Source organism: Castor canadensis, chromosome 1 (genome assembly GCF_047511655.1).
Source record: "Castor canadensis chromosome 1, mCasCan1.hap1v2, whole genome shotgun sequence".
Lineage (NCBI taxonomy): Eukaryota > Metazoa > Chordata > Mammalia > Rodentia > Castoridae > Castor > Castor canadensis.
Genome location: NC_133386.1, coordinates 136,150,178 through 136,222,266, shown reverse-complemented (window position 1 = coordinate 136,222,266; position 72,089 = coordinate 136,150,178). Strand labels below are relative to the sequence as shown.

Here is a 72,089-nt window from a genome sequence, read left to right as displayed (position 1 = left end):
CAACTGCTCTTAAATAAAAGACAAAGCAGAGCTGATAAATGTTTTAAGTTAAAAAAAAAACACACTCAAACTATTTCATGCAAGTCTATGAAGATAAGATTTAATTATGCCATTGCACTATTTTATTTAGGGATAGCCCTAACTTGAGGCTCAACATCAATTAAAACAGAAATTAAGAGATCATTATCTAAAAAACAGCTATTTACTATAACTTATGTATATCTCACTATCGAAGTAGACTTTTCAAATGACAGCAATGACATCAATAATTAAATTATTTATTTCAGGTAATATTCATATACTCCTAAACATAGGAGTATAAGAGAATATGTTTCTGATCCGAATTAGTGTGAATATTTATTTGAAATCATCACCTGATGGGGCCCTGTGGTATAATAGATTTGAGAAGATTGGAAAATGCACAAATTTTTTTTGGGAATTTAGAAAACAAACACTATGAAAGTGTAATGGGAATTGTCAAGCAGAGTTGTCTTCATACTGGATATTAAAATAAATGATCAAAGAGAGGTTTCTTTTGTCTGTCTTATGTTTAAATGACAGTCATGTTCTCTGTTCACTTACATGGCTGGAGTAACTCATAAACAGTTGGATTTAGTCAAAGATGCACTTTTATTATATATCATTGTGAAAGGAAACCAGAGAAAGGTATTTGTGCTTGCTTGGTAATTATATGATAAAGGAGCTCAATGAACATGAAGGGAGATGTGAGATAAAATATGAGGAATAGGTCATACTTTTTAATCAACTTAAATACTAATTCATATTTTATTATGTTCTATAGTAGTTGTTAAGGGAGAGACTTAATGGGTAGCATTCTAGGATTAATCTTTTTCATGTATAACATATATAATTATGGAGATAAGTAGACCATTCAATGCATGTAATTATTTCCTCACTTATAATGAATTGATTTAAAACTTGATTCTCACTGGAAAAACAGGGAAGGGGACTTAAAAATCATTTTGAATGAGAATTGAAGAAGAGGTTTAAGGCTAACCTTTGGCATGAAAGAAAATGGATATCACCACCAATATACAAAACAATAATAAGAGCACAAAAAACATAGAAAATGACTGTAAACAAAATTCCACTATTAAGGTAACAAAACAAGATATTATTCTTCCACAATAAATAATAGTGTACATCTTTTAATATTCTTGGTAAAATTATAGCTAATTCAATAATTTATAGTAGATTTCATTTCTTAAACTCATTATAACAACATATCACTTTGTTTTGAAGTTTCAAATCTCATTATCAAAATGAAGCATGGTAATAGTGAAAATAATTTAAGATATCTTATGAAGAGATCCATGAATCTAGTAGAGGTAACATGAAAGTTGAATTCATTTTAAAACATGAATGAATTAACCATATTGTATATATTGTATCTGCAGATGGACAGCAAACTAAAACAGAAAAATCAAACACCACTACGATTGCAGAATTTGTTCTCTTGGGGTTTTCTGATATTCCCCAGCTCCAGTGGATTCTTTTTGGGATATTTTCATTCATATACATGACTATTCTGATTTGTAACAGTATTATAATATTGATAACAAAAACTGACCCTGCTCTTCAGATACCTATGTATTTTTTCCTTAGAAATTTTTCATTTCTAGAAATCTGTTATGTAACAGTCACTATCCCAAGAATGCTTGTAGACCTTTGTACCCAAAAAGGAAATATTTCCTTTTTGGCCTGTGCTGCACAAATGTGTTTTGTCCTTATGCTGGGAGGTGTGGAGTTCTTCCTGCTGACAGTGATGGCCTATGACCACTATGTGGCCACTCTGAGGAACAAGGATGTCATCGTAGCACTGAGAAAACTTCTCGCTAAGTTATTAGCATGAGGCAAGCACATCAAATTACAAAAAGTATTTGGTTGTAAGTTTATTGTGTTGTTTCAGCAGAAAAGAATGTTTACCTTTGTTCCTCTGTGCTTCACTAATAATAAACAATATTACAACTACCCATATTAAGTCAAGGGGCATTTGCTTTATAGTTTATTTAAGTACTTCTATATAATCAGAGTACAAATTCACTCAATTGCAAAGATCTACTTTCTAAAATCACCCTTTCCTCTTGTTGTTAACAATGGAGTTAAAAGAGAGCTTCAGCAGCACAAGGAAAGATAATGAATATCATATAACCAGGGGTTGGTGTTGTGTTCTGGGGTAATTTTCCTGTGTTCTTCATATCCTCCAGATATATTTGTTGCCCCTCTCTGATGTAATACTGTAATTTAGATTTTGAAAAAGTAGCAGAACCAGGTAAACTGGGGAAAGCAGGGATATCTAGTCTTCTTGTTTCCCATTACAATTTTTTTTTTTTGCAATTTTCAATTTCTGTCTTTATATCTACCCATGTCCTTCTAAAACTACCTATCGTGTGTGTGCTATAATTTACTCTCTCATAGTTCACTGTTCTCTGGAACATTACTCAGTCCCAAGATAGCTTCTGCTTTCTTTGTTACTATATGATTAATATTAAGCATCGTACAACTTTTGCCTTAGAATATTCATACTTATTTACATAATTTGAATGTTGCGTCTTCAAAAACATCTCCATCTAGAAATTGCTGTGACCTTATTTGAAAATGAAGTAAGGATTTGGAGAAGAGATCACCATGGTTTAGGATGGGAAACAAATCCAGTGATCATTGTCTCCAGAAGAAGCAGTAGGCAGAAGAAATTTAAAAAAAACAGGGAGGAGGGAAAAGGAAGCATAAATAAATAGAAAAAAACATCTTGTGAAGAAGGAGATAAAAACTGGAGTGATTCAGCCACCAACCAAGGAAGGTCAAGAGCCACCGAAAGCTGGGGAGGCAAGGAATGATTCTCCCCTAAAGGCTTTGTGGAAGAAAAGTGGCCTAACAACACTTTTTGTGGATATTAGCCTTAATGACTGTGCGAGCCTAATTTTGTATTGAATTAGTCCCCCAATTTGGGGTAATTAATTAAGATAATCCTAGGAGAATAATACACCATATATCTAGTGTTCTCTTAAGTTTTTTATTTTTATTTTAATCATCTGGAGTCAAGTCTGTATCCTGCCAGTCCAGAGTAGACATCTCCTGCCACCAACTGATGCTTCTATTGTTCTATCAGTTCTTTAAAAATTGATATTTCTTCCATCTGTTGTAAAATAAAATACCTTGCAGTGATTTTACAAATTCATTTAATGAAATATAATCTTGAAGAAATAACATGCCCAAGAGTTATTATAGATATATATTTGTTGAAGATATTCTTGAACGTTTTGGATTTCTATTTTAACAAGGCAAAACAAGATTGGAAGCTAAGTGAATACAATTGGAGTCATCCAAAGAAAATGATAAAAATATATGAAAGCAAAAATTAAATAAATAATATTTTTAAATGTAGTTGATAAAGTTTGATGAGTAAATTCTAAGAAAAAGCAATGCCTAGTAATCTTTGATCCACTTTAAATTGATTTTTGTATAGGGTGAGAGGCAAGTTTGTAGTTACAGTCTTGTATAGATGGATATCTCATTTTTCCAGAAATATTTGTTGAAGATGCTGTCTTTACTCCAATGTGTATTTTGGAAACCTTTATGAGAAATCAGATGACTGTTACCTGCCTGGACTTATTTCATTTTCTGAGGCTATGGTGATTGGAATTATTTTCTAGTTTTCTTTCACAGCATGCTGATTGTTTTTGTGTAGGGAAGCTATAGATTTCTGTATATTGAAAATTCTATAGTGATTTTCTATCCTGCTGCTTTGCTGAAAGTGTTTATCAGGGCTACAAGTTTTCGTGAGGAGTCTTTGGGGTCTTTTGGGATTACATCATCTGCAAATAAGTATAATTTGATATCTTCCACTTGTAATTGGATTCCATTTCTTTCTTTCTCTTTCTTATTGATCTAGCTAACAGTTCAAACACTATACTTTATAAGAGTAACAAGAATGGGCATCTTGTCATATTCCTGTATTTTGTCTTATTATTGATGTTTATTGAATTTTTCATCCTCAACAATTCCATTTTTTTTCACAATCTCAATATCCTTGCTGAATTTTTCATCCATGTTCCTGACATTTTTATTCAGTTTGTGAACTGACTTCCTTACTTTATTAACCAGCTTGTTTGAATCCTTGCTCAAGAAATTGATCATTTTTAAAAGTTTAATTTTGAATTCTCTGGTATTTCAGTATTTTTGCATTCATTTATTATGCAGGGCTGAACTTCTAGAGGGAAGGTCATAGTGCCTTGATTTCTCGTATTTGAACATTTTCTTCATTTTGATTTGTGCTTCATTAGGTATGAATGTCTCTTTGTTTTATATATATATATAATTAATTTTTGTTGGAGTCTTCTTAGTGGAAATGCTTCGTTTGAGGTCACAATCCATACTATCTCTCAAAGAGGACAAAACAAGTAGGATGAATATCAACAATTTCAAAAACACAGCAGATATTTAAATGTAATATAAAAAAATTGGAGATCATGTACACCCCAATGGGGTTTGAAACGAAAAAAACTAGAATACCTAAAAACCCATTAGTAATATGGTTGTCTTGGAACTCGGTATCATGAAATTGAAGAATGAAAGTCACAGGCAGCAAGGTGAGCAAAAGAGCAGAAGTATATTAAGTAGAGAAGAGAAGCCCCATGCAGAGGGAACTTGGTCTCAGAAAGGTGGAAAGGTCTCAGAAAGGTTTCAGGTCATGGTTCCTTTGTCTAGGGATTTTATAAAGATTCTTTTTTCCCTGATGAAGGGAAACCCACTGTATCCCAATAACATTGGCTCATTGGAATTATACGCCATGCATGCTTTTCTGTCCATCTCTGATTGTTCCTGGGATTCAATCATGCATAGTTTGCAAGCTTCAGCAATTTCAAGGTGCATGGAGTGGTTTCAAGATTCTCCACACCTTGTTTATCTTGCCTCTGGGCCAATGGTAGATCCCATTGAGTCCCCCTTTCCTTAACCTATTTAAAAGGTCCTTAGCTCCTAGCTTCCAGTCTCACTAGGAGTTTAAATGTTAGTAGATCTAAAAGTATGAACAGCTACTAAAAATGGTGGAGGGATGGAGAAAGGAAAAAGAAAAGGAACAACATAAGAAGGAGAGGAAAAGAACTTGGGGTGGGAATAGAGAAAAAACTAGAATGATGGAGAGAGAGAGAAAACAGGGTAAAACAGGTATGACAGGAAAAAAGAATGATCAAAAGAGAAAAATAATTTAAAAACCAAACATCAATTCTACAAGTACAACAACTACAATTATATAATGCCCCAGTCATTTCTTCCTTGATGAGGGAAAGAAGGTGAATTTGTAGAATACAGGCTTGTTTTCTCAGTTCTCTTCATGGGAAGATAGATTTACATTTGTTTATTTGATTTACCTGTGTGAATTTGGAAGAAGTTAGTGTGGTGGAGTCTGCTAAGGGTTTTAGTCTTGTCCTGCTTTCCCTGTGTGTTGAGTTCAGAGCATTGTTTACCTGAAGGCTGGTATGCTGATGTGGGGGCTGCCCTCACCTCTTCCTGGTAAAGGAGCAGAGGACTGCCCAGGTTGCATGTCTCCCTCTACCTTTGTTGGATTACCATGAAAAATAAATTCCAAGGAAGTGGCTAATGACAACTAATTTGAACATTATGGAGTTGGGCAAAACAATCAAGAGAATATAGTTTTGATCCCAGTTGCCTTATCTTCACAATTTTCTGTTTTAGCATGGGCAACTTATGTCCCTTCTGTAACTGGAGTTCAGAGAGTTTGTGTTGCAGGCCCCAGCATCTGCTGTCACTGCAGCAGACCTTACTATCAGCTCTTTGGCTATTCTTTTGGTGATTTTAGCTTTCAGTTTTGCAGTCAAGCTCCAGCTAGCCTATGTCTTCCCCCAAGGAGGTTCTGTCACTGACTCTGAGACAAAGTTACAGTGCTTAAGCAGTGTAGAGAGGAAGTCCTCAGGTTTGCCTATGACTCCTTCTCTTGCATGTATGGGTAGTGAAGCATGTGGATTTCGTGTCTTGGATTTTATTTTTTTTTTGAGTGCCACCTGATACACACCTGTGGATCTTTGGAGGTCTGCAGTTTGGGCAGGTCTTTTGCTTATTGCTCACTGGTGGGAATACTTCCTCTTCCCTATAGTTTTGCTCAGTGCTTTACGTTAGAGTCCATTGTTTCTTTTTCTAGCTTACAATATTTCTGGATTTCATCCTAATTCTGTCTGCTGTTTGTTATTGCCTTCCCTTGCTGTTCCTAACCACAGTGCTCTATGTGAATCACAAATCTAAATATTTTATTTCAGTTTTATGGGGACATCAGAAAGTTGCTTAAACAAGATAACAAGTATCGTATTTTAACAAGGATTAATCTCCACTTTTTCTTCATGTAATTTACTTAGAAAATAATTTCAGAGTTTTTGTAAACAGAGCTGTTAAATAAAACAGTTTTTTTAAAAACACTTTTTCTGACCTTAGTGTGAAGAAAATATTATTTGTTAAATGAAGTTGGTCCACAGATCATAATTTGGCATCCCTCATTACACCAAATAATTTTACACCTGTATTTATAACTGATGCATATAAGTTCTGAAGTAGATATGCTGATAGAAAAGAATATAATAAAAGTGATGACAAAATGTTTTTAAAATGTGAAAAATTGTACTTTTCATGAATAATCCTGTGTGAGTGTATATATGTAGTTTTGAGTTATTACATCTAGTGCAAAAAAAGATATGGCAGTGTATATTAAGTTCTTCATAATGGTTACCCACAATTCTTGTAGGAGGATGCTAATTAAATCAAAGTGAATATTTCAAAACATTTTTCTTTTTGGTATTGATTTCATCACACAATGACAGAGGAACACAATTTTAATTAATGTAGATTTCTGTTTAGAAACTATTTAAGGCAGAAACGAATGTCTTCACATCTGTAGAGGGCTGAAAGAGAAAAATGTGTCAATCAGGATTATTTACCTGGTGAAATTATCCTGTAAAACAGAAAGTAAACTTTTAAAATATTAAGTAAAGGGAAACAATATATCATTAAAATATTTGCAAATGGAAGTTCTTAAAGTAGAACAAACATGAGACAAATGCAAAGGTCAATATGAAGAATGAATATAATTTGAAATGAAGACATTAATGTGCAAATTATTTTTCACACTTGTGTTTTTTTTGTAGATAAATAACACTTTAAACAAAAATAAAGTAATATGTTGTGGTTTTAATAAACAAGAATAAAGAGGAAAGAGGAACCTGCGTATACAACAATGAGATATAAGAACTGAATGTTTGGTTGAAAAATACATAATCTAATTTCTAATACAATTGCTTTAAAGCCAATAAATAAACTAAAATCCAACTTTGAAAAAGTATATAAGATAGAGGAGAAAGCCAATTTTTTATAAATGATATATGTAATACCAAACACAATGAGAAAACTGAATTTAAAATAACAAAACAGTTTAATTATAAAGAAAGTAGATTATATAGCAAGACTCAAATATATGTTAACTGCACAGAACAAATTTGAAAGCTGAAAATACAGATTCATTGAAAATAAATGAGTAGGAAAACTTTACTACACAAAGACCATAAGTACATAGACAGAATACAAAAATATTAAAAATAGATTTTAAGAAGATATGCATAGCCATGATAAAAGGCTATATTTAATTATGAAGCAATAATTAAATATTTGGATTACATAAATCTCAATTTATATGAAATGATAATTAGGGTTTCAAAATAAGAAAAGTAAAACTTGAAATAACTAATTCGATAATTCCACAATCTTAGTAGTAAATATACACTTCCAGGTTTCATTCATCTGCAAAATTTTAAAATGAACAACCCACATCCTTTTCAAGTCCATGCTGTATCATGGAGCAAGTGCATATAACTTTTAATGTTTTCAAATTGTGAAAAGAATAGTCTCTGAACACAAATAATGTGATAACAAGACAAAATAAAATATTTAGGAAGACTGGTGATGAATAGAATCAGAGCACATTGCATACATGTGTAGAAATGTTATAATGATACAATTTTGCACAATAAAAATTAAGTGAATGACTTGTTTATAAGAAATATGAAGTCATTTTAAACAGTCTTCAAAATTCTATGATAGTGAAAGTATAATAAGAAAATACCATTCTACTATTACAGCAACAAATTCAGCAACCTATTTTAATGGTAAAAATAACCAAATTTTATATAATATGAAACACAATTTTAGAAGTCAGACATATTATAAAGGAATAACACTGGTCTCAAAAATATTTCTGCAAAGAGGGGTGGGTTATATCAAATATTCTAACAATGAGTATCAACAACACAACACAAAATCTGACAGAAAATAAGAAGAGAATATTAAAAAATTATAAAAGATCACTAATTTGACTCTTGTACTTAGAACTAAAACCATAAAAAAGAATGTTAAAGTATGAGACCCAAATATTATCATAGCTAAGTAGGGCTTTTCACAAGACTGCGTGGTTAGTAAACAGTCTTAGAAAATTGGAATTATAACAGATCTGACTTCTTTTGTATGAAAATCTGCATTTATGTTAATTGTATAGCTAAACTTTTAATGCATGATGCAATATTGAGCCATATCTGAAGAGTAAGCATGATCTAAGCATGTCTGCATTAGGGATGTATCTTGGAACATTTGTCTAGCATGTACAAGGTCCCTGGGTTTAATCCTCAACTTAGCAAATGCACACACACACACACACACACACACAAACACCTGATACCCTGCACTAGAAGTCCTATCAGTATAGTGAAGCAAGGCAAAATAATTAAAATAGTAAAAGAAAAAAAAAGAATATGCCTCTTTGGTATTTAAGTAAGCATTATCATGGACTAATATAATCAAAGTTATTAAAATAATGTAATCAAATTATAAAATAATTCAAAATGTAAATATAAAATAAATATAAAATAAGTGATACAACAATGATACAAATAAAATAATATGGTGGAAATATTAGGTATTCCTGTATGAAAATGGAAAAATGAGTCCTGTTGGAACTATTCCAGCAATGGGGGACAAAGGAGAATGATGGAGGGGTAAGTTCAACTATGATAGATTGTGAGAACTTTTGTAAATGTCACAATGTACTCCCAGTACAATAACTTTTAAGAATTAAAAAAAAATCAACAAAGAACTAATAAATAAGTAATAAAATAAAAACATACTAATTATTAATATAAAATATGAGATAATTAAATATAGAACAATTATAAACATAGTCAAAATTACTAACCTACATTTTTGTCAGAATTTCCCTATATACTTATTCCCTAACTACTTATTTAAATCCCAATTGAAATGGCCCAACAGACATTCCTTCCCGGGTAGGCATTACTCATTGAAAAGCCCACCAAACTGACTCTTCCATAATTACCAGAGGAAATAACCAAGTGGATACAGAGGTCAAGCGATCAGCCCTCCAAACTGCACCCCAATTTACCATGTACCCCTTTACCCCAGCTTCCTGTCCCCCCTCACTAAACTCTCTCTCCCCCTTCTGAAGTTTAAACTCTTCTCTTCTATTTACATAAGATTTTCATCCTAATCTTCGTGCTCCTTACACCTTTCTCCACCAATCACTTTTCCCTATCTCCAGGAGACATATAACACCTTAAACAGATTACCCAATCCTGCTCAATTCACCAGCTCACAAACCCCAACTCTAATCTTAGACCCCCTTCCTTTCCTACCCACCAAGCTAGGGGATGCCTCCCTGCCATGGATTGGCAGGTGGACTTCACACATATGCCTCCAGTAAAGAGGATTAAGTACCTCCTGGTATTGGTAGACACCTTCACAGGATGGGTGGAAGCTTTCCCTATGACCAATAAAAAGGCCTCCACAGTACAACAATTTTGATCACAGACATCATCCCACGGTTTGGTCTCCCAGCCTCCATACAGTCAGACAACCAGCCTGAGTTTGTTTCCTCTATTTTCCAAAAATTGGAACAAGACTTAAATATTCACTGGAGGTTTCACATTCCCTATTACCCCCAATCTTCAGGCAAAGTTGAGAGCTCCAATTGCACACTAAAAAATACTCTCACCAAACTCTCCCTCAAGCTCCATGTATACTGGACAAAGGTCTTACCCCTAGTCCTTCTCCGCCTCCGGATTCTCCCATAAAGACCACTCATGCTCAGCCCCTGCAAGCTCCTCTATGGCCGTCCACTCCTGCTTATCATGGTTTAGCCAGAATCCCCCAACATTTCCTGCACTCTCCTCAATCCTCTCCTCATTTTTCTTCACTCTCTCCTTTGGTCTCATGCTCATGATCAGTTGCCACAGCCCTCTGACACACCAAAATAATTCCCACCTTCCAAATGGGAGATCTGGTTTATCTAAAAAGTACAGCCATACCCGGCCACCTGCAGGAAAAGTAGAGAGGCCCATTTAAGGTCATCCTCACCACACCCACATCTGCTAAGCTAGCAGGATTTCCCTCTTGGGTAAATGTTCAAAATCTAAAACTGGAAGCCCCACAAAAGACCTATCAATCTCTTCTTACAGGACCAACAAAAATAAAGATCTCCTGCTTCCCCAAGACACACCCACGGAGACTCCCGGGGCATAAGCAGGATCCCTATGCCTAGGGACCTGGCATCTCGCCTACTCACTTTTTATACTTCCCCCCCTCCCATTCTTTCCTGTCAGTGTGTGCCTACGCTTTTACTCTTTCCTACATACACTCTACTCTAAGATTTTACTTTTCCCACCTCCCAACACAATTAGCCACCCTCTTTTCTCATACCTTCTTTACCCCTGCTTCATAGATTGGGTAGCCAACCTTCATCTCCAAGGTACTCTCTCAGACTTTACTCCTGAGGAAATCTATTCATTTTCCAACATTCTCTTTGCTTTATTGTAAACTGCACCACCTATGTTTTCACTCCATCCCTTTCTGTGGGTAATTCTTGTCCTTGTCCCTTCTCTCCTGAGTATTGGCCTGTGGGTAACTTCTCCCCTTGAGTGGAGATGGCCCCATTGTACAGCTCTCTGTTTTGGGTACCTCACTCTGTGCACCTTACTCATTGTGCTTTCTTTTTTCTTATGACCTGTACCCTCGTGAGCCTCAAACTCCCCCCTGCCCTTGCACCTCATCTTATTCCTACCAGCATAGGGCTTGCAATGATACAGCTACCCCATGTACAATGTGGGGCAAACCACACTGGACTGCAAGGAGTAAAGGCAGCAATTTGGGTTATATTTGCTTTGGGAATCATGGGCAATAAGTGTGCTGGACTGAGCTCACACATTATGGTATTTCTAATGGAGGAGGAGTCCAGGATCAGGCATACAAGAAGGTCCTCCACACCCAGGTACCTCAGGTTCTCGACAACCTATTCTTTCCCACCAAAAAGCCTCTCAAAATTCCTTTACACACGCTGTCCCTTTCTGAAACCTTTCTCCTCCAGGTCATAAATACCACTCATCAACTACTCAACCACACCAATCCTACTCTAGCCCATGGTTGTTGGATGCTTCAGTGGACTGGCCCTTCTCAGGTTATCCTCAGCCCCATAAATATTTCCACACCCCTTACCTTAAACTATTCCTTCACCAAAGGACTCACCACCTCCACTCTTTCCCCAGTTCCCCTCTTCTAGCCAGCTCCTATTTGCCTACAGAGTTCCTCAAGGATAGTTGAGGTAGGCTCCCTGGTGACAAAAAAATGTCACATCACTAGGGCGGCCAAGAAAACCAGAAACAATATCTGCTGCCCACCTCCATTCCCAGGACTCTCTTTCTATATGGTCAGAGTGTATACCCCTGATTACCCCAAGCCTGGAAGCGTATTTGCACTCTGGTATTTTTGGTTCCTGACATGGATATTATTACAGAAGATCAGGACCTCCCCATCCCCCTCACCATGTGCATTTGTTCTAAAAGAACAATCCAGGCTATTCCTTTGTTAGCTATCCTGGGTATAATGGCTGCCATGGGAACAGGTGCTGCAGGAATAGGAATGTCTATCCACTACTACACAAAACTCTCTAATCAATTGATTTCAAATGGTAGCTGAGTCTATCCCAACCCTACAAAAACAACTTGACTTCCTAGCCTCAGTTGTACTCCAAAACTGACAAGGCCTTGACTCACTCACTGCAGAGAAGGGTGGTCTCTGCCTATTTTTACAAGAAGAGTGCTGCTTCTATGTTAACCAGTCAGGGGTAGTAAAAAATAAAATTAGGCAACTCCAGGAACAATTAGAAAAATGGAGAAGGGAATTAGAGGAATCTTGGAGTCCTCTAGGGAATAACATTTACAATGGTTCTCCTGGTTAATGCCCATCCTAATGCCATATTTCTTGCTCTCATATTCTTAAGCTTTTTCCATTGTATCATAAGGATGATACAGGATTTCTTTTAGACCATATGTCTGCTATTGCTAATCAAAATTTAACCAGTTGTACCTCCAGGGATATCAACCTCCCCAAAACTGCCCAGAAAACTACTGTGAACGCTCCATCCAGGACAAAACAGGAGCCCTAGGATCTTGTCCTGTACAACACTGCCTGCCAGCAGGATGCAGCTAAAGAGACCAATGCTTTGCCCCAATTCCTTATCCTCAGCCCCACCTTCATCATTATTAAAGAAAAAATGGGGAATGATACAAAAATAATGCCACCATTTTATAAATCAGAGGCCATTTTATCCTCAAGTCTCAGCTCTTGGAAAATGGAGCCATTCCCAATAAACAGCCCCGCCCTTTAACAAAATTTCCCCAGCTCCCAGACAAGCTCCTCCCAAGTACCACCCCCATCAGGGACCCCTGAGCCTGCACCAACCCCTTACCCTCCCTCTTCTATAAAAGGCCATGCCTGGCCTGGAGACTCTCTCTTCCTGCGCTATCTTTCCTGGGTCAGCCAGGCAGCTCATGCCTATCATTTAACCCTGCTCTTGGACGTGAGATTTTCTCATGAGCTTTCTTTGTGAGTGGCGTTTTTCCTAACACCATTCATTTACTTGTGAATGACAAAATTCCATTTCTTAATGAATAAAATTCTATTGTGTATAAGTGCCACATTTTCTTTCTTTTTTCTTTTTCTTTTTTTAAATGTTATTTTATCCCTTTTACATTGACTTACATGTGTATATATTATTTGGGCCACCCTGCCCAAACCAGCCTCCAGGCAGAACCTGTTCCACCCTCTTGTTCTCCAATTTTGTTGAACCACATTTTCTTAATCCATTCGTCATTAGAGATCTTGCCTGGTATCCATCATGTCCTGCATTTGATGCCCAGCACCAAAAGGAATCCCTCCTCAGGAGATCCCATAGGTACACAATCTGGGTAAAAACAGTTATCATTCTATTAAAATAAATTTTATAGTAGGATATATGTAGCCTATGAGGCAAGCAGATGCTAGAGAAGGGTCCATTGGTACTTCTTGAATCACTTAGGAGTCATTTTGAAGCAGGCTAAAATTAGGGAAAGTTTGGGACTCAGAAACTTAATATTACATATCACATTATCCATGCTGTAGTTCAGGAACCACCTTCAACTGGCCCAGGAACCACCTATGCTTCTTCCTTCTCCTTGATTATTGGATGGAAATCACCCAGTTCCTCACTTCCCATAGGTTAGCGGAAATCTAAAAAGCACTGGAGAAGAAAAGCACACTCTCTCTCCTTCCAGATTCCACTTGGCCCCACCATGCAACCTTTTATATTTCCCTTCCTTAGCTGTTAATAAACTCCATTTACACCCACATGCCATGAAATGAATTCTTCCTTGCTGGACACAAAGAATTTGGAAGTCTCCAAATCACAGACTTCACATTGATAACAACAATTTCAGGAGAAATTTTAAAGACAAATGTTTCAGCCACTGGTATTAGAAAACATTGCAATTTTATATTTCCAAATCCCAGCCCCTCACATTGGCTAAGCAAATGACCACTCTGAGAGTCCTTGTGGACTCACAAAAGGATTTGGAATTGTACTTAAATTTACAGACACAAATTGAGTGGAAAATGGAATTCACAACCAGACACACCAACATACATGTTGGGCATGGCTGTCAGCATGGCACCCCTCTGAGCCAGGGGTGTGATCTAGTGTAAGTCAGGTGGGGAGTGAGTTCAGGGTTGTAGGCATGACCTTGAGCAATATGTGAATTGTGTGAGTTATGTGGGTAGCAATCCCAGAGTTCACAAGAGTGAAGAACAAGTCAGGCTTGAACTGGGAGGTTAGGAATTACCAGTTGCCAGGACTCAAAAAGGGAAACATGCTCAGGTTGCAAACAACATTTTCTGTGTACTTGCTGTGGTGTTGATAGGCTCAGGACTTTGAAAGTGCTGGATGGGCATTTTGATATTGAGATAAAACAAGAAACCACACAATCCTCTCTGGTCTAACTTGAGGAAGAAAACAAACAAACAAACAAAAAACTACTCAATGAAAGAGAGGAATCCATTCTCCTTCTCAGTGAGGAAGAAATATTAACTGTTTTTGCTGTCTCTTTCTCTCTTTAAATTTTTGTAGTTTTTATTTTCTTAAGGTTTTATCTTCTTTTTTGATTGTTTTGTCTTTCTCTGGACATATTTTATTGTGTTCTCTCACAATATTATTTCTAACAGCTTCATGTCCTATACTTTTCCCCATGTCATTTGGTGCCTCTTATCTTATCCTTTTTCCCATTCCTCTATCTTTTTATTACTTAATTATTAATATCTATACAATAATATTTTAATCCCTAGTTTATTCTGTAAGTATCCTTGTTCCTTTCCCTTATGATCTGATTGAGGTTTATAGTTATTTCTTCCTCAAAACATCTGATTTGTTTTTTAATTGTTTATTTCATCATTCCTTTCTGCTAACTCTCTTCAGTGTGGTAGTGAAAGTGGTATCAAATCTAATAACTGCATAAATTGTAGCACAGAAACAAATATAATATGAAAATTCAGGGAAAAATTATTCCACCAAATGCTAATAACATCTCAATAACAAAATACAAACATAGTGATAGCAAAAAGGTTAAAATGCCAAGCAAAGAATTCAACAATTTACTTTTAGAAGTAGTCAGCCAATGACTTTAAACAAGATTTAAACAGATAAATGAAGTAAGGAAACCAATCCAACACCTTGACAAGAAAGTCAGTAATACGGATCAGAAATTTAGTAAAGATCTTGAGGTTCTGAGAATAAAGGAATGTTGTAAATTAAAATCTGAAAAAATCAAGCATTGCAACAAGACTAGATAAAGCAGAATAAAGAATATCATGGATTGAAAATACAATCAAAGAAACATTATGCTTAGGCAACAATAAAGAACAGAAATGTTACCAACAATCACCAAAATTTCAGGAACTCACTAAACATGATCAAGAGACCAACCTAAAAAATCATGGAATAGGAGTTAAGCTATAAACCAAAGGCATAGGAAATCTATTAAATGAAATTGTAGCAAAAATTCCCCAAATCTAGGGGAAAATATAGACATTAATTGTGGATGCATTTAGAAGTCCAAGCATTCATGAGCAGAAAGGAACCTGTCCACCCTCCATTGTAGTTAAAATGCCATAAGCAGAGAACAACAACAAAAAAGGATATTGAAATCTGCAAGCAAGAATACAAATGTACAAAGGCATACACATCAGAATTACCTCAGACCTCTAGGCAGAAATCCTAAAAGCCACAAAATATGAGACGGTATATTTCAAAGTCTTCATGAGAACAACTGCCAACAAAAGATAGCATGTAGGGCAAAATTGTCTTTCAAAATTGAAGGAGAAATAAAGGCCTTCCAAGATGAGCAAAAGGTAAAGCAATTCATGACCATTAAGTGAGCATTGCAAAACTATTTAAAGGAATATGATGTAAAGTAGAGGGAAGAAAGTCACAAAAAAGAGATCTCAGAAATATAATAAATTTCATGACAGGAGTAGATAAATATGTGAGAAGTAAGAAAGAATCATGCATGTTCCAGTCAGCAAATCAGAGAACTTCTAGAAGAATAAGAATGAAAAAAATAGAGAATAAACACATCAACCAGGAAAAATCAAGTCATACAAACAAAATTCCCTAAAATGAAAATGAAATTAAGAGGATCAGTATACTCTCAATAATAACGCCAAATGTAAATGATATCAAACCTCCAATTTAAGAATTAATATTACTTGATTGGATTTTAAAAATAAGAATTCAACTGTTTTTTGTGTGCAAAAAACATACCTGACTAGTAAATACACACATAGACTGAAAGTAAAAGAATGTTTTAATATACCAAGAAAATGAAATCCAAAAGCAAGCTGAAGTTTGTGTATTTATATCTGACAGAGTAGAACTCAAACCAAAATTATTTAGAAGAAATACTAATAAAGGGAGGAGCCAGTCAATACAATATAACCTTTGTAAATATATATTCTAGAGATGTTGGTGAATATGCTCAATTTCATGAAACAAGCTATGGGCCATGAAGGGATAGATAGGTTCAGATAAAATAAAAGTAAAAGAGTTCAATATTCCACACAGACCAAGAGATTAACAAAAGAACTTCAGAGTTAAGGTGTGCCATAGATCAGATGAACTTAACAGTTTCCTACAGAATTTTCAATACAGCAGTTGCATAATATGCACTTCTTATCTATCAAAAATTTTCCAAAATATATCACTTTTTAGGCCATAGAACTAGTCATAACAAATACTACAAAAGAAATGATTTCTTTTATCTTAACAGATCATAATGAACTAAAACTAGGTATCAAAAATAGAAGCAACAAAATTATAAAAAAACATAAATAATAAAAGTACATTTTTGAATGATAAATCAGTCATTGTTGAAATTTGGCAAGGGGAAGGGGAAATTAAAATACTCCTAGAAATAGGGCTGGCAGAATGGCTTAAGTGTTAGAGCTCCTGTCTAACAAGGCATGAGGCCCTGAATTCAAACCCTAGTACAGACAAAATAAAATTGAAAGAAAAAAGATTAAGGAAAAAAAATTCCTGGAATAAAATGAAAGTGAAAACACAGCTTACCAGAATCTGTCATATATAGTAAGGGGAGTTCTAACAGAGAAACTTGTAACAGTGAGTTTATGAAAAAGTCCAAGTTTTCACATGAATAACCATAGAGCACTCCTTAAAGTTTTGGAGAAGCAAGAGCAAGAGAAAGACAAAATTCACAAAACAAATAAACATCAGAGCTGAAATGGATGAAGTAATAATGAAAGAAATTAATGAATCATTGAAATAAGAGTTTTCTTTGAAAGATAAATAAGACTGACAAATGCTTAGTCAGTGTGCCAAATGATGAAGAACACCAGCATTAATAAAATCAGAGGAAAAAAGTGGGGTTTATACATATACCAATGAAATATAGAAAATATTTTGAAAAATCATTCACCAATAAATTATAAAACATAGAATAAATGGATAAATTTCTAGGTACTTGGGAAGTACCAAAAATAAGCTAGCAAAGTACAGAAAACCAGAACAAATCTACAACTAGTAATGATATTGAAGTAACAATGGTTTTCCAACAAAGAAAAACCCAGGAATGGAAAGATTTGCTGCTCATTTCTATCATGTTACAAAAAGAATTAACACCAATTTCCTTAAACTATTACAAAAACTATTACAGAAAGTTGAAAGGGGAGGAACACTTTCAAACTCATTTTACTAAGCCCTGATGCCATATCCAAGTAAGGACACAATAAATAAAGAAAACTGTGGGCCATTTTATTTAGTGAACATATACACAAAATATCACCATCAAAATTCTTACATACTGAATTCAACATCACATTCAAAAGATCATATGCAATGATTAAGTTTTTTCTTCCTACTTGAAATACTGAATGATTGAACATATACAAATCAATAAGCATTGTACAATACATAAATGTAATCAAGGAGAAATTGCATGATAATCTCATTAGATGCAGAGAATATCCTTTAGCAATAATCAAAATTCTTTCATGATAAAAGCCCTACAAAAAGAAATAGAAGGATCATACCTCAACATAAAAAAGAATATATATGGAAAATGATAGCAGCATTATATTGAATGATGAAAAACTGAAAAAATTACCTGTATAATCAGAAATGAGTCAAGGGTGGTACTACTTTTATTCAATATATTTCTTGAAATCAGAGCTAAAGCAACAAGGCAAGAGAAAGAAATACAATGGAACAAATGAGAAAGGAAGTATTCAGATTGTCCCTATTTTTGGATGATTGATCTTGCACTTAAAAAGACAAAAGATTTATATGAGAAGACTCTTAAACATGACAAGCAGTTTGGAAAACACTGTTAGATTCCTAAAAATGTAAACGTACACCTAAATTATAACCCAACAATTCTAGTCCTAAATATTTTTCCAAAAGAAATGAAGACATGTGAAATAAAGAATTTATATCTACGTGTACAAATCATTTCTATTTATAACATCAACAACCTGGAAACAACCCAAATCTCATCAATGGGTAAGAGAATCAACAAAGTATGGCATATTTATCTACTGGAATTCTGTTCTGCAGTGACTATAGATTAACTATTGTTGCTTGTAAATGAGATGAATCTTTAACCTATACACTGAGGGAAAGCCTCCACACATGAATGAGTGCATTCTGATTGATTATGCTGATTGATAGCACAAGAAATTCAGTTACATGTTTCCTAGAGTTAAGGGAAGAGGGAAATTGTATCCCAAAGCTTCATGAGGAACTATTTCTGGTTATTGGAAATGGTAAGCACTTTTTGTTGTTGATTTGGGATATGTATATATCTATCATCACATAGCATATCAAATAATCCAAGTCTAGTATGCATATGTAAATGAACAATTGTTTCATTACAGTAGGGAAAGAAATACATATTAGCTTAAGGGCCTTAAATGAAATAGCTACAAATATTTTATTATTTTCTGAGAAATACTAGACATTTAAATATTATCTCCCTGCCAACAGACTCCTCAGTAGTGAGCAAATATATGCAAATGATAGTCTGAACAGAAAGACTAGTCTACTCCAAAATTGCAGTTTGGAGAAATGAGCGAGAATGATCACTAACAGAAGCGGACCTCTGGAAATTAAATTCGTCCACAAGAGAAAATGATCTCCAGGGTGAATGTGATTAATTCTACTTAAGAGCAGTTAGTATTTGAAGCAATCAAAGATATTATAGATTTAGTGAAACTATCTGAGATCAAGGACTTAAAATTTATTGATTAAATATTAATTATACTCATTTATTCTGAATTATGCAAATTTATCAACGTAAGTTTTAATACTGCTGTTTGGCTAACATATTTAAGAATAGTTCAAATTAATAAAAGATAAAATCATGAAACTGTGTTCGTTATCTGAAAATCAGTGATTCATTTATACAACTCATATATGTCTTAACTGTTTTAATTATAAAAGGTAAGCATCACTAGACATATGTCAAATAATGCTAGTGACATTAATGATGAAAAAAATTTAGGATGAATTTGAAAACCAATACTAATGCAAAATTTGAAATACAAGATAAAATTCAAACAGTCATCCATATAAATATTGAAATATGACATAATATTTCAGTCATCAATACAGAAAGACAAAAGTGGGAGGTGAGTTAACTATAAGATCTGTACAGAGTCGACATGAAAATACAAGGAAGTATATGTATGTTTTCAAAATTGGGGAATAAGCATTAAGAAAATATGAGAGAAATTGTCAAGTAGTGTGGACATCTTTATATTCCAGATTAATGTATGTGCAGGAGCAAGAGAGTTTGTTTTTCAGTCACATTCAAGTGATCTAGCTACTTGCATCTCCAGAGTAAATAATACTTGGATTTAGTTAAAGTTGTATTTTAAAAGAGTATATTATGCAGGGAAAATAAAGAAAGGGAGTTTCATTTGGCACTAAGGAAATTATATAAAAATGGAGATTCTTCATAGAAAAGAAAGTAAATATGAAAAAAAGGAATTGGTCATATTTGTTGACTATATTAAAGGTTAGTTAATAGTTATACTGTATAGGAAAGGTTAATGGGGAGTTTAAAAACAGCATACTGAGATTATTGTTTTTCATATAATTATAAGGGGTGAGAATAGGTTCATACTTCTTTGCATAATAATATACCTATTATTTTTTTCAGAAACATTAATTTAAGAAAATTGACTCTCCTTTGGAGTATTGAAGGAAAGAGTTAAAACTCATTTTGAATAAGAGAAAAATATATCAAGAGGAAATCTCTGGACACAAAGAAGATGTAATATAATTACAAATGCAGAAGAAAAACCTGTAATAATTCCAATCACAAGGGAAAAATAATGAATTTTTATTTCCCCACAATATACTTGCAAAAATACTTTTCACTACTCAATACCCTTGGTATCATTACAACCAGGTCTAATAAAATATATTGCATCATATTTTTTGAATTGGATTCATTTTAATTGCCTATCAGTCTATTCCTGAAGTTTCAAATCTTATATAGAAAGCTAATGATGGAAATAATTTAAGAGATTATATAAGTATATTCATGCATTCAATTCAGGTAAAATGAGGTCAATGAAATTCCAAAGTGAACAAGTTAACCATCTTTAAATTACAGTGCCTGCAGATGGAGAGCAAATTAGAAAAATCAAATACCACAACAATGATGGAATTCATTCTGTTGGGATTTTCTGATATTTCTCATCTCCAGTAGATTCTTTTTGGGATATTTTTACTCATGTATTTGACTATTCTGATGTGCAATGGCATTATAATACTATTAACAAAAATTGACTCTAATCTTCATACACCTATGTATTTTTTCCTTAGCAATTTTTCATTTTTGGAAGTCTGTTATGTAACAGTCACTATACCAAGAATGCTCATGGATCTTTGTACCCTAAAAGGAAATATTTCTTTGTTTTCTTGTGCTGCACAAATGTGTTTAATTCTTATGCTCGTAGGCACTGAGTGCCTTCTTCTGATGGTGATGGCCTATGACCGCTATGTGGCCATTTGTAAACCTCTGAACTATGCTATACTAATGAATCACAAGGTCTGTACACAGCTGGTGGCTGCCTCCTGTTGTGATTGGAGAAACATACCAGATTTTCTCTTTGCCTTTTTGTGGGTCTAACAGAATTAATCACTTTATCTGTGACATCCCTCCAGTGCTCAAGCTTGCCTGTGGTGACACATTTGTAAATGAGATAGAAGTCAACATAATTGCAGTAGTTGTTGTAACTGTTCCCTTTTTGTTGATCATGGTCTCCTATGGCAAAATTATTTCCAACATTCTGAAACTGACATCAGCCAGAGGGAGGGCTAAAGCTTTCTCCACTTGCTCATCTCACCTGATAGTCGTAGTCTTATTCTATGGAACAGCCCAAAAAAATCAGTCTGAAGAAATTGGAAAATTGCTGTCTCTTTTCTACACTATTTTTATCCCTACTTTGAATCCCATCATACACACTATGAGGAACAAGGATATCATGTTGGCACTGAGAAAACTAATAACCAAGTTATTTGCATAAGACAAACACTTGAAAACTCAGAAATTATGTCCTTAAAGGTTTGTCCTGTAATTAAAAAATTGCTTTGTTCCTATATCCTTTAATGCTAATATTTAAGCTAACAATCCATATTATGATAAGTGTTCTTTTATAACAGCATTTAGTTCAGGGCTTTTGTTTAATCATATTATTAATTAAATCAACTGCAAACATATATTTTGAGACCAATCATTCCTTTTATGGTTACCTTTGTTGAGACACTGCCTGAGTATCACAACAAAAGATTAATGTATATCATATAATCAGTATCAATATTCAAAGTTGAATTTCTTTAGCCTTCTTATTTCCCCCTGCATTATCCTGTTAGATATTGTAGTTCAGTATAGTCAGTCAAAAACAGTCAAAGATGCTAATATAATGCAGTCAGGGGACTCATTTTTTTCATTTTCCATTTTTGAGGATTATTGTGCTTTTCATTTTGTTTTGTTTGCATTTCACAATTTCACCTTTGTCTCTGTCCAGGTTCTTTTAAAAGTACAAATCCTGAGTGTATTTACTTCTCTATATCTCAGATCTCATTGTTGTCTGGTAACCTCTACCATTCCACTGTAGCTTCTGGTCATTCAATATGAAAAGCTTCTTAAATTTTCATTATAAACTCAGCATTCAAGTGACTCAGGCACGAACTAAAGGTCAGTTCCAAGCACAGGGAGAAGTAGAAAGAAACGACATTTCACAAAATTCTTCAGCAATGGCAAAGCCCTACTGACACCATGATTTTAACATTATAGAATTGTGACCAAAAGTTTTGCATTGCTTAAATTTTTCCTCAGTTTGCTAATTAGTTAAGATAGACCTAGCAAAATAATGTGCCATGTCAACCATTCCCTCACTAGGTTTTGTATTTGAATAATGCAAAATAAGTTTTGTCTCCTGCCTGGCAACAGCTGATGTGCAATACCCTTCTTCTTTACTTGGAGCCATTTTAGGTAGTAATTTGACAGTTTTTTATTTATGAAATCTAAAATATTTATTATGTTTTACTTAAATACCGTATCAATAAAATCTATTCTTACACAAATAATGTTGGTAAAGAATACATTCATATATGTACTGTTCCATGTTTTCTAAGAGTTTTACAATGCAAACAAAATAAGATGTGAAGTAAACTGTGACTCAAAATATCCTAAGATACAGTTCATCTATAGCTCTGCTTCTACTCACCCATGCTAGGCAATGCTTTAGAGCAGCTCCACTGAGGAAATCCTCACTATCTTTTTTTCTTATCTAAGAGAAAAAATGTAGAGCCTTAAATATTAATCCAACTAAAAAAGTGTATGCATCTCTGAAAATTACTGAATCATCGGTCAAACACATTTTCATACGTACATCTACAGGTGTTGTTATGAAACTTGAAGGAAAATTAAACATGTTCACATCATTTCCTATGTTTGATTGTTTGAAAGGACTTATCAGGATGTACTGTTTGTAATCAAAGAAAATTTTTTTTTAAGGAAGGAAATGTAATTCAGTGAGATAAAAATTACATGTCAACATTAAGGTTAGAGACACTCAGTATATTCTTAGTCCTCTTTTTTTCTCACAAAAAAGACTGTACTCTTCAGTGAAATCAGATGAATTATGCTAGTAAGCTCGATATCTGTAAGGCTCAAAGTGTAAGCGGAGTTAAGGTGGGATATAATCTACCTTGGCTATGTTGCCAAGCCTAGTTGTCAAACTCAATAGTACTGTTACTAACCTATACAGATAAATGTCAGAAATCTCACTGGTCTTAAAAAGAGTTAACAAATTAGGTGTCTAGACATGCCCAGGGATGATGACAGAGCTTTTCCAGGAAATGTTTAAATGAACTCTGCATCAGTAATGGTAATGAATAAATTCAATACATTAAAATTATTATTTTTTTTCTAATTTTATTTAACAAACAACCTAAAACCTAGAAACAGCAATTTCATCATTTCCCAATTTCTGTTGGTCATAAGTCTAGCAAAGGATAGCTGATTTCTTAGGGTCACAAAGGCCAAAATCAAGGTATCTGCTGGGCAGATACTTGGGCAGAGGAAGTGGTGAAGAATATTTGTTTCAAGTTTAATTGAACTGTTGGCAGAATCCAGTTCCTTTAGTCTGTAGACAGAGGTCCAATTTCTTGGTTGGATGTCTACTCCAAGATAAGATACTTCTTTTCTCATAGAAGCAAACCAAATTTGATACACTGTATCTACTTCCACTTCTCCTAACCTCTGAGTTTCTAACTCTAACTACTATAACCAGATTTAAAGAATTTATGCAATTCAGTAAGGTTCACATGTGTAAACTCTGTAATTAAAGTCAACAGATATTAGACCTCAGTGATATGTGCAAGGTACTTTTATAGCAAGGTCTATGCTAGTGTTTAGTGTAAGATCTAGGAAAAGTTGCACGTATTGGAAGAAGTATATACCTTTGGGTGGTTATTGAATCTTGTGGATACCGTATTAGTATCCAAGGACATCACTGTTGAGAAAAACCTGAATACTTAGGATACATCAAATACTGTATTATAATATTCTATTGAGCATGCTTGACTAATTTTTCCCATAACGCCACCTAGCTTATCATAAAAATTAAGCACATTATATGCTCTTTTATGGTTTGGCAAGATTACAATAACTTTTACTTTGCTTGTTGGGCACCATTTTTTGGGAGGCATATTTTCACAAAATGAATGGCAATGAAACACTTAACAGTTCAAACATTTTATGTTTTTTATTTTTAGTTCAAACATTTTAAACACAATTGATAATATGCAGGAATGAATGCAAGCTTCTCTGTATCACTGACTTTTGTAATATACACAAGGAATTTAAAATTTTTGTATTTAATTCTTTTATTTATTACTTTTGACTTCAAATTGACAAAAGTGTGTATAGTAAATCCATGGGCTTTATGTATATACATTGACATGTGCTTTTCAACTATTATAAGAAGGAAATGAATACACCTACCTGTGAAAGTATGAATTATTTTACACTGTATGTTTATTATTTGTATAGTTTATAACTCTATGAAACTCTGAGAATCATGATTTTACCAACCCAGCACATGTAAAAAACTTTTTAGTGTCAAAATTTTCATTTACATCAAAGCCTCAAAATTTATATTTCTTCCTTTCCTTATTATGGATAAAAATAAAAATAAAAATAAAATTTAATCACTTTGAAGCCCTTAGAATTCTGTATAAGTTCAGCATATTTAGTGATAATAATTTTTGAGGTAAATAACTGAAACAAATTTAGAATAAGATGTTGTAAGGAAAATAGGGCTTTATACTATTCTATGTTTCTTGAACTCACTCTAGAACCAGATGTATGTCATATTAAAGGGAACTAAATTTTAGGGTGTTTTTGAACCAATATGTAATTTCTAGAAGTGATTTTCTTAAAACTGATTTTAGATTTAGAATAGTAACTTACACATACTCCCTAGTAATTCTGATTTGTTTCTCTCAGATTTTTTTCTTTGTGTTACTGAGATTTTTGTGTTCTACCACTTGAGGTTGAGCTATGCCCTCAGTCCTTCTGCTTTCATTTTGGTTTTGAGATATGTTCTTGCTATCTTTGAGAGCTGGTGTTAAATTTGTGACCCTCCTTCCTCTACTTCCAAGTCACTAGGATTGTGCATGACCCATCATGTGTTGCTATAAAATGGTTCACTTAATCTCTAAACTTGGGCCAAATATTTTAAGCAATATTTCAAACAACATTTCAGGTTTGTTGAGGTATTTGACAAATGACTTAATTTGAGAGAAAATACAAAATTGGAAGATTCATGTACAGTACACAGTGATTCTGACCTTTTTAGGATAAAATAATATTCAGTTGACATCATACACATAATGTGAAATAACTATCACAATGAAATATCCTGGTGTAATTTATTTTTCTATAACAATTATCTAGAAATTATTTTATTTCTTCATATTGGCATATCATACTTTTTGGTTGCATACGACTTTACACATTTTCAGCAGAATTTCTGCACTTCCTTTTGTGAATCATGTTCACATATTGTGTTTAAATTAAATTAAATCCCAAATTGTTACTAATAAATGTTTTATGTGTTCAAACTCTGTTATTTTCTGTAAGCCTAAAAATAGAAAGAGAAAACACAGTCCTAGATTTATGGGAAACTTTTGAGCAGACTCAAAAAGATATAGAAATAAAGTTTTCTGAATCAAAATTAAGTAAAAGTGAGTGAAACATAGTTTAGGTTTTAGAAGTGATGAATTATGAACACGTTACAATACAAACTAAGCAATAATGGTGGCAGGTAAGATGGCTCACACCTGTACTCCCAGATAATTAGGAGTGGAGATCTGGAGCATTGTGGTTTGAGTTCAGCCTGGGCAACGTTTGTGAGACTGCATTTCAACAAACTGTGGTGGTTCACAGTTGAAATCCCTGCTCTGCTAGAGGTGTAGATAGAAGGATCACAGCCCAAAGCTGTCTCTAGGCAAAAAGTCAAATCCTCTATGAAAAAATAATTAAAGCTAAAAGGGCATGGGGCATGGCTAAATCAGTAGAAAACTTGCCTGGCAAACACAGAACAAAAAAATAAACAAAATGAATTACTAGTTAAAATGAATAAATCTATAAGGAATTCACTGAGTCATTTAACTTAATGGCTGAATCATCTGACATGTAAACACACTTTCAAATGCATTGAGTATGATGTAAATTTGGCAATATCATATAAAATAAATAATACAGATAACCTAGTATCATTTTAAGAGATCACGTTTTATTTCATGCGTCCTATGACATCTTGTCTGGTTATTCAAAAAAGGACATACTAATATGTGCTATCTATAACAAATAGTCTCTACTTTTGCTCTGAAATAATTGCCTAACAAAAGCAATTAATAATAATTTATAATGTTCAGTATTGGCTTCCAAAAGCTTATGTCACATATATTATTAAAAAGATAATAACCAAACGGACAAGTGAACTGAGATTAAATGGACAATGTGGAGCTCTTAAAATCATGTGAATTTCATTTTATTTCATATTGTTATTTATTAATCAAGCAAGAAATCAGACACATTTATTAAACATGTGTTACATGCTAGGGTACAGGAGGATTTTGAAACTTAGTGACATTGTGCCCTATAACAAAGATTGTTTTCTTTATAGATAAATCAAACAGGAATGTGGTTTTGAAGAGAAGTTTATTTGAGAAAATAAATTTCTGTTATACAAGTCAAAAAGAAGAGAAGTTTCTTAACAAATAATAGTAACTATAAGCACATGATATAGAAGTGAGAGACACATCCTATATTGGCTAAAACAATCATGAGATAGTTAAAATATTATTGCAAATAAAATTCAGAATTTGATTATGGGTTTACCATTGGGAAATATAAGGTAATCTTACCCACCAGTTTACTAGAGATATTAAATTATGTATTATAAAAAGGAAATTATGTTTGACATTAAGAAATCAGTCTGTTGGCAGATGGTATAGAAAGTATTCAAGTAGCTACAGTGAAATTGTTAGTTAATGAATCAGCATAACTTGTTTGCTGGATACAAAGCAAATACACAAAAATCAATTCATTTTCATATAAAAGAAAGCAACACAATATGATATTCAAACACAGTCAGCATACCATATCCATGAATTTTGCATCTGTATATTGAATCCAGGAATGGAAAAAAATGAAACACCAAATAATGAAATTATACTAAGCTCACATGTATTGTTTTCCTATACTATTCTCGAAATAATACAGTATAGAATTTATATTTCATTATGTATTATAACTCACCTAGGGAAGATTTAAAACATACAAGTTGGGCACTGTGTACATGTCTGTAGTCCCCAGTTGAGAGACTGAGGCAGGAGGATCATGTTTGAGACCAGCCTGGGTTATAAAAAAAGCTATTAAATCAAATTAAAGACAAGGGGAGAGCATATACGGCAGATATAGGAATAATTAGGAAACCCAAAACATGAAAGAGTTTGATGTCCCCACTCCAGAGGAGCTAGTACAGAAACCTTAAAGTGACAGAGGTTATCATGAGAATGGGATCTGGAACCAGTGTAAACATCAGTTAGAGTTGAGTCAACATGAGTCATAACACGTGTACACTAAAGCAGTGTTAAGAATCTCTCTGTATAACTATCCTTAACTCAACTAGCAAAAACACTTTGTTTTCCTTATTATGTTTATGCCTTTTCTTCAACAAATTATAAAACAAGAAACTAGAGAAAGTAAACACACTTCCATATAATAGAACTAGAGAATTCAATGTTGAATAGATGTCAATTTCCCCTAACATGTACCATGTAAAAATAGAATCAGATCTCATCTGCATGTGCATGTGCATGTGTGCATATCAGACTGAGTCTAAATTGTAGAAAGGAAGATGGCTGATAATCAGCAAAGTACTGGTGAAGAAGAATAAATAGGGAGGGATCAGGCTGCAGGACATCTGGCCATTCTTTAATGCTTTACATATTCACATATCGTACTCTGATTCAGCTATAGTTAAAGGGACAAGTATCACATGTAGAACCCACCACACATCCAACATTTGGACAAACTAGAAGGTCGAAAGTGTAACACTAAAGAATACTGTACAAAAGATGGTCATTTAATAAATGTTCTAATTTAGTTAAATACAGAAGTGCAAAAAATAAGAAAGAAGAAATGATCCCTAATAGTTGGTGCTGTGAATTGTTTTTACCTTCTTTCTATTAATGGACATATTAAAAACCTAATCATGTATAATTTCCAACAAAAAAATTCTGTTTCTAATTAAGAAATACTGGGTCATAAAAATTTAGTATTCTTGCTGCAAGCGATAGAAAAATCTGAATAAGATGATTGTGGTGGTACAAGCCTGTAATTTCAGCAGTAGTGAGGCAGAGGAAGGAGAATTACCAGTTCAAGGCCAGCCTGAATTACATAGTAAGATCTTGTCTCAAAAAATCAAAAGAAAATAAAGGAAGTAAGGGAGGGAGGGAATGAACGAGGGAGGGAAGAAGGACTGAAGGAAGGAAAGGGGAAGAGGAGGAGGAGGAGGAGATGGAGGAGAAAAGGACAGAAGGAAGGAAGGAAAGGAAAAAGGAAAGAAATAACTGAATAAATTATTAAATTCCCACTGAGAGGCATCCATTTTCTCTGGAACTGAAAAAAAAAATACATGAAAATATCTAAATGAAGGCTAAGACAGAAAGCCAGCCCACATGGGCTCGAACAGTTTACTCTTGTGCAGTACAAGTAATGTTTAATATGTTACTGCATATGTGCAATGTGTGGATTGAGTCAAAGAGTAAACACAGCTGTGGTAGTGATCAGTGATGGCAGATATTTATACAGATGTAGAATGCATATAATACATAGGACAATGTTTGGATTTTCTTGAATATTATGAATGTTCACATTTTTTTTTATGAATTAGGTATCTGTCCTAACGTTTCAGGGATGATTTTCTACACTTGTCTGTGAACAAAAAGTATTTGGTCCATTTTAATATTTATGGTTTGGATCTTTACTGATATTTGAAGCAGTATTAATAATGACAAACAGCTCTTCATTTGAGACATTATTTATATTTTTCATTTTTTCAGTACTATTTATCTTTACTTTTGGAATCTGTTTCTTTTCACCATACAGATTTATTTAATTTGGTAGTTTTAAAAAATTTTTTTGTATTTTGTTTCACAAATTTGAGTCATAGTAATATTAATCTTCCTTTTTTTAAATTATATAACTTTTCATTAATTTATTTCATCATTTCACATTCTAAAATACTTCCCTTTAAATCATTTAATGTTTTCCTTTTGTAGTATGAGCTAGTTTTTCCTCAGAAACTGCTGCGGTGTGTCAATCACAGATATTTAAAATATCCACGTCATCATTTGGTATGCTTGGTATGCTACATTTATTATACAATATGGATTTGTATTGGTGGCTTTACTCTTGATTTTTTTCTATGACATTAGAATATTTTTGTCCATGTCAATACTACACTGTGTTTACATTGAAGCTGTGATATCCTTTCTAGCTTAGTGCTTTCTTTGCCATGCACTTGCAGTAGTTCATTCCTGGCTGGCATTTTACTACCATTCTGTGCCCTGTCCCCTGGTTGCTACATGAGTCTTCATTACTTACTCCTCATTGTCTTTCCATAATCTCTGGCTCATGGCTTCTGAATGTGGCAATGTGCTTTCCTAATTGTTTTCACAGTATTATAGGTCATCTTATGGAAATTTATTCTAGTATTAATCAAAATCATTTCAAGTCAGTATTTTTTATTATTGCTGTACTGGGGTACAAGTTCTTAAATCTTTTGTAAATGCCACAATGTACCCCGATCGTGCAGAACAATGAAAAAAAGAAAGCTTAAAAAAAAAAACACTTCTCACAATGTATCATATATCAAGTGGTAAAGTGTCTGCTTTGCAAGTGCAAAGCCCCGAGTTCAAATTCCAGTCTCAAGAAAAAACAAACAAACAAACAAACAAACAAAAAACCCCTTATAGGGCTGGTGCAGTGGCTCAAGTGATAAAGCACCTGCCTAGCAAGTATGAGATCCTAAGTTCAAATCCCAGTATCACCAAAGAAAAACAAAAAACACACCATTCAAATCACTTTTTAATGAACAATATGAAGCAATGTCTTGTTAGTGATCTGAGAAATCTGGACTCAAGTGCTCAAAACAATGGTCATTTATGGAACTGAAGATTAGAAGCATAAAATCCTTTTTTATACTTCCAGGTATACATGATGCCCTTGGCATCATGTCAGCTTGATTTATTCTAAATTCTCATTTTATCCTAGGTGAAGTTTATCATAAGAGTTTATTGCACTTATAACACAAGCTAGCCTTTGACTGTGGGTCAGGGAATCAATTATGGAGAAAAATTAAGAAAATAAATGGCAAAACAGAAACACATGTTTAATGGTCCAATCTTATACAAATGGGATTTTTCCATAGATTCTGTCATTTGAGGTAATAATTGTCAAGATGATAATTTTAGATGATCCAAACAGTATTACTCAGCAACCTATCATATCTAAGAAATAAAACATGTGTTTCAGTTTTTCCACAGAGAGCCTGAAGATAGTGTATTCAGTGTACTGTAGGAGTTATCTGTGCTACATGAAAAAGGCAAAAGAGCAGTTTTAAGGAGGTAATTTTAATTAGAAATTTCAATGTGTGAATGGAAGAGATCCCTGGGGTAGACAGAACTATTTTTATTTAAAGAACACATTATGTTTTTGAAGAATAGAATATCTTAAAATTAGACCGGGGATCTTTGATGATATAAGTGGTTTCAAATAAGGTAATTTAACATCTAAATATTGAAAGCTGCTGCAGTGAGAAAAATAAATAATTATTTTATATTAATATCTGCCTTTTGTTCATAATATATCTGAATATATTTCAAAGCATTATTCTACTAAAATAGTTCTTCTATGCTTATTTTATTTTTGTATAATTTACAATGAAGTCATAGCAATAATAAGCACCAATACAAAATCATTTTGAAATATAGAAAAGTATGTGTTTTTAAGCACAGTACTGTAGGAACATGTAATTTTGAGCCAATATTTTGAACAAGTGTCATATTTATGTATGCAAGCTTGGTTTCATTTTAGTTGATTTAAAGTGAAGCAGTCCATGGAATAAGTTTGTATCCATTGAGGCATACAGTGAATGTTTCTTTTAAAGAAAAATATTCATTTACACAGATAATGTCTTTGTGAAATAAAAGTTTTAAGTTCAAATTTTTTCATAAAATTTATTTAAGGATTTATGTGGTTAATGCATAACAAGTATACACACAGAACTAAAGCTTAGATAGCCTCCAATATATGGTAAATTAGAATTATTATTTCTCTTTCCCTTAATCCCATGGAGTTTTCAGGGAATATAGACTTGAATTTAAAATATAAATATCAGAGTATTCAGTTTTACTACCTTTAATTAAGAAGAACTTAAGTATCTACAAAAGGACAAATAATGCAGATAATTTTATTATAATATATTGAGTAAATTTATGCTCTTTCTGCCTTCTTCTGCTCATGAGTAAAATACACACAAATGACATGGATTTAATTTAAGATATTTAAATGTGTACAACCATAACTGTACTTAATTTAGCACTAGAAACTATTTTATTAAAGGTAAAGTTATTTTTATTAAATATTGCATTGCCAAAAGCGATAACGACTACATTTTTGTTTTCCTTTGTGTTAATTATTCTCTCTTTTGAAAACTGACATTTCATCTCAATAGTTTCATTTCTGAATCAAATATTTAGCACCAAATAAAGTGTTTGGTCATTTTCTAGAATCTATACTGATTTGCTATGGTAAAATAATCATATTCCTTATCTCTCAGGCAATGTAGTAATAGTGAAATAAAATCCATTCCAAAAAGTTCAGTTAAATCTCAACATGATAGGCTGAAAAGTGATTTGTACTCCTGGTATTAGGACCACAGGATACATAAATAAAATAAACAAAATTACAACTGGCAGTGAACAATAGTCCCCACTTTTAATTTCAGCTGCTTAGGGAGGATGAGATCAAGAGGATTGCAATTCAAGACCAGCCCAAGTAAAAAGTTAGCAAGATCCTATCTCAGTCAATGAGCCAGGGATGGTGGTACATGCCTGTGGTCCCAGCTACTCAGGAGGCCTTTTGTAGAAAGGTTATGATCTGAGGTTGGGCCAGGGTAAAACAAGACCCTACTTGAAAAAAAACTAATGAATGCAAAAAATGTTCTAGATGTATGGCTCAAGTAGTGGAACACCTGCCTCCCCACTGTGAGGCCCTGAGTTCAAATCGCAGTACCAGTTGAAAAATATACAATGAATTCATGGAGGAACCAGGGGGTGTGCAATTACAATCCCAACAAGTCAGTAGGCCAAGACAGAAGGATCAAGATCTGACGCTGATTCAGCCAAAAGTGGAAGACCCTATCAAAAACAAACTAAAACAAGAAGTTCTGGAGGCATTGCTCAGTGGTAGAGTGTTTGTCTAGTAAGCCTGAGGCCCTTAGTTCAATCCTCAGTTCTGCCAAAAAAACTTAATGCATCTTCCATCTGGAGATTTGGGAGCCCGAGAATTTCATAATTTTAGCTTATTGCATGAAGATCATATTCAATTTTCACAATAAATATGCCATACAAAGGAAAAGTAAACGAGAGAAATACATTTTCATGTTGCCTAAATCAATGAATAAATTCCCTAGAATATAAGGCAATTTAAAAAGTAACAACTACAATGTAAATAAAGTTTTTTAAATGTTATGATTTCTTTAAGTTGTCTTACCTGTATTCACATAATAATCCTAAGTATTGTCAAAATTGTTAGCCTATTGTGTAGGTGAGTAAACTATGGCAAGAAGATTTTAACAAGTAACACAAGTGTAAAGTGCAATTCTGATTCAATCTCAGTCCATCTTGATAAGACTCTGCCCTACTTCTGTGAAACTGTCCTTACACTATGTTTGGTAAAGAAGGTACAGATTACTAGGTTGGAGAAACAAAAGGCATGAGTGGGATTAGTGACGAGCCATGAGAAAACTTGGGTGCCATATCTCAGGCATTCAGTTTCAGGAGTACACAAGTACAAATCAGCCCAAGAATGAAGGAGAACCATTAAAAGTTTTACCAAAGAAGTCCCGCTTGATTTACAATAGTCCTGGCAATAATAAACAGAAAGAATCAAAGAAAGCAATTTGTCAACAAAGTAAATCAATAACTCCACTAAATATCAGACATGTGTTTCAAATCTGAGGAGTAAGAATTTATTAACATAGTGTCATATCTATGTAGTTTACTAACTATAATTGAGGAAATATAACTAGAGAATATTCACCTTGAAATTTGTCTGAGATATTTTGCAATGTTATTTATTTCTCATAAATACTGAACCTTAGAAAATTACATAGTTATTTATTACCTGGTAGATAAATGACAGTTAAGATTAAAACTCAATTTCAATGAAATAAAATTCACACTAACTTGCAATCATAAGACCTATATGCAAATTCTCAAATTGTCATTATGAGTTTCAATATCTTTATTTCTAAATAAAAATTAAGGTTAGAAATGGTTATCTCAGAGGCTGGTTTGTTAGGAATAGCAGAGACCATAGTGTGTACACAGAGTTAAACTTAAATGCATATGTGTGTGTGTCTGTCTCTGTGTAGATCCACATATATACACAGTGTGTGTGGAGGATTACTAACATCCACATAGCAGTCATAAGTCACTGCCCTGTTACACTTTCTGTCTAATCCATGATCCCAGGTTAATTTTACTGATTAAAATCTTCTTATGCAGTTCACTTAATATAATACTGAATGATAGTTTTGCTGTTCTCTCAATGAAATATACTTTTTATTTTTTAAATGCCTATAATTATGAACTGCATAATGAAGACAGTTATGCTCAAATGAAGAATAGGAAGAAGTGAAGAAATGAAATAAAATAAATAAACATACATCATATTTCCAAAAGCTAGAAGAAAAGATTTGAAAATTTTCATTATAATTTCATGCAGAAATTATAAATGCGCAAGGAAAGAAATGTTTAACTAGATTTAAACATTATGCAATGCATACATTGATCAAAATATAACACAGAACATGTTACATTACAATTTTTATGTTTTTATGTATTAGTTAATTTTTTAAAACAAATATATGTGTGAAGGAAGTCTGATATAGTGCTACTAAAGCTTGATAAAGAAATTCACAGAGAAGCACAATAGGATTGTCAAACAACATAGTCCTTTACGACTGAAGTAATAAGACAATGAAATTGTGGATTTCTCCTCAGTAGGTGCCAATTGCTCAGTGTCTGTAATGAGGATGGTTTGGCTTATCCTGGTCTGATGACAGAAAGCATTCTGGAATGTTCTAAGGCAATTTCAGAGCTAGGTGCCAGTGGCTCACATCTGTAATCCTAGCTACTCAGGAAACAGAGATCAGGAGGATTGAGGTTTGAAATCAACCTGGATAAATAGTTCATGAGACCCTATTTTGAAAAACACCCAACACAAAGCAGGGCTGGCAGAGTGGCTCTAGAAGTAGGGCACCCACCTAATAAGTGTGTGGTCCTGAGTTTGAACACCACCAAAAACTTAAAAAAAAGAATTTCAGAGAAAGTATACAGTGAAAATCTATAAGATCTAACATAAGAACATATAAAATACCAAGTAGTAGAATTCTTTTTTTTATTTTTGGAGTTACTGGGATTTGAATTCAATGTTTCACGTTTACTAGGCAGGCAGTCTACCACTTGATTCATGCATCCAGCCATGTTGGCTTTAGTTACTTTTTAGGTAGGATCTAGCATTTTTTTTCCCTACTGGCCTAGACTGTAATTTTCCTACTTAAGCTTCCACATAGCTGAGATTGTAGACAAACTGAGCCATGCCCAGCTTACTGGTTGAGATGGTATCTTGTTGACTTTTTGGCTCAGCTGGCCTAGAACCATGGTCCTTCCAATGTACTCCTCCAGAGTAGCTGAGATTACTAGCATGAGATACTGCATCCAGTCCATATTATTCTTCCAGTGGAAATAATTGCAGTGATCATGAGAATTGTTCTGCATGACCTGATACATTTTGAGAACAGGCTCTTGTTCCTAAAGGTAAAGTGAAAAACATATGTTAAGTGTTGTCTTACAGCAAGGTATGGTGTTTCATGTTTATAATCCCAGCACTTAGGAGGCTGAGGTATGAAGATTATAAATTTGAGGACCACCTGAGCTACATAGAAAGAAGGTGTCTTTAAAAACTAACTTATTAACTAACTAACTAAATGGCATGGTAAATAAATTAATATTTTTTATAAAGTAATTAATAAGTATGCCCTCTCCACAGATGAATCAACACCAAAAGCCAACAGAAGAAAATAGAACAGAAGTGATGGAATTTGTTCTTTTGGGATTTTCTGACGTTTCTCACCTCCAGTGGTTTTTATTTGGATTGTTCCTTGCCATCTATATCATTATCCTGTTGGGAAATGGCACCATATTACTAATAACAAAAATAGAACCCACTCTCCACACCCCCATGTATTATTTCCTTGGCAATTTTTCCTTTTTGGAAATCTGTTATGTGTCATTTACTCTCCCCAGAATGCTTGTGAATCTTGGCACTCAAAGAAGAAGCATCTCTTCAGTTGTCTGTGCTACACAAATGTGCTTTGTTCTTGTACTGGGAGCCCCAGAGTGTTTTCTTTTGGCTGTGATGTCCTATGACCACTATGTGGCCATTTGTAACCCTCTGAACTATTCTGTACTCATGAATCACAAGGTTTGTACCCAGCTGGTGACTGGCTCCTGGATCAGTGGAATTCCAGTCCAGATAGGACAGACCTTCCAGATTTTCTCACTGTCATTCTGTGCTTCCAACCAAATCAACCACTTCTTCTGTGATATACCCCCAATACTCAATCTTGCTTGTGGAGAAATCTTTGTGAATAAGATGATGGTCTATATAGTTGCTGTGTTGTTTGTCTTAGTTCCTTTTCTGTTAATACTTATATCTTATAGCGAAATCATCTTTACAGTTCTCAAATTGTCATCAACCACAAGTAGGGCCAAAGTCTTTTCCACCTGTTCATCTCATCTTGCTGTTGCGGGGTTATTCTTTGGACCAGGCATTATTACATATTTAAGACCCAAGTCTAGTCATTCATCAGACATAGAAAAAGTGCTTTCTCTGTTTTATACTATTGTAACTCCCATGCTCAACCCCATGATATATAGTCTAAGGAATAAAGATGTGATAATAGAATTAAAAAATTATTATATAAATAATTCTTTTGAATAAAACATGAGTTGTGTTTGCAGGTCTTGTTTTTCCATGTCTATAATAAACTTTCAACTAATATGTATTGTTACCTCTGTCTCTTATTTGTCTCTACAATGATAACTATTTCCAAAGTAAATTCCATTTGTAATGTTGAGAAACAAATCGGTCTTAAGTTATGAGCAAAGAATGTGTCACTAAGTAAAAAAAATGCAATAGTAATTCCATATATTATTTTGTACAAAATAACCATTCTTAAAAGAACTTTTGACAAGGCTGATTTAATTGAGAGAATTTTAGTAAGGCATTGTTATATCAATTACCAGAAATCATATTTTTTTTGCCACATATTTGTGACATCCATTTTTATAAAGCAAGTAGCCAAGGCATGAAATGAAACACACACAATAGAATAGGCAAAAGAATTCAGAGAAACCATGATTGGTCAGGACTTTTGGCTAAAAAAAGTATGGTATAGTGATTATACCTTCCATGAAAATATCTTGTGTATAAATGAATAAGATAATCTCTCTCTCTCTCTCTCTCTCTCTCTCTCTCTCTGTCTCTCTCTCTCCAAAACTGGAACATATGATACTACATCCTGACTAGAAACAGGGAGCCTTAGCATATGTTAATAACTCAAATGATAAGCCTAAGAACAAAACAAGCATGGGAAAAATCACTGCTAATTTTAGAGAGAGTAATTATTAGAAACTAATGAAATCTAATTGAAATGATTGGTAATTGGACAATAAAAAATGAAAGAAAAATTGAGTGAGCATGATTTCACAAAAAAATTCAAGGCAGAACTTGGACAAATTCAAGCTATTGCATGTAAAATTGAATGACGTAGGAACTGAGAAGGCCTTTCTTTCTTATCTTTCTATATACAAGAAATATAGAAAAAGATAGGTTGTGAGAAGAGCATGTTTTAGCAAAATTGATGTTTATTCTACTAAAAAAAAAGTGCTGCATCCTACATTATGGGATAGGCTCAATATTGTCAACCTGCTAATAGATAGCTAGCTGATCACCCCTGGGAAAATTGCTGCAGCAAGCATTCAGCATTAGTTTCTCTATTAAGAAAGAGACAAGTTGAGGACCTTGTAATGCATTCCTGCAATCCTAGTGGAGGAGATAAGGGTCGGAGGATCATACAAAGTCTTTCATTGGTAAAAGCACTAGACCATGTCTGTAATATAAGATAAAGCAAAAAAGGCTGTAGGAAGGGTTCAAGGAGAATAAATGAGGTTTCAGTGCATTGAAGTGAAACAAAATTTTGTGGTAGTTGCCAATATCAGATGTGGGAGACCATCTCTGATGTGATGGATTGTCCCACATGGTCCTTGTGCTAACCTGACAGAAGCAATTTTGAGGGCATCCACTACACTAATATAGAAAATGTTTAAAGGGCCTTCCATCCCAATATATGAAAAAGTCACAAAGCAGAAACAGAAGAAATATGAAAAAAGCAATATGACTCTTTCAAAATTTCACAACTCTGCAATTATTGTATCCACAATTCTGAAATTGTTGAAATGCTGGACAAAGAGTGCAAAATTCTAGTTTCAAAATTCACCAATGACCTCAAAGTGATCCAAACAAACACATAAGGGATGTCCACCAGAAATTTAGAAGTGTGGATGAGAAATTCAGCAAGCAAATTGAGATTCTAGAACTATAAGACAGGAAAACTTGGAAATTAAGCTCAAAGAATAAAAAAATGCAATGGAAGGCATTACAAATAGAGGAGATTATGTAAAACAAAATATCAGAGATTGAGAACAAGGTTGAAGCATTATTTCACTTAGATAGGAATAAAGAAAAAATAAGCAATCATGACTATCATTGTCAAGATCTCTGGGACATGATCAACAGACAGCACTAAAAATCACGAAATATTAGAAAGGATTGAGATAGAAACTAAGGCACAGAAAACTTATTCAATGAAATTATAGCACAAACCTATCAATGTGTAGAAGGATATGGACACCCAGGAGACATGACCAGAAAAGAGTATCTGCATATTACAATATAGGTAAAATGCCAAGAGTACTATAAAAATAAAGTGTTTTCTATAACTCAGACCCTGAAGACCATGGAACAATAAAGAAATCCCTACTTACCTAACAAGTTAGAAAGAATATAGGTCCTACCATAAACAATCCAACAAAAAAAATTTTCTCTGAAAATTTCAAAATCATTGATCAATTGTCTTATTAATTTGTCAATAATGAACCTAAAGGAAAAAAAAAAACAGTTGTACTCGTTATAGTTTGAATTAAAGGAATTTACTTCACAACAAAAAGTGTACTCAAAAGGATTTTATTTAAAACCAAACAAATACTATTCAGTGAAATAAAGAAAATATGAAGGAAAACACCAGAGGCACGAGAGCCATCAGCACCAAGATACTCACAGACTTCCTTTTCTGCCCACATACAAGGTCACACTCTTGCTTGAAAGCAGATGGACTGTGTAAAGAATCTGAATTTGTCAAAAGCTCAGAGTAAAAGCAAATAAGGAGGTGTGTACTTCCTCTTGGTGTGGTAACTAATTCAGGTTTTAATCCAACAGAACACTTGCTTATCACAAATAAAGTGACTGGAGTCAGCAGGCATATTTTAGACTGTACACTGGGTATCATAAAGCCCATTGGTCTTATCATAAGTATAAGTAAAAGTCTAATACTTCTAGGTATTCCCAGATAAACAGAGAATGATTATCCTGTCAAGTATAATCAATTATAGAGATATATCTCTATAATGTGATGATCAAACTACATGCATTTCAAATTATTGAATTGCTTTCTAATATTGCAAAACAAATGATTAAAAATTCAGCAAGTTATTATAACATGAATTTATCTTCTCAGAGTTTCTGAAGTCCCTAAACACTATACAGGGTGGTCAGTTTCTTTTCTTAAAATATCAAAAGCTGATTAATAGAAGGGTACATTTAGGGGCAATTTTTTGTCTGAAGGCTGTCAGGAAATATGTTGCACTTTAGCTCAGATTGTTTGTAGAATCCAGTTCCTCAAGGATGTAAGTCTGAGGTTGAATTCTCTTGCTAGGGCAAATTATAGCTTCTAGAAACCAACCACATTACATGCATTTTACTTTTTCCCATTTCCCTCAAATGGGTAAATAAAATGTATAGGATTTTTCTTCCAATTAGCTGTTTTTTTCCTATTAATGATATACATATGTTTATCCTGCTGATACATATCATGTTTTCTGACATTACTATAGTAACTCCAGCTTTATACATCTATGATTTGTGTGTTAAAGTTTTTCTATTCATATTTTTTTCTATTCCTAAAACATTTACTTTTTGAGGGGGCAGGGGTCCTTTTTTTATTATTATTCACTTATTCACACGTGCATACATTGTTTGGGTCACTTCTCCCTCCTGCTCCCACCCCCACCTTCTCCCCCCCATCCCCCTTCCAGGCAGAACCTGTTCTGCGCTTTTCTCCAGTTTCATTGAGGAGTACAAATAAGCAATAATAAGAAAGACATAGAATTTTTGCTAGTTGAGATAAGGATGGCTATACAGAGAGATTCCTAGCATTGCTTCCATGCACAAGTGTGTTACAACCCAGGTTAATTCATCTCTAACTGATCTCTACACTGGTTCCTCATCCTCTTGTGTTGACCTCTGTCACTTTAAGGTTTCTGTATTAATTGCTCTGGAATGGGACATCAAATGCTTCATGTTTTGGGTTTTATATCTAACCCTGTAGCTCCTGTATATGTTCTCCCCTTGTCATGTAACCTAAGTCCTACAACATTGCTGTATTTGCCCAAGATCTAAAGTATGTCTGGTGTAGAGAATAGATATTTGTGTTTGCTTTATAATCTGTTTTCACTTTAATTGTAATATTTAGTTATTCACCATTCAGTATACTCATTAACGGATTAGGAATTAGCTGGAACATTTTTTTAACTTTGTCTATTGGTTTTCTTCTGTTGATCCCTTATTTTTCTTCTTTGCAAATTTGTCTGTGTTTTATAGAAAAACTTCATTAGATAAATCATTGCATAGCTACAGGCTATTGTCTCTTTAAACCTATAAAGAGGTTGCTCTATTACTTTCTGTCTTAAATATTTTCTAATGAGAGATCTGCATTAATCAAATTTTATTACTCAATCCTGGTTATTATAAAATTTTTGACCAAACTAGATTTTTGTATACAATTATACAAAAATGAGAAGAATGTTTTCTCAAAAATGAGAAGGAAATTATAAAAATATACAAAATAAGAATTTAAAAAACATGACTAGCAAATTGATGGTGAAATTCTTAGAAAACATAAGACAAGCTCAAAAAGCCAAGTATCACATGTACTTAGTCATTTTTAGAAATTAGATCTAAAATGATGTTTATGATGATGATAATAATACTAATAGTAATAGGACACGGATGTGAAAAGGAGATGGTCTTGTCTGGAGTAATCAACAGGAGGTGTGAAGGGGAAAGGAAATTAAACTGAAGATATATCAAGAAGCCCACCAAACACTGTTTGCAAAAACAGAGATATGTAACCAGCCCTAGGGAAACCCTTCTTCCCCACAGTAATTTTTTTTCTTCTTCCTTACTTCTTTCTTTCCTTCTCTTCTCCTTCCTCCATCAAACTGAAATAATGTATCAACAAGAATCAAACTTTGGTGTAATGAAGCCCTAGCCTATGGAAAGCCTCCCCATGCCATGTTGCACTGAGAAAATTTAGCCCCATTTCCCACTGCTACCACTCACTCCTCCCGCCCACCTGCTGGCTCCAAATCAGCCTGTGCATCAGTTGACAGAACAAACAAGTGAGCACCACACACATCAAGCAGGAATCCCCTATCCACCCCTGATAACATAAACTAAACTAGCACAATCCCTGGGCAGACTGATCCTCCCTCCTGAACAAAACTGAATAAAAGCAAACTATAATCAAATGCAGACAGCGGGTTGGGGGGGTGGTTGGTTGAACTCTGAAATTGCACCAGAGAAAGAGGGAGGGGCAAGGAGCTAAACTCAGCCCCAAACTATCAGTAAATAAACACAGGAAAGGCAGCAAAGGCTGAGAGCAGGTTGGCAATAAGCCACTCCCTGAAGCAGAGCTGTAGTGGGTTACAGAGCTGATCTACTGAAGCAGAAAGCAACATCCAAAATTGAACTGCCTCACAAAACTGAAAAACAAACAGTGGACTGCAATCTAGCACAGAAGCAGAGGGTGTGGTTGGCATACTGAACCTGCCCCAGAGAAAGGGGGTGGGGCAAAGAAATAAACCCCCAGTGCTGATCTCTCTGTAAAAAAACCACAGCAATAAGCCACTTCCCAAAGGAGGGCAGGTAGTGGAATGCAGAGTTGATCTCCTGAACCAGAATGCAGCACTCAAAACTGAAATGCCCCACCTCACTGGGGGAAGAGCTGACAAAACAGATGCAGCTGAAGAATAACACAGCTACTAGCAATAGCTCTGACTTCCCTGCGTGATCTGACAAAGGTACCTCACCTCACAATTTCAATTAAACTGGAAGACAGAAGAAAAAACACTACTCACAAGCCAATTACTTGGTGAGACCACATCAAAGCTTCTGTTTATATGCCAATACCAGGACTGAATGCTGGAGGAATAACTCCAGAACTTAAACTAAGACTGGAATTCTATTATTCCTGAACCAGGTGGGTTTTTTTTATGTTTTTTTCCACTTTTTGTTCATTTGTTTTATTACTGTGAGTTTTTATTTTTATTTTTAATCCTGTTTCCTTTTTTTCTTTCTATATTATCAATTTTACTATCACCATCTTCTCATTCCTACTCTCACTGCCTTCACTCTCCTTCCTTCTCCTGTGCTAAATCCATTGCTATCCTGCCCACTACTCTTTCTTCTCCTCATACACTCTCTCCCCTTGCACCCACCTTCCCCTCCCATTCTCTCCAACCTGTCAACAGACTACTCCTCCCTCCTATACACTTACCACCTGCTGACCAACCTACTATACCAACTTTACACAACACCAACACGCTGCAATCCCTGACACAATCACTCTACACTACAACAACAGAAATGCACTCAAACACACACAAGGGCACCTAAAACTAGCAGCTCCCCCACCACTTCCCTTATTCACCCACCCTATTTCCCCTTTAAGTGCCACCCTGACTAACTCCCCAAATTTCTATAGCTAGTCTGACAAATGTTAACCCCCCTAACTTCCACTGACATAGATATTACCACCAAGGAGACTTCTATATAATACATAAACAACTAATCAGGTATTGAACCTGTGAATTAGTTTTTGCTAAACTGCAACTCCAGACCAGGGACAGAAATAGCAGAACAAACTAGCTACCAACCAAGACATCTGTAACACAAAAATTAAATCAAGGGAAGGAAAACAGGTGACTATAACCACCAACTAGCTGCACAGTACCATGTGGAACACTGGGAAGAAGAAGAAGGAATGGAAACCACTCACATCAAAACAGTAATTTAAAACAGGATTCAGAGGGAAATAAACAAAACAGATACCTAGTTCCTGACCCCAACAAAACAATGGTATATGACACTAAGGAACCCAGTGATGCCCACAAAAACACCTTAAATCACTGAAAATTTCATGGAGAAGATACTAGACATAGTTAACCAAATGTGTACAGATTCACTAAAGAAATTTCAAGACTCTAAAAATAAAGAAATATGAGAAGACGCAGAAATAAATCAATGAAATCAGAGGAGCTCTAAGTGAACACAAAAATGAAACAGTAAAGACCATAAGTAGAGAAACACATGAATTAAAGATGAAAATAAAAAATATTAAAGAGGAAGTGACCCAAGATATGGACAACCTCAGAAAAAATAATCAAACAAAAACACAAAACAGAGTGGCAGGCCATTCAAGCAGAGTAGAACAAGTGGAAGACAGAAATTCAGAACTCAAAGATAAAATAAAAATTGAAGGAAAAATTAAAGAAGTGTTAGTCAAACAACTCAAGAGCTGTGAAAGAAATATGCAAGAACTCACTGACTTCATCAAAAGACCAAACCTGAAAATCATGGGCATTGAGGGAGAAGAGGTCCAAGCAAAAAGGATTCATACTGTATTCAAAAAAGTGGTAACAGAAAAATCCTCAAATCTCAAGAAAGTTTTGCCCATACAGGTACAAGAAGCATCCAGGATGCTAAATAGACTTCTGGCATATCATCATTAAAACAACAGGCACAGAGAATAGAGATAGAATACTGTAAATTGTAATAGAAAAACAAAAAACATATCAAGGTAAACCCATCAAAATCACAGGAGTTTTCTCCACAGAAATCTTAAAAGCAAGAAGGGCATGGAGTGAGGTAATTTAGGAATCGAATCAAAGTAACTTCAACCCTAGGATACTCTACACAGCAAAACTATCATTCAAAATAGATGGAGCAATAAAAATCTTCCAAGGTAAGCAGCAACTAAAACAATATATGACCACCAAGCCTCCACTACAAAAGATTCTCCAAGGAATTCTGCACACAGAAGATGAAAGCAAACAAAACCACAAGAGGATGAGCAATATCAAACCACATAACAAAAGACAAGGAATCAGAGAGTAGCAATAATTAAGCTGCACACAATCAAATCCTTAAACATCAAAAACAATTAAATGGCAAGAATCACCACATAACTATGAATAGTAACAATGAATGTCAGCAGACTCAACTTCCCTAGACACCATTCAGTAAACTGGGATAAAAAGAAAGATCCAACAATCTGTTGTATACAGGAGACCCATCTCATTGACAGAACAAACACTGGCTTAGAATGAAAAGCAGGAAGAGGAGTTACCAAGCCAATGGCCCCAGAAAACAAGCAGGAGTAGCAATACTTATCTCAGACAAAGTAGAATTAAAATTTACATTGATCAAATGAGATAAAGAAAGAGACTTCATACTAATGAAAGGGGAAATACATCAAAAGTAAGTAACAATTATCAGCCTATATGCACCAAATGCCAGTGCACCCAATTTCATCAAACATAATTTAAAGGACTTAAAAGTACATATAGACTCCAACACAGTGGTAGTGAGAGACTTTAATTCCTCCCCCATCACCAATAGATAGGTCATTGAAACAAAAAATCAAGAAAGAAATTCTAGAACTAAATCACACCATAGATCAAACAGACCTAGCTGAAGTCTACAGAATATTCCATCCAAAATACACACAATATACATTCTTCTCAGCAGCCCATGCAACAATTTCCAAAGTTGATCATATCTTAGAGCACAAAGCAAGCCTCACAAACATAAAAAAAAATAGAAATAATCCCATGCATTTTATCTGATTACAATGCATTAAGACTAGAACTGTACAACAAAAACAATAGCAGAAAATACAGAAACAATGAACAACACATTGCTCAATGATCAGTGGGTCATTGATGAAATAAAACAGGAAGTTAAAGGTTCCTGGAAGTTAATGGAAATGAAAACACAACCTACCAGAACCTATGGGACACAGGAAAGACAGTCCTAAGAGGAAAGTTTATAGCCATGAGCACATATATTAAAAGGACAGAAAGATCTTAAATAAATGATCTAATGCTACATCTTAAATTCCTAGATAAATAAGAAAAAATAAAACCCAAATCAAGCAGAAGGAGAAAAAAACATAAAAATAAGGGTCAAAATAAATGGAGCCCCCCAAAAAATATTACAAAGAATCAACAACAAAAAAAGGTAGTTCTTTGAAAAAAAAATAAAGCAGATTGACAAATCCCTGGAAAAACTAACTAAAATGAAGAGGGAAAAGACCCAAATCAGTAAAATCAGACATGCAAAAATGGATGATAACAACAAACACCAAGGAAATCCAGGGAATTATCAGAGACTACTTCGAGAACCAATATTCCAATAAATTTGAAAATCTTGAAGAAATGGACAAATTTCTAGATATTTATGACTATCCAAAACAGAACCAAGAGTATTTTAACCACCCACATAGATCTCTAATACAAAATGAAATTGAAGCAGCAATAGTCTCCCAAAAAAGAAAAGTCCAAGACCTGATGGATTCTCTGCTGAATTCTAACAGACTTTTAAAGAAGAAATAATGCCAACTCTCCTTAAACTTTTCCATGAAACAGAAGGGGAAGGAACACTGCCTAACTCATCCCCAAACCAAAGACACCTCCAAAAAGGAGAACTATAGGCCAGTCTCCTTAATCAACATCAATGCAAAAATCCACAGTAATATAATGGCAAACCGAATTCAACAACATATAAGAAAGATCATTCACCACGACCAGTCGGCTGCATCCCAGGGATACAGGGGTGGTTCAATATACACAAATCTATAAATGTAATATGGCACATTAATAGAAGCAAACACGAAAACCACTTGATCATCTCAATAGATGCAGAAAAGGCCTTTGATAAGATTCATCACCACTTCATAATAAAATTCTAAGAAAACTAGGAATGGAAGGAATGTATCTCAACATTATAAAGGCTGTAAATGACAAACCTATACCCAACATCATACATAATGGAGAAAAACTGAAACGATTTCCCGTAAAATCAGGAATGAGACAAGGGTGCCTACCCTCTCCACTCCTATTGAACATAGTACTGGAATTCCTAGCAGGAGCAATAAGGCAAGAAGCAGTAATAAAAGGTATAGAAATAGGTAAAGAAACTGTCAAAGTATCCCTATTTGCAGATGACATGATCCTATATTCAAAGACCAAAAAAACTCTACCCCAAAACTCCTAGATATCATAAACAGCTTCAGCAATGTGGCAGGATACAAAATCAACTTACAAAATTCATTAGCTTTTCTATACACCAACAATGAACAAATTGAGAAAGGATATATGGAAACAATTTCATTTACAATAGCCTCAAAAAAAAAATCAAATACCTAGGAGTAAACTTAAGAAAGGATGTGAATGACCTCTACAAGGAGAACTACAAACCCCTGAAGAAAGAGATCGAGGAAGACTACAGAACATGGAGAGCACATGGAAAGATGTGCTCATGGATTTGTAGAATCAACATAGTAAAAATGGCTATACTACCAAAAAAAGTCTACATGCTCAATGCAAATCCCATTAAAATCCAAATGACATTCATCACAAAGATTGAAAAAAGTACCCAGAAGTTAATTTGGAAATGCAAGAGACCATGAATAGCCAAGTCTATACTCAGTAAAAGAGCAATGTTGGAGGTATCACAATACTTTACTTCAAACTATGTTACAGAACCATAGCAGTGAAAAAAGCATGGTACCGGCACAAAGACAGATGTGAAGGCCAGGGGAACAGAATGGAGGACCCAGATATGAATCTATACAGCTATGCACACCTTATTTTTGACAGAGGCACCAAAAACATATGATGGAGAATAAGCAGCCTCTTCAACAAATGTTGCTGGGAAAAGTGGTTATCTGCCTGCAGAAAACTGAAACTTGATCCATTTTTATCACCCTGCACTAGTATCATCTCAAGGTAGATTAAGGACTTTAATATCAGGCACAAAACTCTAAAGTTAGTACAGGAAAGAGCAGGGAATACTCTTGAAGTAATAGGTATAGGGAAGTACTTCTTCAATAGAACTCCAGGAACCCAGCAACTAAGAGAAAGAATAGATAAATGAGACTACCTGAAATTAAAAAGATTCTGCACAACAAAAAAAAATGCTTTCAAAACAAAAAGACCAGACACAGAGTAGGAGAAAATATTTTCCAGCTACACATCAGACAAAGGATTGATAACCAGAATATACAGGGAGTTCAAAATCTAAACTCCCCCTAATCAATGAACTAATAAATAAGTGGGCAACTGAACTAAACAGAACTTTTTCAAAGGAAGAAACCCAAATGGCCAAAAAACACATGAAAGAATCCTTACCATCCTTGACCATAAAGGAAATGCAAATCAAAACCACACTAAAATTCCACCTCGCTCCTATTAGAATAGCTATCGTCATGCCCATATTTATTGCAGCACTATTCACAATAGCCAAATTATGGAAGGAGGCAAGGTGCCCCACCACTGACCAATGGATTAAGAAAATGTAGTATTTATACACAAAGGAATTTTATTCAGCCACAAAGAAGAATGAAATTTTGTCATTTGCAAGAAAATGGATGGAACTGGAGATCATCATCTTAAGTGAAGATAGCCAGGCTCAGAAGGCCAAAAATCATATGTTCTCCCTCATATGTGGACTTTGGACATAAAACAATTGCAGTAATATTATTGGACATGGGTCACATGCTAAGAGAAGAATGCATACAGGAGGAGAATGCATAGGAAAAGGGAAGGAAACCTAAAACTTGAAAGTGTTTGATGTGCCCACTGTAGAGGAGCTAATGAAATAATCTTAAACTGACAGAGGCCACTATGGGAAGGTAACTGGGAAGTAGTGATTAGGTCTGGCAGAGATGAACCAATTCAGGTTGTAATACACATGTACATGGAAGTAAGGTTAGGAATCTGTCTGTATAGACATCTTTATCTCGAGTTAGCAAAAAACTGTCTTTCTTATTATTGCTTATGTCTTCTCTTCAACAAAATTGGAAAAGAAGAGGGAGGAAAAGTTCTGCCTGAAAGCGAGGGCATGGGACGGAGGAGGAGGGGGTTGGGGCAGGGGGAAGAGATGGCCCAAACAATGTATGCACATATGAATAAATGAATAAACATTTAAAAAGAACCTTCATAAATGCCACAATGTACCCCCAACCAGCATAACAATGAAAGAAGTTGCAGACACAAGGCAAAAAAAAAAAAGAAAAAGAAAAAGAAAATCATACTAGGAAATCTTCATGTTCAAATTTCATTCATCTGTGGAACACTGAAAAAGCACCATTGAACTGATAAAGTAACCTGGAGAACATTATATACAACTGCAGAAGTACATTGTTTTTAGTGCAATCAAAGTGTTTACTAACATAGTCCATCTCAGAGAAAATGTTCACAACATTTAAAGTTTTAATATTTGTCAGAGTATCTTCTGTGCTCACAAAAGTATTAATGAGTTAGCAATAAAAATAAGAAACCTTTAAATGTATAAAATATTGGCTGTGCATGGTGGCTTATCCCTGTAATTTCTGCAACTAAGGCTGAGATTGAAAGGAATGCGGTCTATGGCCAGCATAGTCAAAATGATTAGTGCCCCCAAAATAAGTAAAATTTAAAGAAAATGAAATGGACCATTTTATAATTATGGTATACTTTAACATCCACTATTTTTACATGAACTCAATCATATGTGGATTTATAAATTCTTCAATATTTTTTGTTGTGGTGGGTGAGGCCACAGTGTGGCATTTGCAAAGGTTCTTATAATATATCAAATACATCATACCTGAACTCACCCCCCGAACATTCTCCTTTATTTCTCACCCTATATCTGGAATAGTTTGAATAGGCATCATTTTTCAATTTACATAAATGTGTACACAGTATTTGCACCATATTCACCCTCCTACACCCTTTCCCTGCCAACTCTCCCCTCCACCAGTACCAGCCTACAAATCTTGCAGGCTGGACCAGATTCTCTTGCACTGATACTAAAGGCATCACTTTGGAAGAGGATACACTAATCCCAAAACGTACATCTCTGGAACAAAAATGATCTTTTTTGGCTTTAAGAAGAAGGGAGAAAGGGAAGACTTGATGGCTTATCTCAAAAAAATAGTCTCTACATGTAAAAATCACAGTAAAATAATGAGAATTGAGGAGAATGGCAGAGGGGGGAATTCAAAAATGATACATTTGATGCATTGTAAGAACTTTTGTAAATGTCACAGTGTTCCTCCTCCCAGCACAACAATAAAGGGAAAAAAAAGAATAAAGTTACATGTTTTAAAATGTAAAAAAAAAGAAAATAAGTAATTCTAGCTATTTGTTATAAATGATAACGAATATTTAGAGAAAATAGAATCTACAGTAAAATTACTAGAGTCAATAATTAATAAAATCATTATACTCTATGTAGTCAATAAATTAAATCACATTTATTTTCATGTAAAAGCAAATAAAGCAAACATGCCATCAAAAATACTCTGAGAAATAGGTAAAAATTATCAAATAGTTAAGAAAAATTCCAATACAAATATTCAGGGAAACTGCCCAGTATATTATAAAATAATTTGAGTAAGAGGAAGTAAGTAAATAAATTTTTAAAACTTGTTCAAATATTAAACATATGTAAATTTTACCAATATGAACTATGAATTTAGAGAAATAGCATAAAATCATGTTTGTGACTATAGGAATTGTTAAATCAATTTTGAGAAGCAATTTCCTTCTTACATTGTGGAAATGATATCAGTCATTAAAGTCAGGAGGCTCTTAAAGAATAGGAAACTGGCAGGATCTATTCCAGTGGACATCATATACTAATGCTGCAATGTTGCAGACACTGAGAATAGTGATACAATTTAACAACAGATAAAGTAGGAAATGACACACGGTAGAGTTGTCCAAAAACACACTGCAGATGGATATACTTGAATACGGAAAAGTTAACATTTACACAATAGTGTAAAAAGTAGTATTTTAATAACTGTGAAGAAAAGAGAACTTGAGTCTTTTGTTACATAATGCATATACAAGCAATTCCAAGAGTTTATAAACATAAATATGAGAATGATGTAGAGTGTCTTTCCAAAGTTATTCTTTTTGAGAGATCTAAAGGATTGTGTGCCTCCACAGTGGGATGGCATATCAGTCATACGAATGACTCACACAAGTACACATGAATGGTAAAATAAATTCTTTTTTTTTTTTTTATTTTTAGTACTGGGGTTTGAACTCAGGGCCTACACCTTGAGCCACTCCACCAGCCATTTTTGGTGATAGGTTTTTTTCAAGGTAGCGTCTTTTAAACTATTTGCCCAGGCTGTCTTTGAACCATGATCTTCCTGACTTCTGCCTCCTGAGTAGCTAGGATTACAAGAGTGAGCCACTGGCACTGGGCTTTAAAATAAATTTTAAGAAGAGTTACTTACAGAGCAGTAGATGACAAAAGAGGGTTGCATCTACCTGGCTGGGTTAGTAATTCTTGAAGAAGAGTCATCTGGATTCTTCCTAACTCTTACATTGTCACCTCCCTGTCCTCCCAGACCCTACCTAACAAACTCCTATTTATATGCCTCCAAGTCTATGAGAAGCCTGATGTTAGAGCTCTCCTTCTATATTATATCAGCAGAAATAACTACAAGCTCAAATAATATAAAACCCAGACTCTGGGAAAGCTGCCAAATTAACCACAATATGTGTAAGTAGAATTATACACCATGACCAAGTAGGATTTATCCCTGATATGCAAAGTTGGTTTAACATTTAAAATTGATCAATGTAATCCATCATATAAAATAAATAAAAATGAAAAATCATCTGATCTTTTCAATAGGTTGGGAAATAAATGCAATTCAGAATGAAGTACAAGGTAGGGCAGGCAGAAATAGCTTTAATGACATGAATAGAGATTGAGAAAACTTGTGGCAAATTATTAAGATTTGCAAGTATATCATGTCTTAGAAGAAAGTGTGTGAGACATACATGAAATGTGTATTCAAAAATTTGAGCAAAAGTGTATACCCTATAATTAAATAAGCTGTATAAATGGCAAAATATATGTATACAATTGTAACAATAATATATATTATGGGAACAATGTAAAACTAGTGGTAAATAACACAATAGGAGCTAGAGAAAATGACACACAGTGATGGAAGTTCACAAATTTGATTAATTCATATTTCTCATTAGAAACAGAAACAATCCTAGAAATTAAATTGATACACAAGGGATGATATTCCCCAGGGTGTGCAGGACTCTTCCTGCTTAAGAGCAGTTGATGTTTGAAGCAAGAAAAAAATATTGTAGAACTAAAGTGACTTCCTGAAAAAAAGGAGGGCCTATAAAGTTTATTGGTTAAAATAAGTACATGTACTTTCCAGACTATTTCATGCAAATCACTAAAGGTAAGCTGTAATTATAAGGTCAAACTATTTCTTTAGGTATAACTCTAAATTTAAGTATCAAGATTCAGTTGATAAAGCATAAATGTATGAAATTTTGAGATCTTTATCTGAAAATATGATCATTACTATTATGTATCACTTAACTTGTTAAATTATGAAATTAAATAAATTAGATGAATAAAATCAAATAGTGATAATAAAACAGCAATATATATTTCAAAAAATATTAAAAGTGAATACAAAGGAAAATATCAGAACTGTTTGGCAAATCATTTTATGTATGAATATACTAATTGAAAAGCATCATCTGATGTAGCTAGAACGGTACACGGGTGTAATGGATTTGAGCTGATAAGCAAATATATAACTATTTCTTTTGAAATGTTGGAGAACAAGAATTTTAAAAGTTTATTTGGAATTATCAAGTAGTGGTGAATTTTTTAATATTAGTGCTAAAAATAAAAAGCAATTGCATTACATTTGTCTTGTTTTGTCTGGAGTTTTAATCACACTCATTTACTCTGGAGACATTCATGGTAAGAGTAAGGCACAGTTGGCTAGATTTACTTAAAGGTGCACTTTTATCATTCATCATGTGAGGAGAAAAAAGGGAACTGTGCTCACTTGCAAGGGAATTACATGATGGAGGAGAAACTCACATAAATACAAAGGGAAATGAGAAAATGGTGTGAGCAAAAGGTCATATTTATTAACTAACTAAAATATTAATTCATATTTTAGTATGTTGTATAATAGGTGTTAGTGAAAGATTTAATGAACAGCATTGTGAGATCATTGTTTTTCATATCTGGCATATGTGAAAGAAATTAAATAGAGCAATAATAATGCAACTAATTATTTCACCACAAAAAGAATGGATTTAATAAATGATTCTCACTGGAATATAAGAGGGGACTTTAAGTCTTGAATAAGAAGCACATAAAAGCTTTAACAGAAAAGGTGTAGATTCAAAGAAGATGGAGATGTGCATGTGTACTGAGAAAATAATGATCCCAGAAACAACACAAAATGTCTGTGTAAAATTTCAGTCTCAAGAGAAAAATGTTATTTCTCCACAATATGGTCTACATAATAATCTGAACTTCCCAATAATCTTGGTAAAAGTAAAACCAAGTCTATTAAGTTATGTTAAATTTGTGTTCTTGGTATCATTTTAATATATATCAGTTCACTTTTGAAGTTCCAATCTCATCTTGCACAAATGAGGTAATGCTGGATACAATTTAAGATAGCAAATACATGTAGCCATGTATCTAATACTTGTAAAAACCAAACAAATTGTTTTAAAAAGTGAATGAATTAATTATAATGACTTTGTCATATCAGCAGCTGGACAGCAAATTAAAACAGAAAAATCAAACTGTACTGCAATGATGGAATTTGTCCTCTTGGGGTTCTCTGATACTCCCCAGCTCCAGTGGACACTTTTTGGGATATTTTCATCCATACATTTGATTATTCTGATGTGCAACAGCATTATAGTACTAATAACAAAAATTGACCCTGCTCTTTAGACAACTATGTATTTTTTCCTTGGAAATTTTTCATTTCTGGAAATCTGTTATGTAACAGTCACTATCCCAAGAATGCTTGTGGACCTTTGTACCCAAAAAGGAAATATTTCTTTTTTTGCCTGTACTGCAAAAATGTGTTTTGTCCTTATGCTGGGAGGCATGGAGTGCCTCCTGCTGACACTGATGGCCTATGACCGCTATGTGGCCATCTGTAACCCTCTGCACTATGCTCTAGTCACGAACCACAAGGTCTGCACGCAGCTGGTGGCTGCCTGCTGGATCAGTGCAATTCCAATTGTAATTGGGCAAACATACCAGATTTTCTCTTTGCCATTTTGTGGATCTAACAGAACTAATCACTTTTTCTGTGATATTCCCCCAGTACTGATGCTTGTTTGTGGAGACACGTTTGCAAATAAGATAGGAGTATATGTTTAGGAGTATATGTTGCAGTGGTAGTTTTTCTTATGGTTCCATTTCTGTTGATCACTGTCTCCTATGGCAAAATTATCTCCAATATTCTGAAATTGACATCAGCCACAGGGAGGGCTAAGGCTTTCTCCACTTGCTCATCTCACCTGATAGTTGTAGTCTTATTCTATGGATCAGCAAGTATCACTTATTTACAACCCAAAACAAATCAATCTGAAGGAATAGGAAAACTGCTGTCCCTTTTCTATACCATTTTGACCCCAACTTTGAATCCCATTATATGTACTCTGAGGAACAAGGATATCACTGTGTCACTGAGAAAACTACAAACAAAATTAGTAGCATGAGGCAAATATCTAAAATTACAAAATGTATTTGTTTATAGGTTTGCCTGAAAAGTATATTTACCTTTGTTCTTATGTTACTGTTATAGATAATTAATATTGTGGTAAAAATCCATGTTTTGTCAAGTAACTTTCATTTTACAGAGCTTTGTTCGGTGCTTCTGTGTAGTCAGAGTATAAATTAACCCAATTGTGAAGATATCATTTTTAAAATCAGTCTTGCTTGCCATGATTAACTCTTGATGTGGGAGACAGTGTGAGCAGCACAAAGATATCACTAGTTGGGCTTATGTTATCAGATGGATTTTCTTTCTTGTTCATCTTCCGCTAGTTGTATTACATGCCCTTCTCTGATAGTATGGTTTGACCACCCTAAGGAAAACGAAAGAACCAGTTAAGGTGATGGAACTGGTGAAATCTATAAGTTGTTTATTTTAGCTTTTATTTTTTATAGCTTCTGATTTCTAACTGTCTGTGTTCATATCCTTTAGAAAGAACAAATTGTCAGTGTGGTTTCTTCTCTAAAGTACTAGACTTCTTTGTTCTTTGCTAAACTCAGTGCCTCCTATGGCAATTTATGATCTTACTTGGGTAATATGTATTTAATTTTCAGAATATCTAGAATTTCACTGTAATATATCTATATGAATGTGTAGAGAGTTGAGTCATGCTCCCTAAAAATATCTCCACCTAACAGTTGAAAATGTAACTTTATTTGCAAAAAAAAAGGGTCTTTATTATTTTAGATAGTTAAGGATTTTGAAATGAGATCACCATGGTTAGTCTTGGCACCACATCCAGTGGTTATTATCCTTGGAAAAAGCAGAGAAACAGAGAAGAACATGGTGGGAAGAAGGAGGTAAACATTAGAGTGATTCAGCCACAAATCAAGCAAAGTCAAGAGCCTCAAATGCTGGAGGAAAGAAAGAGTCGTCATCTCCTAAACTTTTTGGAGAAAGTGAGGCCCTGCCAACACTGATTTTGGATGCTGGCCTGGACAAATATGAAAGACTAATTTTCTGTTGATTTAGTCACCCAATTTGGGGTAATTAGTTAAAGTATTCCTAGGAAAGCAATACACCATGAAAATAACACTGTTATCAATATTTTCTTATTTTAACCATATGGAATTAATTCTGTGTCCTCCCAGATCACAGCTGACACATTATAAAAGCTGCTGCTACTATTGCTTCATCCATGTTGTAAAAATTTGGTATTTCTTTCTTTTGATGAAAAATAAAAAAACACATAATTTATTGTACAAACTGAGTCTAAGAAATGTCTCTTCAAAGAAATAACATATGACTAAGATTATTAGACATTTTTTGCTTCAGAATGTTTTCAGTATTTTAGTTTTTTTTTCTAGAAATGCAAAGCAAAGTTCAAAACTAAGGGAATGCACTCTGAGTTAGAATATATTAGGACATCTCTACTCTATAATATTATTCAGCCACTGGAGACAATGGTTTACAACAATACCGAGGGAATTCCCACTATCTCAAAATGTAAGAAAAATGTTGATTCACTATACAATCCTATTGAGAGTGTCTGAAATTGTCAGATCATTGATTAATAAGATTTTTCTACCCACAAAAATATAAACCTGATTGGAAATAATTGACTGCAATGTTTACTGTGGTTGGTTATTTGAAAGGATTCATTAAACTACACAGTGTATGCTCACAAAGAATTTTATTTAAAGGCAAAAAATGTGGTTCAATAAAGACAAAAAGGGAAGCCTTCATGAGAGGCCTGAGAGACAATCAGTACCAAGGTAATCTGGGATTGCTTTTGTCCCATATAAAAGATCATGTTCTTATGAATTATGCAAGAAACAAGGACATCTGGAAGACTAAGATAATAAGTATCTAATCACTTTTGGTCATTTAACTAAGCCACGTTGTCAAACCCATTAGAACAGTTCTGAAATCCCAATAAATAAAGTGACTAACATCACCAGAGTACTGTAAACCTTACAAGGAATGTCAGAAAACCCACTTATCTTAGTTAAATTAAGAATAAAGAACTAGGTGTCTAGGCATTCTCAGGGAAAAAGAGCTTTTGTCGGTTGAGGGTGAGTGAACTGTACTTGCTCAATGATAATGAATGAATTCAATTCCTTTTAAGTTATTGTAAGTCTTTTTTGATGTAGCATAACAAATAGTCAAAAACTTATGTACTTAAGAGAACACAAGAATAATGAAATTATGTCATTTGTAAGAAAATGGATTGAACTGGAGAGTACCATGTTGAACAAGAAGCCAAGATCACACAAATTTATCTTCCCACAGTTTTTGTAGGCTTAATTCTGCACATGGTGTTTGGTTTCTCTACTTTGGGTTTCAAAGGCTAATATCTAGGTGCCAGCTGGGCCAACTACTTGTCTGGAGTCTCTAGAGAAGAATATAAATTCCAGCTCATGTAGGTTGTTAGAAGAATCCAGTTCCTACAGGTTATAATGCTGAGGTCCAATTTCCTGGTTGGATGTCTAATGGGGGCCAAGCTTAGCTTCTAGATGCCAACCACAGTCTACATTGCCTGCTTTCTTCCATATTTTTCACCTGAGTCTCTAATTTTTGTACTGTTTCCACTATACCTAGATTTAAGGTATTTGTGTGATTCAGTGAAATACACAGAAATAATATCCCTAATTAATGTCAATTGATGTTAGAGTTTAATTATATGTGCAAAATTATTTTATAATGTCTAGATTAATGTTTGATCAAATAACTAGAAGTTTACGTCTAGGTGAAGCACTAATTTGTTTGCCGTCTTAGAATCCTATTTAGTACAATTATGCCACAAATGAGTACAACACGAAATGAAAATGATAAAAACATACTAATTAAAAATTAAATAGCCATTGTTTAAAAATGGAATCACCAAAGTTCTGTGGGGAACTTCTTAGAAATACAAAGGTATGTAACCTGTAACAAGTGATTTTGAGAATCTTCAAAGCAAACATGGTCATTACAAGAAAATAAGAGAAGATATACTTCCAAAACTATGGTTATTTGCCTAAAGTATGAGTCTTTCATGTATATATATGTGCACGTGTGTGTATGTTTTGACATACATATGTATATAAAACTAAAAATAGCAGAAATAAATGTGCAGTATTCCAAGAAATTATCCCAAATATATGTGCATACAAACATACATGAATAATTCTAACAGAAAGCCAAACAACTTCAATAATCACCTGTCCAAATTTTGCATTTCAAATACTTTTACAACTGTTAACCATTTTCATCCAAGAAAATAATAGTGTTCACTATGAGCCAGATGTTATTAAAGACCATAATATTTATTTCCACAAAAAACAAACAAATTTCCATTATGTGTTCTTACATTGGAAAATTAAGTAATTCAAATGAATAAATTTCCCTTTATTAACCATAAATTTAAGGAAATAGAATAAACTCCTATGTGTTGTGAATACATGTGATTTAACAGGAATTGTTAAGTCGGTTGTTTGAGAAGCAATGTTTTTTCAAATTGTGGAAATATCACCAAAAGCTAAGTACTCTTAAAATAAAAGTAAAATGAACAGAATAGTGATAGTGCAGAAGTCAACTTGCTATATTGCTGCAGAAATTAAATCCATATGATACATTAAAGAATATGTAGAGGGATCAATTTCACATCACAAAAATCCCAACTTGTGGATACACCCAGTTCAAAGACATATTGATATATGAAAGAAAGTAGTACTAAAATAATGTAGAATAGTTGTTCCTTTCATGAATTATCTGTTTAGAAAAATATCCTATCTTAAGGTGGGTAAAGAGAAAAAAATGGAGATTAACTCTTTCTTCCCATAATTTGCCTACAAAAATTTGTGTGATTTTGAAGTCTGAATATTAAATATAATATATCTTTTTAAAGATAATCCTATTATCTTCCTAGCTTGAGCTTAAGAAAAATATTTTTAGTAAATGTAGCTGGCCATAGGTCAAAATTTGAAAAATGCAATTAAACCAAATAGTTTTATGTCTGTATATACAATCATTACATATCAAACTCTTTCCAAAGAAGATATGCCAATTGGCAAAAATATAACCTAAAGATCATTATAAAATACTTTAAAGCATAAAAAATAATACCTATTATGTGTCTTCCTGTGTGACTGTGTGTACACAGTTGTATGTGATTATATTTAGTGCAATGAGTGATATGGGAGTTCATAGTTACAACTTTTTTGAAAAATATTAGCATTATTAATTCTAAAAAATTAGAAGTTGTATTGTCATATTTTAATATATTTATTTAATGTAATTTGATCATATTCATCCTTTCCATTATTCTTTGATATCCTTGCCACTCTTAATCCCCTCTTTTAAAACTTTTTTTGCAAATTTTAAAAATAAGTTTCACTATGAACTTTTCATATGTGCATACAACACATTTTGATAATATTCTCCACCATTCACCCACTCTTTCCCTCCTACACCTTCCACTATTCACAAGAATATTCATTACATGGAACTACCAGAATTTTTAAATTGTCTTTTCATATTGCTTCAAAAAGTGACAGAAGAACAAAAATAGATTAATGAGGATTCCTGGTTAGAAACTATTTAATTCAAAAACAAATGAAACTTCATCTTTAGAGGACTGAAGGAGGAAAACAAAAAGTCTGCCTAAAATGATTTATTTAGTAAGATTATTCTGTAAAATACAAATTAAGATTTGTAAAGAAAAATAATGTATGAAATAAATGTATATATCACTAGAACATTTACAAATAAGAAATAAACAAAAGTTCTTCAAGTGGAAGAAAAAGAAGTCAAAGTAGACATGGACAAAGATTGAACAGAATAGAAAATTAGAAGATTGAGATGCATAGAACTTTTCAGTTTTAAATGTTCTTAGAAGAAAATTACACTTAAATTCAATGTGTTGTGATGCTTATAAGCCAAAAAGAGTAAAAGTAAACCAATTATACAAAAGTGGGACATAATTAATTTAGACTAGTTTACATAATTTATAGTTTAAGCCAGGGGTGGTGGTACAAAGCTGTTAGGGGGCTTACACAGGAAATGAGAGTTTGATTCTGGAATAGGCTACATAGTGAGACACTCTCTCAGTAAACCTAAATAAATAAATAAAATAAATACTTTAAGAAACTACATCATGTAATTTCTTTTCATTTTTACCTATTTATTCTTTTTTTACTGTTGTGCTGGGTAGGGATACATTGTGGCATTTACAAAAGTTCTTACAATATATCAAATATATCATACATGAGTTCCCCCCATCTATAATTCTCCTTTATCATTCCTTTCCCCATTCCTGAAGTAGCTTCAACAGTTGTCATTTTTGCATTTACATACACATGTACACGGTTTTTGCACCATATTCACCCTCCTAACCCCTTTCCCTACAACCTCCCCTTCCCACTGTTACCAACGCCCCCACTGGGAAGGACTTGTTGCACCCTCCTATTCTCTAATTTTGTAGAAGGAAAAAGAAGAAAGAAAATAAAAAGACACTCACATGAAAGCCAATAAATAAAAGTTAAATTAAACTTAAAAATCAAACAATCCAAGGGATATGAGAAAGGACAAAGAAGCAATAGCCAAAAACCAGTAAACATTGTTTTAAAAATGATATAGTTAATTCCAGATGCATCAGTATGTACATTAAATGCTACATAACTTAAATCTGTAATTAGAAGAAACAAAAAGTCAAAATGCAAATATACTCACCTAAATAGCACAAAGAACCAGATTTCTGGGACATGGACAAAAGAGCAAACTTATGAATCTGTGGTATAGAAGAGTGGAATAAGATACAGACTAAAGGCATGAAACACATATTTAAAGATATTAGAGCAGAAAATTTCCCTAATGTAGAAAAAAAAAAGCACACCCAAATACATGAGGTATTGAGAAGCACAAATATACACAGCCAGATAAGAACCTCGTGATTTCATACTGCAGTTAAAATACCAAAAGATCAAAGCAAAGAATACTAAAAGCTGCAATAGAGTAATGCTGTTATTTACCAAAGCAAACCTATTAGAGTAACAACAGAAATCTTAAAGACCACAAGAGCAAGGACTGGTTTATTTCAAACCTTGAAGGAAAATAATTGCCAACCATAACTCATACATTCAGAAAAGTTCAAAGCCATGTTAAGGACTCTCATAAACTGTTGGTGGAAATGTAAATTAGTTTCAACTGCTGTAGAAAACAGTATGGAGGCTCCTCAAAAAACTAAAAATATAACCACACTATGATCCAGAAATTCAATCCCAGGGATCTATCCGAAGCAATGCAAGTCAGATTACAATAAAGGCACCTGCAGACTCATGTTTATGGCAACACTATTAATAATAGCTAAGCTATGGAAACAGCAAGATGCCCCACTAATGACGAACTGATTAAGAAAATGTGGTATTTATACACAGTGGAATTTTACTCAGCCACAAAGAAAAATGAAATTTTGTCATTTGCAGGTAAATAGATGCTAATGGAGAATATCATCTTAAGTGATGTTAACCAAGTTCAGAAAGCAAAAGGCCTCAAGTTTTCTCTTATATGTGGAATATAGACCCAAAACAATTACAAATAATATTATAAAATACAGTTCATTCTAAAGAGAGGTCACATATATGAGAAGGAGGGTAAAAGAAGGAAATTAAGACTATGAATATGGTTGAGGTACTTCCTATACTAGAGTGAACATAGAATTTTTTAATCTATTGAAGTTACCATAAGAAGGGTACTAAGGTAGAAAGGAGGAAAAAAGAGGGGATGAACCAATTGCGATTATATCACATACATACATGGAAATGTCACAATGAAACACCCTGTATAGCTATCTTAAATGAACATTTTTTTTTTTACAAGAAGAGAAAATGGGGAGGCAAAACAAGTCCTGTCTATGGGATTGGGACTAGCATGAGTAGGAGAGAGGAGGATATAAGGGCAGGATGTAGGAGGATGAATATGCTGGAAATACAATGTATTGTATGTAAATGGAAAAATGAGATATTTTGAAGCTATTCCAAGAATGGAGGAAGGGTATAAATGAGAATGATGGAAGGGGTGAATTCAGTTATGATATATTGTAAGAAATTTTGTAAATATCACATTGTATCCCAGGACAACAATAGTAAAAAATAAAGAATAAAGAAATCAAAGGATAATAAAAGCCCTTCATAATAAGCATAAATTGAAGAATTCATGATGATAACCCAGCATCTAAGAAGATAAATAAGGAAATGCTATACACAGAAAATACGTAAGGAAAAACACAATCATAAGGACTCAGGAAAATATAGATCTCATTGGAAGATAAATATCAATGATAGACAGAAAAGAATCAAACATTACTATTTCAACAAAATATCAAGCCAATAAGATAAATGGAAATATTAGACAACACCTCTCATTAATAACCCAAAGTGTAAATGGACTTAACTCTCCAATTAAAACATATAGACTGGCTGAATAAGTTTTCAAAAAGGATACAACTATGTGCTATCTACATTAAACTCGCCTCAGTGGCAAAGATGTACATCCAGACACAAAATAAAAGGAATGAAAATGATATGTCAATAAAACAGTGGTTTTATGCCTATTTGATGAATTAAATTTTCAGCCAAACTTAGTTATGAGTGATTAAAAAGGATGCTACATAAGCATAAAGGGAAAATCAATCAAGAGATAAAATAATTGGAAATATAACACACCAAGTAATGGTGCACACAGTTTCATTAAACAAACACTATTGTACACAAAAGTAAAGACAAATCCAGATACAATAATAGTTTGTGATATTAGTAAACAGCTCTCATTAACAGATAGATCATCCTGATGAAACGATCAAAAAGAAAATTCAGAGGTAAACTTCATCATGTGTAAAATGGATTTAATAAACATTTACAAAATATTCCCATCAACAGATATAGAATACGCTTCTTCTCAGCAGCCAAGGAACATTACCCAAAATATACTGCATTTGAAGCCTTAAGGCAAGACTTTACAAATTGAAATAATTGGAACAATTTCTTGCATCTTACAGGTATAATAGAATAAATTTTGAATTCAATAATAAGAGAAACAACAGAAACTATACAAACACATGGAAAATGAACAATAATTAGATGAAGAGGGAATTAAAAAAATTCCTAGAATCAAAAATTTGACTATAAGTGAGCATTTATTGTGACACAATTTCATGTCTAGCCTTAGGTCATCTTTTTCCTTCTCAATGATTTCTTTATTTGACTGACAGGTCAGAGACAGTTGTATTATCTACCTAAGAGGCACTAGAACTGGGCTGTCTAGATTGACCTGGCATGACTGAAAATTATTGGACAGTGTAGAGCATTTGAACGATGCCAAAGGCTCTGAGGTTGGATAGAACAAGTAGAAAATGGTTCCACACATCACTACAACATGACAAGAGCCAAAAGATTTGCTCTTCCTGAGTTATTTCTGCATCCTGAACTACAGAAAAAGTGGGTACAGTGCGAGTGGGTAAAGGTGATCAGCCCAGAGTATTTTATCTAGTGTGCCTTAGGGACAGTGAGTGATCACTTAAGGGGCTTCTCTCTGTCCTGAACTCTTCAGACCTCTGTACCGGACCATGAGAAGAACTTAACAGAGATGAGCAGTGTGTTTGATGGAAGTCTTCTTTTGTTTCCAGTTAGGTCACAGCATTTATTGTAGCTCAGGTTTACCTTTCCTTTAATGGTCAAGCCCTAAAGAAGACAAATGTTCATTCTTATTTTTATATTACCACCATTTTACCTAATACCTGGCAACTTATTGTTTTATAAGAGTATATAAAACCAAAATGAAATGAAATGCATGTAGTACATACCAAAAGAAAAATTGCTAGAATGAAGTGAAAAATAAAAAGATATTTACAGAAATCTTGGGTTACAGCAAAGTCAGGTGTAATAGAAGTATGTATTTATGAGTGCCTCCACTAAATACAAAACCTAATGATTCATATAAGGACCTGAAAAATCAATACCAAGACAAACACAAAATTAGTATATGAAAAAATAATAAAGATCAGTGCATAAATTAAGTGTAACTAAAAGAAAATAAGAAAATATTGAAACAAGGAGTCATTTCTTTGAAAAGGTAAGTGACATGGACACATAGAAAAACTTCTGTGGAGAAAGAAAAGATCAAAATTAATAAAATTAGTGATGAAATTGTGAATATTACAATAGCTATCACTGAAATACTGAGGGTCATAAGGAGATACTTTGAAAACATTTGTACCATGATATTAGAAAACCTAGCACTAGTGAATAAATTTCTAGACACATGAACTACTGAAAGTGAACCAAATACAATGAACAACCTGAATGGACCAACCACAAGTCTTTTTTTTAAAAATTCATTTATTCACATGGCACAAGTCTAATAATACAGGAAGTTGTAAAGAATCTGTGAACAAAAAAAAAAGACCATGACCTGACAGATTAACTTCTCATTTCAATCATAACTTTAAAGAAGAGCTACTGGCAACACTCCAAAAACTTTCTATGAAATAAAAGCAGAAGGAATAGTCTGTAAACCATCCTATGAAATGAGTACTACCCTGATGCCACATCTGGATAAGGACACACATAGAAGGAACTGTAGATCAGTTCCTTTGATAAATATGGAGAAAAGCCTCAATAGAATACTTGTGAACCCAATTCAATGACACATTAAAAAAAGCATAAATCATAATGAAGTATTTTTTTCTTCTAAGGATGCAAATATGTGTCAACATAGGCAAATAAATAAGCATATAAAAACATAAGCAGAGTCAAGGACAGTAATCACATGATCATCTCAAAACATAAAAAAATGCTTTTGAGAAGATCCAACATGCCTTCAAGATAAAAACTCTGAAGAATCTAGAAAAAGAGAAATCATCTCTCAGTGTATGATACAATTATTGTCAAAAGTTTACTGAATGAGGAAAATATAAAAATATTTCTTCTAAACTTAAGAATGAGACAAATGTGTCAGTTCATTTCACTCTTATTCAGCATAGACTTAAAATATTTGCCAGAGCAATAAAGAAAGAAAAATACATAAAATTTGAAAAGAGGAAGTCAAAATTATTCCTGTTTGCAGATGACATGATCCTGTACTTAAGAAAAAAAACTAAAGATATTACCAGAAATCATTTAGATTCAATAAATAATTTATAATGTAGGATACAAAATCAATGTACAAAAATTAGTTTTTCTAAGTACCACTAATGAACACGCTGAGTTAAATGAAGATAATCCTATTCACAATAGCCTCAAAAATTAAAACACTTAAGACTAAACCTATGTAAGAGCCTAATAGCCTCTTCAATGAACAGTAAAACAGATAAGAATGTAATTGAAGAAGATACTAGAAAATGTATAAACCTAGCATGGTCATGTTCAGAGAATAAACTTTATGAAAATGGATGTATCAACAAAATGATCTACAGATTCAAAGTCATCCCCATCAAATTCCCAATCGTGTTCTTCACAGAAATATTTATTTAAAAGTCCCAAACACTCTTGAGAGAACAGATCACCCCCAATAGCCAAACTATCTTACGAAAAAAGCAATGCTATAGGAAATCACAACAGTAGATTTCAAATTATAATACACAAACATAATAATAAAAAACCTGAATGGTACTGGCACATTACCAATACCAAACTGGTGCATGAATGAGGAGAAGAGATGATGGGAGGACAGGGGAGGAGGAGGAGAGGAGAGGAGAGAACACTTGGATATACACCTGTGAAGTTCTAGTTACCTGATTCTGGCAAAAACACCAAAAAACATACTTTAGAGAAAAGAAAGCCTGTTCAGTCAATTGTCCTGAGAAAATTGGATATCCAGATGTAGATAACTGAATCTAGATCCCTATGTCTCAACTAGTACAAAATCAACTAAGAATGGATCAAAGACCTTAATATAAGACATGAAATTTGAAACTATTATAGGAGAACACAGTGAAAACACTTCCAGATACACTCATAGGACTCAGTAGCAACAGCAAGTATTGATGAATGCAGTTTCATCAAATTAAAAGGCTTCTGCATACCAACAGAAACGTTCACCAGAATGAAGAGAATGACTACAGAATTGTGTGTATCTTTGGCATCTATTCATTTGACAAGAGATTAATGTCCAGAATATACAGTGAGCTCAATAACTCAAACACAGTAAAACCTAACAATCCTATCAATAAATGGGCAAATTAACTGAATATACAGTTTTCAAATGAAATAACACAAATGCCCAATAAATACATTAAAATATTCATTACCTTTAGACATTAGGAAAATAGATATGAATGAAGTTTATATGTGATTTTAATCCAAGCATGGGATGTCAAGGTAGGGGAGTCATAAATTGCAGACCAGACTGGGCTGCAGAGGAAGTCCCAGACCAGGCTGGCTTATATAATGAGAATCTGCTTAAAAAATAAATGAATAAATGAAAACTCATCTAAACAAACTAAAACCAAAGAGAACATCTCATGAAAGTTAAAATAGTTATCATTGAGAAAAAATTAAAAACCAACAAACAGAAATGTTAGTGTGTATGCATGGGAACAGTGACAATACAATGCTGATAAGAATGTGGCAATTGCCTTATTATACTCAAGTGTGTGTGTGTGTAGATGTGTGTGTGCATATGATCTCACCGAATTTTAAATTGCATGAATATATTTTAAATATTGTCATTTATTTTTGAAAATTAACCATCAATAGCACTGCTAATTTAATAATAGGATTACATGGGAACAAAAACTAAAAAATGTGGTTGCATGCCACGATTATTCTGGTGTACACACATAATTTTGAATAGAAGTGTTTACATATTATAGTACACTATTTTGTTTTTGATTCTTGTTTTTAAATGTGGGTGATACTATACATTAGGTGTTAAGTTTTACCTTCCATTTAACTCCTAGAACTCTTTGGAACTAACAGTAAATAAATTGAAGCTTTCACTGATGTAAACTTCAGAAAACTGATAGTTGGTCATATTTAATTTTAAACAGAAGGGAATGGCCCCTACAATATTTAAGATCAAAGATCTATGATTTGGAAAACTTCATCACAGAAACTCCTGGCAAATAGTTATATTACTTTTTTTGAAATCTGAGAAAATATTTGTTAGGAACTCACACATCTAATTTTATTCTATTTTTCCATGAATATATTTTATTACAAAGACATTTTTTGTCAATGAAAATTCTGAGGATTTAGCAAAGCAGTAGAATTTTTTTAAGTAGCTAATTCAAAAGTCAGTATTATTTCTGATATACAATATTGCTTTCTTTTGTGACCATTATTTTAATTATGTTTTTGTATGTCTTTTTTATTTTTGAATAAAAATATTTTATTTTGTCTTTAATTTTTTAAATTGTACTGGGTGGGGGTACATTGTGGTATTTACAAAATTCTGACAGAGTATCAGATATATCATACTTGAATTCACCCCCTCTACCACTCTCCATTATCTTCCCCTCCCCCCATTGCTGACCTCCACCCTCAGACAGGACCTGTTCCACTCTCCTCTTCCAATTTTATAAGAGATAAAGTGATATTTTTGTTTGTCTAACATGATACACAGAGAATTTCCTTGTGTCATTTCCATGTATATATGTACTCTAACCTGACCTGGTTCATCTCCTCCATTTTTCTTCTTTCTGCCTTAATCCTTATCTTATGGTGGTTTCAACAGGAATAAAAATTCTATATTCATTTTTGTATAGAGAGTACATCAATCATGTTTGCCTTCTTAATTTCCTTCTTTTACCTTCCTTCTCTTGTATAAGACTTCTCTTTAGTATGACCTGTTTTTCATAATATTGCTTGTGTTTGTGTTTGTTTTAGGTCTACATTCCACATATGAGAGAATATGTGGCTTTTTGCCTTCTGAACCTCTTTAACTTCACATAAGATGACGTTCTCCAGTGCCATTCATTTACCTGCAGATAACAAAATTTCATTCTTCTTTTTAGTTGAATAAATTCCACTGTATATAAATACCATATTTTATTAATCCATCCATTGGTATTGTGGCATCTTGACTGTTTCTGTACTTTAGCTCTTGTCACACATATAAGTTTAAGACACTTTGACTCTTTGGACTTTAAGCCAACTGCGTCCTTCAACTTGCTACAAAATGAATGTAAATTTAAAATTAATACACCATAAAAAAGACTTATTGTTGAAATCTCTTTCAGCTCAAACCAAGAAAAAGTATAAAGAAGGTTAAAAGTGAAGCCTGATGTTAAAAAGAAAATTTCCAATGGCATTTATTGTTCACATCTATCAGAATCACCCAGTGGCTGGTGGTTGTTTCATAAACAAAGTAGACTGTTGGAGCATATTCCACTTCCATTTCACACTTTGTACTCCTTGTGAGAATATGGAAAAATGCCTTGTTTTGCATTATTCTCTCAATCTGAAGGAGGTGACGCAGGCCATGGAGTGTTAGCTATGATAAAAGACATGGATTTTAGGAGAATGATCTGTATACATTTTGGATCTATAGTGAAACACACTATTAGTAACTGAAAGTGAAGATCATAGCACAATAGCTTGATATTTTCCAAACATGTTCCTTTTTCACTGAAAATAGTAGAACAACATTTTGTAGCCAAACCACATTTAACTTGAAATCAATGATCAGATTTCTTTCATTATACGTCATTCATATTAATCAGAATGTTCCCTTTTATATGTGAACTATGTGATTAGTTTCCACAATGACATATGGGTAAAAATGATATATCTGTGTTAATGATCTGAAATGTGAACTTTTCTCCCCACATTCTGTCAATATTCAATTGTCTGAATTCTGGCTGTTCAACAAGGATGACACGAATGGAACAGCAGAACACTTAGTTGGAGTGAACCAGCATTTTCTAATTACTACCCCAAAATTGTACCTTGATGTGATATTGTCCTGTGTTGCTAAGTCATGATATACCTGAGATATTGTTTCAGTTTCTTAGATGTTTTCAGATGTTGGTAATGTTTAACTGAATAATGTAATTCGCAATTGTCCTTTAATATCATAGTATAGAAATCAGATCTGTCCCTATCTTAATGGGTATGAATATTAGATGTTCCTAGCCTATATATAATGTACAAGGTTGTGGAAGCCATTACTGAGAAAAGTACATGAGAAAAACAAAATAGTAATAATAAAGTGTTCAGATGACCAATGTTGTAAGAAGCATGCTTTAGCAAGAATAGCATATTTAGGAATATATTGAGAATGTTGTTAAAAAATTAATATGTAAAAATGCTGTCAAATAGTCTAACAGGCAGACACAAATATGAATACAGGTAGGTATACATTTTGGGTTCATAAAATCGTGCTTGTGATTCTGATCCCAATATTTTCATGTATTCATGGAAATGGCTAAAATAGGAAAAATGTTTTGAGAAGAATGTTGCTTCCTTCATTTTTACTCTAAATCAGCTCTTTTAAAATGTTTACTTTTGAAGTGGCTTATATTTTCAATCAGCTATAATGCTTTCCTGAGGCCTGAGTAGACAACATAATATACATTTTGAAAAGTTAAGTTTTTGTCATTAAACGTGATCTGTTTCCATTTCATAAGAGTTAAATTAGGAGTAAAAATTCCAATTTTGAAAAAGTATTCACTAACATAAATATTGATGATACCCTGCATAGCATATGTGCATAAATTAATGTTTGTCTCATTTCTCTCAAGCTCTAGATGATGTGGATCTGTACAAATTACAGAAAACAAAATGGGAAGGAAACTTCTTATCTATTTAAGACCCACAACTACAATAACTGAGAATATTTATCTTTCTTCTTGGAAGCAATAGTAAACAATTAGGTGTTATTTCACTGTCAGCATAATGCCCTACAGTGGGTGAACTGCATGACAATGACAGCAGAGAAGGATGGTTGTAACAAAATCATGTAACTTTGAAATGAACCAGAATAATTGCCATCAGAAGCAGTATTCTAGAGATTAAATTGGTCCATGAGGGAAGATGATCTCCAGAGTGAGTGTGAATATTCCTATTTTAAGAGAAGTTGATGTTGAAATAAAAAATATTGTAGGAAGAGTGACTTCCTGAGAAGAGCATAAAAAGGTGAAGATTAAAAATAATATCTATTCATAGACAGCACCATGAAAATATACCAAGGGTAGCTATAATTGTGCTACAGGACTATTTTACTGAAGAGTATTTCTAAACTTTAGAATAAAAAATCAAGTATTAAAAAAATTATGAAATTTTATGGTCATCATCTGATTATACTCACTTTATATAAGACCTATATTTATTAACATACTTTATTATAAAATTGTATATGTTTCAAATAATGGTATCACTAATAACAATTTATTAAAGATAATCTTCAAATTTTCATTAAATTTAACAATGTATTAATTAAAAAGCACCAACTGGTATACCTAGAAGGAGGACAGGTACAATAGATTGCAGAGAAAGGCAAAAACATATTTCTTTTAGAATGTAAGAGGACAAGTGTTAAGAATTTGTAGTGGGAATTACCAAGCAGGGCCTTCTTCATATTTAAAGGTATTAATAATAAGCACCAAAAGACTTTAGATTTGTTGTTTGCATATGTTGTTTGTGTCATTGTACACTTTAGCCACTTGTATTGTTAGCATAAATCATAGTTGGCTTTAATTAAATTTGCACTTTTGAAATACAACAGAATGATGGGATAATAGAGAAAGAAAACTAAATTTGGTGACAAGGGAAATATATGACAAAAGACTACAGTATTGTATAAGAAAGGACATGAGAAATATTGTGACAAATGGTCATTTTTATTGATTTGGTTAAGGATAAATTGTTTTGTGGTTCTGATAATTAAGTGCATATCCTGCTACAAGGTAAGAAAGCTTCCTACAATTGACCTACATTCTCAGACTGAACTAATATCTTTCATACACTGCATAACATCTTTTTAGTGAGAAAATTAGTGAATGTCATAATAGGATTAATGTTTTTTCAGATTTGGCATAATTGATGGGAGAGACATAAACTAGAGCAACAAAAATATACCTATTTCATTAATGACAGAGAATTAGTTTGAGAAAGGTGATTCTCATTGGAAAGGGCTTATAACCCATTTTTGAGTGAAAAGCAAAGAAAAGCTTCAAGGGAAAGAACTTTTAATGAATGTAGATTGAGTATGAGTACCAAGCCAGAGAAAAAGTATAAACAAAAAATTAATAGAAAAATTCTGTAAAATAATTCATTTATTAAGACTGAAAAAATATTGGTTTTTCTATAGTATGTTATAATTGATAATGTACCCTGCTCAGCACCATTTGCATATTTTTGGCTAAGTTTAATAAAATACATTAGATTTTATTCATTGAATTGATATTAACTTCCTATTAGTAGATTCCTGAAGTTTCGAATCTCATTTCAAAGAAAGAAGGCAGATAGAAGTAATTTATGAGATTGTACAAGCATATTTATGCATCTACTTCAGGTAATATAGGAAGTCAATGTGATTCAAAACTTGAATGAATTAACGGTCTGAAATGTCTCACATCTGCAGATAGAGAGAAAAATAAAGACAGAAAATTCCAATACAACTACACTGATGAAATTTGTTCTCTTGGGATTTTCTGATAGTCCCCATCTCCAGTGGATTTTATTTGGGGTATTTTTATTCATATATTCAACTACTATGATGTTCAATAGTATTATTATACTAATAACAAAAACTGCTCTTCAAACTCCCATGCAGCTTTTCCTTAGCAATTTTTTCTTTTTGGAAATCTGTTATGTAGCAGCCACTATCCCAAGAATGCTTATGGACTTTGCACCCAAAAAGGAAATATTTATTTGCTTGCCTGTGCTGCACAAATGTTCTTTGTACTTACACTGGGATTTGCAGAGTGCATCCTCCTGATGGTGATGGCCTATGACTGCTGTGTGGCCATGTGTAACCCTATGCACTATTCTCTAGTCATGAACCACAAGGTTTACATGCAGCTGGTGGCTGCATCCTGGATCAGTGGAATTCCAGTCCAAATTGGGCAAACATATCAGATTTTCCCTGTTTGTAGCTCTAACAAAATTAATGAATTCTTCTGTGATGTCCCTCCAGTACTCCAGATTGTTTGTGGTGACACAATTCTGAATGAAATAGGAACCTACTTAATTGTAGTGGTGTTTTTGTGGTTCTCTTTCTGTTGACCATTGTTTCATATGTCAAAATTATGTCTAACATTCTGAAAATATCATCAGTCAGAAGGTGGTCAAAAGCCTTCTCTACATGCACATCCCTCTTGACAGTTGTAGTCCTATACTATGGAACAGCGAGTATCACTTATTTACAGCCACGATCAAATCAGTCTGAAGGAATTTGAAAGCATCTGTCCCTTTTTTCACACCATTTCCATCCCAACCTTGAATTCCATTATGTATACTCTAAGGAACAAGGATATCACGGTCACACTGAAAAAACTACTAAGTAATTTAATATGAAGCAAATAATTTAATGTACAGAAAGAATATTACCATTGTTTGTTAGTGTGTAGCTATAACAGAAAAAATCCTTCAAGATAGTTTCTGAATATCTAAACACTGATAATTTATGTTATGATTAGCCAACTACATCATGGTGAAAGACCTGTGATTCATAAAGTTTGGTTTTGGGTTAAGTACAATCAATGTAAAAGTTATCTCAGTTGCTGGTATCTCATTCTGAAGACCTTAGTGTTTTAGCTGTACCGTGAAAAGCCAACTCAGTCTGTTATATAACCATGGATTTGGGGTCACATTCTGAAACATGTTTTCTCTAATGGCATTCTACCATGTATTTGCTAACTTCCTATGATTCTGTGGTGGATTTAATCCATTAAAATCTACAAAAACTTCATGGTGGGAATAAGGGAATCTTGTGTTCTGTTTTTGTTTTTCATTTTAGTTTTTCCATCTCTTCTGGGGTCCATGTCATTTTAAGAATACCATCCTATTCAATACTCTTCTGTCCTAGATCTCTCTGTTTTCTGGTAACCTCAGACATTCCTATCTTTACTTCAGGTATTGCATTGAAAACATTATTTTGTTTTAGAATTTTCTTGAATTTTCATGATTAACTATCTATAATCATATATTTTATGTTGAATGCTAGTCCAAAATACATGTCAATTTGGAAACTTATTTTGAAACTTATTTTGAAAAAATCTTTCCAGATGTAGTTAAATAATGCTTTTGAAAATCAGATCATGTGTGTTAGGATGAATTCTAACTCAAGTAAACAGCGTCTTATAAATTAAGAGGGAAAAATTTAGAAAAAAAGACATAAAGAAAATCATGGGAAAGTGGGAGCAGAGATTGTACAATTCATGCAAAAAACCAAGGAAGGAAACACGAAAGCTGGAAGAGGCAAGAAATAGTTCTCCTTGGGAGCCTTTTTAGCAGATAAGTTCCTACATCACAGTGATTTCACTCTTGTTTTAAGTTGTGTGT

At 33.6% G+C, this 72,089-nt stretch overlaps 1 protein-coding gene and 2 pseudogenes across 1 annotated transcript; all 3 read left to right on the top strand.

The window, feature by feature from the left end:
- The first annotated feature begins 1,402 nt into the window (after positions 1 to 1,402).
- Positions 1,403 to 21,498, top strand: LOC109676853 (olfactory receptor 10AG1-like; annotated as a pseudogene).
- A 13,892-nt stretch (positions 21,499 to 35,390) lies between these two features.
- LOC141423966 (olfactory receptor 10AG1-like) lies at positions 35,391 to 36,344 on the top strand. The gene has a single exon (XM_074075456.1). It carries the CDS (start codon positions 35,391 to 35,393, stop codon positions 36,342 to 36,344), a length of 954 nt encoding a protein of 317 aa, XP_073931557.1.
- Positions 36,345 to 52,637: 16,293 nt separating this feature from the next.
- On the top strand, positions 52,638 to 53,611 carry LOC141423949 (olfactory receptor 10AG1-like; annotated as a pseudogene).
- Positions 53,612 to 72,089: the final 18,478 nt, after the last annotated feature.

Bases quoted from the DNA above. Each gene is read 5' to 3' on its own strand.
- LOC141423966 (XM_074075456.1), top strand. From the start codon at position 35,391: ATGAATCAACACCAAAAGCCAACAGAAGAAAATAGAACAGAAGTGATG.